Source organism: Brachyhypopomus gauderio, unplaced genomic scaffold (assembly GCF_052324685.1).
Source record: "Brachyhypopomus gauderio isolate BG-103 unplaced genomic scaffold, BGAUD_0.2 sc96, whole genome shotgun sequence".
Lineage (NCBI taxonomy): Eukaryota > Metazoa > Chordata > Actinopteri > Gymnotiformes > Hypopomidae > Brachyhypopomus > Brachyhypopomus gauderio.
The window spans coordinates 425,683-496,963 of record NW_027506917.1 but is presented as its reverse complement, the minus strand read 5'-3'; the positions used below and the strand labels follow the sequence as shown (position 1 = coordinate 496,963).

At 41.8% G+C, this 71,281-nt stretch overlaps 2 protein-coding genes and 5 long non-coding RNA genes across 10 annotated transcripts; 5 read left to right on the top strand and 2 right to left on the bottom strand.

The window, feature by feature from the left end:
* Positions 1-8,220: 8,220 nt before the first annotated feature.
* Positions 8,221-10,054, bottom strand: LOC143496547 (uncharacterized). Its single transcript, XR_013125636.1, has 3 exons — positions 9,934-10,054; positions 8,519-8,624; positions 8,221-8,357 (listed from the first exon to the last, which is right to left on the bottom strand). It is a non-coding gene; the product is annotated as an uncharacterized LOC143496547 (long non-coding RNA).
* Positions 10,055-20,762: 10,708 nt separating this feature from the next.
* On the top strand, positions 20,763-21,935 carry LOC143496573 (uncharacterized). Its single transcript, XR_013125658.1, has 3 exons — positions 20,763-20,902; positions 21,410-21,467; positions 21,649-21,935. It is a non-coding gene; the product is annotated as an uncharacterized LOC143496573 (long non-coding RNA).
* A 7,960-nt stretch (positions 21,936-29,895) lies between these two features.
* On the top strand, positions 29,896-31,429 carry LOC143496529 (serine/threonine-protein kinase pim-3-like). The gene is made up of 3 exons (XM_076992698.1): positions 29,896-30,265; positions 30,377-30,553; positions 31,299-31,429. The coding sequence occupies exons 1-3, from the start codon at positions 29,929-29,931 to the stop codon at positions 31,427-31,429; spliced, it is 645 nt and encodes a 214-aa protein (XP_076848813.1). The 5' UTR covers positions 29,896-29,928.
* Positions 31,430-41,565: 10,136 nt separating this feature from the next.
* Positions 41,566-44,767, top strand: LOC143496563 (uncharacterized). 2 transcript variants are annotated; one of them, XR_013125648.1, is made up of 3 exons: positions 41,566-41,644; positions 42,017-42,098; positions 43,167-44,767. It is a non-coding gene; the product is annotated as an uncharacterized LOC143496563 (long non-coding RNA). The 2 variants fall into 2 exon arrangements; XR_013125649.1 differs by lacking the exon at positions 43,167-44,767 and adding an exon at positions 42,743-43,117.
* A 2,023-nt stretch (positions 44,768-46,790) lies between these two features.
* On the top strand, positions 46,791-48,437 carry LOC143496553 (uncharacterized). 3 transcript variants are annotated; one of them, XR_013125639.1, is made up of 3 exons: positions 46,791-47,135; positions 47,217-47,359; positions 47,802-48,437. It is a non-coding gene; the product is annotated as an uncharacterized LOC143496553 (long non-coding RNA). The 3 variants fall into 3 exon arrangements; XR_013125638.1 differs by lacking the exon at positions 47,802-48,437 and adding an exon at positions 47,448-47,767; XR_013125640.1 differs by lacking the exon at positions 47,802-48,437 and having other exon boundaries at positions 46,833-46,930; positions 47,004-47,135; positions 47,217-47,440.
* A 117-nt stretch (positions 48,438-48,554) lies between these two features.
* On the top strand, positions 48,555-61,590 carry LOC143496528 (uncharacterized). Its single transcript, XM_076992697.1, has 6 exons — positions 48,555-53,677; positions 55,316-55,370; positions 55,572-55,803; positions 55,993-56,269; positions 56,599-61,278; positions 61,367-61,590. The coding sequence occupies exons 1-5, from the start codon at positions 49,705-49,707 to the stop codon at positions 60,783-60,785; spliced, it is 8,724 nt and encodes a 2,907-aa protein (XP_076848812.1). The 5' UTR covers positions 48,555-49,704; the 3' UTR covers positions 60,786-61,278; positions 61,367-61,590.
* A 4,578-nt stretch (positions 61,591-66,168) lies between these two features.
* On the bottom strand, positions 66,169-68,002 carry LOC143496514 (uncharacterized). Its single transcript, XR_013125623.1, has 3 exons — positions 67,882-68,002; positions 66,467-66,572; positions 66,169-66,305 (listed from the first exon to the last, which is right to left on the bottom strand). It is a non-coding gene; the product is annotated as an uncharacterized LOC143496514 (long non-coding RNA).
* Positions 68,003-71,281: the final 3,279 nt, after the last annotated feature.

The window sequence follows — 71,281 nt, the reverse complement described above, 5'->3', positions numbered from 1 at the left end:
CACAAACGGTCAGTTTTAGCCCATTTCAATGGGGACTCCTTGAGTCACACTTCCCCCACTATGCCTATGTATGACCTCCAGGGAAAGACCACCCTCTGTTACCACTCATGGTTTAACACAGGAACATCAAATCCTGCATCCCACACAGAAACATAACATTCTGACACTTCTGCATGGCCTTGACCTGTTCGCCCTGTGAGTGACCGGCAGACAAGGCACAGGGTCTGGTTCAGGTAGGGTGTCAAGAAGTAGCATGTGTTTATTTAATCCCCATGTAGAGGCAAGAAAACTATTTACAGAAACAAACCAAGACATAAAAAACCCAAAATTCACAAGTTCCTCACATCAATTGTCACACTGCACAGTTCAAGCGTCAAGATCATTTCTTACATTCAGCATTACATACTCTCCCACCAAAAACCTGCTCAAACAATTCTCATCAGGCCTTTTATAGTGCTACACAGGAAGTGGTGTGATGTCACTTCCTGGATTTTTGTTGGTAAAACCCAACCCATAAAAGCACTCTACACATAGTTGCCAGGTTCGCAGTTTTCACGCCAAATTGGGCTGGTTTGAAAATCCAGCCGCAGGTAAAAATTCTGGGGTTGCTGGGTGCAGTTTTTTGGGCAGGAGTTACAAATCAAAACTAAGAATCGATCCCGATATAATAGTCAATTTTAGTTTAGGCCCTTCAGAAGCCTAAACTAGCCCAAACCCTAAAGTTATTGACTGAAGGGCGGGTTTTACACTGAATTTGTGTAGGATATTTTTGTAGGACCTGGCAACCCTGACTCTACAGAACCCAATCTGTTTTCTCAACAAAACAACATGGCTGCCTTTCTCTGCATACCAGTCACCGGTATTGCTCAAATAAAATGAACATTTTTCATTACATACATTATATAACCTTTCCTTTTTTCTGTGCAGGTTCTCCCTTGGTAAGCTGATTAATATTACTCAATAAAAAGTAAATTACATCCTATGTGTCTTCATTTAGTTATTAACTTACATAATGAAATCAATGTCAATACTTATGTTGTGTACATTGTGGTGAAGGGTAGCTCCATCACACGCCCCATTTGGGTGCCAGCAGGTTTCGTGCTTATGAGATTGTAGGTCAATGTCTAGGAAATGACCTGCAGAAGCTTCTTTTGTCAGGTTCTCAACAGCTTACTGGTCACCTGGAGAGGTGCAGCTACGGTGGTCTTATTTTATCCATGATTCTTTGGGTTTACAGTATGTCCTCTGAAAGAATGTTTTGAACACATCCAGCATTTGGCAAGGAACATTGTAGGAGTCCTCCACCTAGAAATAATGAAATCAGAGCTGGCTGAAATTATGCTGGCTGCTCCTGACTAGTTAGTTGATGTTTTGTTTTTTGTGTTTATAGGTGACGTATTCCTTGAAACTTCTTACCTCAAGTCTGAAACGGCATGTTTTAGAAGTGGATGCTAGTTTTGCCTGCAATTTCCTCTTCTTTTCTACTGTACACAGTGTGGCATGTACTCATGTATTTAACCATTTAAATACATTTCTGCCCATATCAGAGTTGGCCTCAGTGGGAATATGCAGATATGTGGCCAGTTGGTCTTTTGCTGGTGAACCTACATCAGCATGTTCTATCTAGAGCCTTTCTCTGGCATATCTCTGCAAGGCATCATGGGTATATGAGGCCAGAGAAGCTTCTAGAGTTCTTTGTCATTGTAATCATGATCAAAGTTCCACAGCAAGCAAAAATGATCATTTGAGTAACCTGATTTTTAAATTTACAAATTGATTGTCTTATGCACATAGTTGATTAGGGAAATTAAAGAGAGGGTCACAAACTATAGTGGATGATTTCTGATAAATTGATGTCCTAATTCAGCCTATTTGACATGAGTGCTTTAATTCGCCTAAATGCATTATGAACCTAAAACAGATTTATGAGGAAATGGTACAGTGCAATCTGTGCAAACTTACTGTGATGATAGTTAAGGGTTCATACTCTCATGCAGCAGTGGATTTCTTTTGGAATTATGGGAGATTTCTGAGAAACTGATAACCAATTTCTGGGAAATTTATCTCCAAGCCCTAAGAACATTAAGACTTCAATGTGGATTTTTGAAAAATGGTACAGCAGAATCTGTCTACATTTGCACCAGGGGATAAACAAAGACTACCCACTCTTGGGTGGTAGTAGAATTTTTTTGGCATCATGGGAAAATTCAGACAAATAGGAAACCACAGTCTCATTATATATATATATGTGTGTGTGCGTGTGTGTGTGTGTGTGTGTGTATAATATATATATATATATATTTTATTATTATGTATATACAGGGCAGTCATGGCCTGGTGGTAGGGAACTGGTCTTGTGACCGGAGGGTCGTGGGTTCGATTCACAGACCTGAGGCCATGACTGAGGTGCCCTTGAGCAAGGCACCTAACCCCAACTGCTCCCCGGGCTAGGGCTGCTCACTGCTCTGGGCACATGTGATCCACAGCCCCCTAGTAATAAACTAGTGTGTGTGTGTGTTCTAACTGCACAGATGGGTAAAATGCAGAGGACAAATTTCGATTGCGGTGAAAAATCACAATTGACAAAATATGGCACAATTACATTTTTATTTACATTTTATATATAATGTATGTATATGTACATACAACAAATATGTGATGACTATGACGGACTTGTATACAAAATGGGTTATTGCTGAGACACTGCAATCTAAGATCGCAAGTGAAGTGTCAGCTGCAATCATTAAGAAGCTGTACTGGTTCGGCATGGTCAAGAAAATTATTACTGACCAGGGAAGAGAGTTTGTTAATGAGGTTAATATTCAGTATAACTTAACTTTTATATTATCATATTTACCATATCACATTTTACATTTACATTTTTACTTTGATATTTACACAGCTGAACGAGAACATATTTGCAGCTCGCAATGTTAAACATGCAGTTTCAAGTGCAGGTGATGAGGTGTTGATATTCCAAAACCCTAATAAAAAATACAGAAAAGACTCCCTTGCAGACCGGCATCAAGGGCCTTTTTCTGTAGATACCATCACTGCTAAAGGTGTGACAACTGTGGTGAAAGACTAAGGGACTCGTTGCTGCATTAATGTCTCACATCTTAGGCCTTTCTACTAATTGAAAAAAAAAGTTTAAAAAGTTTTGTCGTCATTGGTGTTCAAGATTATTGTATATTGGGAAATTTCTACTCTTAATAATATTCCTAAATATTTCTCTTGTCAGACTATGGACCAACCAGTTTCATGTCGCATCAGGACCATGAATACTGGACACCTAAAAATTATGAGCATTTATATGCTTTCTCTGTGGAGAAATGGGAAAAATACTTGGGTCCTATTGAAGAAAAACAGTTTCATCTAAACTCGTCATGTGAACTTCGCTTCCTCACATTATTTAACTCTCACTCTTACACTGTCAAGCACTGTCTCTCACACTCTAAATTAAGTAACTGATTATTATTATTAATTTCAGCTGAAATACATTTTGGACACTAGCCGTCCAGAAACAGAGCTTATCATTAAAGATGGTGATGTCTGTCTAACACGTGAGGACTTCTGGAGTCTCGGATTAAACCGATGCATGGAATCTACTGTATATATTATATATGTTGCAGAATGTTTACTCTAAGAAAAATCTAACTAAATTGATTTTGTTTGCATTTTACTCCGTTTTGTTTTTATAGATTGAGAATGCATGTTTTAAGCTCATCACTGCTGCTCGAAGACATGTAATCAAGAGTCAAATTATTGTTTTGTGGGTTTAATGTCCTTTTTTTGTATGGGTATTTTTATAGAGTTCCTAATTATTCTTAAATAGGGCAAAGATGTTCACATTGTGGACATGTATGTCATTCCCACGTGGAAGACATCAGATGTGGACCCACTGTCAAGCTTACCGGTAATATTGTTATAAGGCACTTATATAAGTCACACTCATGAATGCCCATAATTTTGTACAAAAACGAAGTAATCTTTTTATATGTATTTCTCTACAATACCAGGACAGTCAGTGCTCCAAGGATGCTATTTTGTTTCCTGCATGGAATAGGCAAAAGGATCAGGCATATCACTTTTTGCTATGCGTTGAGTTACAACTATTAAGATAGATATTTAGAGATTCTTTTCTGATTCTGATAGAACAAAATAATAAGTTGCCTATCTGGTCATTTTTAAATATGCCCAATGCAGGTTTTACTGGTAGCAGAGAAAGAGATCATTTTTCTAGACTCTTTACTGCCTGATGGTTTTGGAGATGAGGCCTACAGAACTAACTATATTTAGGTTAAGATAAAATAATATTTACTGAAGTAAAACTTAATTTACTTTATTGCCTCTATGGCTCCAGGTTTAAGTAAGAGCCTTGTTCTACGGCTCATGTCATGTCTTTCTCAAAACCTGCTGTGAACAGAAAGGTTAGCCATGAGCACAGACAATATCTTGAGAAGTGGGAGATAAACTACTTTTTCGTAGAGCTCAGGGGCATCCCGACATGTCTTATATGCTCAGATAAAGTTGCTGTGCACAAGGAGTACAATATCAGACGTCATTACACAACTAAACATGCTGAGGAATATGCAAAATATCAGGGAGAAGAGAGAAAGTGCTGTGCCACCAAGCTTAAAACATGTCTACTGCGGCAACAAGATTTTTTCAAGAAGGCAAGCAAAGAAAGTGATGCTGCTGTCGAAGTTTGCTGCGTGATGAGTCAGGTGATTGCTAAGGCTGGAAAGCCATTCAAAGATGGCGAGTTCATCAAAAAGTGCATGTTAAATGCTGCAAGTAGTCTGTCCAGAAAAGAAGGGTCAGTTTAGTAACATCAGCCTTTCAGCCAACACAGTGGCAGAGCGCATTTCTGACCTGTCAGGTAACATTTATGATCAACTGCGTGAGAAAACTAAACATTTCCATGCATACTCTGTTGCTCTTGATGAGAGCACAGACGTCACTGACACTGCGCAGCTCGCAATTTATGTCTGTGGTGTTGACGGTTGTTTTGAAGTAATGGAGGAGTTGCTCACAGTGATTCCAATGCATGGCCAGACCACTGCTCAGGAGATGTTTTGGAAGCTGTGTGATGCCATTGTGGATGCTGGCTTGCTATGGAAGAGTTTTGCTGGAATAACAACCGACAGAGCACCATCAACGACAGGGAGGAAGAATGGACTCGTGGGACTTGTTCAAAGAAAACTGGAGGAAGAAGGTGTGGAAGAGGCTATTGCTCTCCATTGCATTATCCATCAGCAGGCCCTTTGCAGCAAATGCCTGACGTTTGACAGTGTGATGTTTGATGTTGTGAAATGCATCAACCATATCAGAACCAGGGGCTTGAAGCACCGTCAGTTCCGTTTTGGGGGAAATAGACTCATCATATGAGGATGTGCTCTACTTCACAGAGATACGCTGGCTTAGCAGGGGAAACGTCTTGAAGAGGTTTTTTGAGTTGAGAGCAGAAGTGAAAGCCTTCATGGAGAAGGATGGGATGGCTGTTCCTGTACTTAGTGATCCCAAGTTGATCATGGACTTAGCTTTTCTGGTTGACATCACACCGGAGCTGAATGTACTGAACAAGAAGTTACAAGGCCAGGGGCAGCTTGTGAGTGTTGCCTATGACAACATCAGAGCATTCTCCACAAAACTTGGGTTGTGAAAAGCCCAGCTTTCTCAGACAAACCTCTGCCATTTCCCAGCATGCAAGGCACTCATGGATTCAGGCACACCATTCAGTGGTGAGAAGTATGCTGATGCCATTGTAAAGCTGCAGGAAGAATTTGATCACAGGTTTGCAGACTTCAAAACATTTTTGCTGATCCCTTCTCCTTCGGTGTGAAAGATGCTCCTCCTGAGCTTCAAATGGAGCTAATTGACCTGCAGTGCAATTCTGAACTCAAAGCCAAGTTCAGGGAGGTGAGTGGAAAAGCAGAGAACCTTGGCAGGGTGTCTACAGGTTTGACCAAGGGAAAATTAAGACATTTTAAGACTTTTTAATACCGTTTTCCAAATAAAATTAAGACCAACTCGCAAGATCATACACGTTAAAATAAAGCACAAAAACCAACTGATTATTTACATTAATTAATCTAGCTGCTTGAAAACTTCAAATGTTAATGCACAAGACGGACAATACAAGACACAAACATTACATTTTTTTTCACTGTACAGTATACACAATGAAACTTTATACAAAACAAAATTCAAACACTGACAACAGCATCATACCACACACACACACACTAGGCCATTTTCCTGTTTTTCTGATCCACACTCCAGCTCATGCTCAACCCCTTTCAGTTCTGCTACTTTTTCTCTGAAACTCTTTCTAAGGATGTTTGATTTTGTGATCACTTTGGCCATCAGGGTTCCTGCTTTCCCTTCGGCTTGTTCAGCAAGTAAATTATTATTATAACTGGTTTATACTTAACCTTGAAAGTGACGTACAAATGATTTAATTCCATCTTGTTAAGGTGTATGAACCCTGCAAACATGACTTGGTTAATTGCGCTGAAGCGCGGCGCGTGCGAAGTTTTTACAAATTTTCTACTTCCAGCAATGTCACCCAAGTAGGTGTTTTCCCCTCATTTTCTGCAGATCCTGGAGAAAGCCGTTGCCAATCTGGAACGCATCTGTGACGGGCAGGTGTGAGCAACAAAAAGGAAGCGATCACGCCAAGTCTCAGGGAAAAAGGGTGGTTTAATATAAAGTGTGCAAACCTAAAACCCGTGCACTATCTCCAAATTAAGGATATAATGACCAGCGGTCAACTGGTACAAAGACAAGACATATATAGGCAAACAAACGACCCTCAGGTGAGACGGATCACGGGCTCCGCCCACCTGAGGGACACACATGACGTCACCAGACAATAACAACAACAGCCGCTGTGGACAGAGACGGCCGGTAGGGGGCCGCCTCACCGTGACAGCATCGACTTTCTCCTGAGCTTAGGGATGGTCTTGTCAGAGGTGGATGGTGCTTCAGCACTGGTAGACTGGAAACCTGCAAAGTCAAAGCAAATAGACGGCGTGAGAGGGATGCTGTGTGTAGTCTTCCATGCTGTTGTCATTATTGTTGTTCATGCCCTATTAGTTGTGCAGCAGGAAAGACTACTAAACCATGGAAGACTACTAAACCATGGAAGACTCGGTTCTTTATAAATAATGCTGTCATGAATTAAACTTCATGAAATACTAAAATGCGTACCATCTGGAATATGTTTGTCCACCACCTGGTCCTCCGTGTGAACATGCACTTAGTTTGTCCGTTTCTTTAAAAAGAGCAGACAATTTGATATTAAAAAAATCATTCAAAATATGATTGATGGTAGCATAAATGTATGGTTGAAAATCATTCAGAAGAGCAGAGTCTAAAGCTAATGGTGTGACTGGGAATAAATACATTTTAAAAACAGATACCTTGAATCTCCGCTTCAGAAATCTTGGAAACCTGAACCACCAAGATTTCTTCTCCAGCCCCACGTCCACTGTCTGTGCTGCACTCTGCAGAGCGGAGCCTGTATGGTCCTGTTCTGTCCGAGAGATGGTGATGCCAGCGACATCACCGAACAGAGTGAGGGCAATCAGAGCTGACAGCTCAGAGCAGCATCTCTGTAGTGACAGCTTCACTTCCACGTCAGCCTCCGTCACAGATGCGCTTCTAGAACCGTAGTGATCAGTGTCAGGCTTGGTCCAGGATGTCAACCCAAGGCGTTCTTGGAGAAAAGTTTCTGAAGCAGTCTTCACAAATCTCCTCACGATGCCCGACTGGAGTGCCTCCTCAGAAAGGTCAGACAGCACTGACCGAGTCTCCCTGCAGCTCATTTGTGCCTTTACTCGGTCCAGAGCCGCAATCCTTTCCAGCATCAGGTTCCTCACTATAGGGATGAGGTCCTGAGCAACCACCTCCTTCACTGCCACTTTGACCCATGCTGAGATTTTTTCCAGCACTTCAATCAAATCCTCCATTTTCATCTAGTTAGGTTAAAGGAAAGTGTAAAAAGTTAATCAGTATCCAAAAGCTTAATGATTTTTAATTATTACTTTTTTTAACCTTAAGCTGATTATTTCTTTAAGAAGTAAAATGCTAATGTAAAGAACATCTACTGTTGTGAAGGTCTGACCAGACATGGCCAAAGGCTCATGTTGCTATGGTAACTCAGACACACAGGCAGATAGGAAGACAGATACAGAGATTCGTACTCACATTGCTTGGCAGTGTATTCCTCAGCTCTTCAGTTAGAACAGCTGGATTAATCCCAGAGGTGGATACGACTCCACCACTTTTCCCACATGGAGGAGTGTTGAGATCCTCAATCACTGCCTCCTCCACTCTAGTACAGCAAATAGCTGTGGTGAAAGAAACATTTACTTTAAGCATCTATGAGGCAGAGACTAATGATGCACATAAGCAAATGTCACTAAAAACAAATTGTGGAAAATTATAGTTATGAATAAATAACCTCATAATGCATCACGTTTTGGTAACATGTAATCACGCTAAATCTCACCTGAAAACCATCTGCTACGGTCTTTCTTTGCCTGCTTGTTTTTCACGCTGGGGGCAGACACATCACAGCCCTCAGGAAGCTCTTCTGCTGGCCCAGCTTTCTTAGACTGTAGTAGAGAAAATGAAGAAAAAATGAGTTTCATGATGACTATCGCAGGGGTTCTCAACTGGTCTCAGCCCGGGACCCACTTTTTCCCCCCATTGTCATTAAGTCGCGACCCACTTTTTTAAAAAAGTTGTCAGTTGCCGTACACCATGCACTTTATGTAATACAACTTGTTTGGTGGTCTTATGAAGGACCGTTTATAAGCTATTGAAATTATTACAAAAAACAGTGTGTAGTGCTCTGGGGCCTTCACGACCGCCACTTGCGTCTGTGTTAAGGTCATTTGTAGACGGTGCCTTAGACGTTGCAGTGGTGAAAGTTGCACATTTAAAATACGTCTATTCCTGACGTAAATAAAGTTGTAGATGTTTATCTTGGTTGCCAGAAACAAGAATTTTATTATAGCACTTTTGCCAATACTGTCTTAGTTATTGAAGAAAATTCCGAATACTCGAACGTGAAACAAACTTTACTGAAGTTTCCTAGTATGCATACGAGTGACTTTTGATCCCATTAAAATTAATTTAAAATTATGTACAGTTATAAAGAAGTGTGTCCTCTTTGGGTCCGACAGAGATGTAGACTGTGTGGGAAAAAATGCGATATTTTTCGCTTGGCCATTTTCAACGCTTAGTGCTAAAGTTTCAGCTCCGTTTTGCGAGTCATGCTGGTGATCGGATTCCTGCATTTGTTGATGGGCAGAGACGAACACGTGAGCGGGAGCTGGAGTCTATCGTTTAACTTTTAAAATACAAACTCAAAAGAAAAGGATGGATATTTTTCCAATTACAAAAAATCCTTACCCATAAAAAAATAATGCTGTCGCCAGTGGCGAGTGAAATAATTATAAAGTAAGCTACATTATGCATTAAACACGTTTCTGTGAAAATACAGGCTGCGGACATACGCGCAGACAGGATAGGGGGAATACGAACATTTCATAATTTGATTTTTTTTTCTCAACACCGCTGGACTCTCAAGGAGAGAATATTAATCTATCTTAATGACCTCAGATGGTTAATAACCAATATTAATTGGTTACACATCTTAAATGTGATAAGAGGCCGTAAAATGAAGTAACTGGGATGTAACCGGATAATTAATGTTAATCTGAGTCGCCATTTGTGGTCGAAAGCAATTTAGTTCTATTTTTGTGCAATATTCTACAATCACTGTTGCTACAAAGCAACTTTAGAGAACTGTCTCGACGAGGAATGTCATTTTCAATAAATAGACTGAGAAGCGGCTCTCTCGAACTTACTCGGACTAAAGTGAGATTATGGAAAAAGCTCAAAGGAACATGAACTTACCCTCATCATTTGTTTAAACATGATCACTTGGAATCTTCACTCCTTTACTCGCACAAGATATCGCTGAACCGCTCTACTAGCTACTTCAACCTCGGTGACGATCAAACCATCTGTGGTTAAATTAAACACTGTCTGTGGCGACTTTTATAGGTCTCCTGCATTGTGACTTCATATGCCGTGTTGTCGTAGGGACGCAGTTAGATAATAACTAAAACTACTAATTGGCCGTGTTGTCATAGTGACAGTTAGATAATAACTAAAGCTACTAATTGGCCGAGTCTTCAAGTGCAAATCACATTGAGCTGGCCCATGTTAATCTCAGTAGTTTGGGCTGGGACATTTATCACACCCACTCTGGCCCTGGACGTGTATCAGATCCACTCCGGTGTTATAAAAATCTGTGCTACCCATCGAATGTCCTACTTAGGTATTTTCATGTCAGTGTACAACGTACACCTATAATTTTTCGTTGTCAGCATTTTTTTCTCTTGAATTCACAATGAGGACTGTCCATTTATTTTGCCAATTTACTTTTTTGTCAACAATTATTAAATATTTTTGTGAATATCCTCGGAAAGACCTGAGAAATATCACTACTGCTTTGTTTCTAATACGTGGAGGTTCCAAATGTCTGCTAATCAGTTTGTTTTATCCTTGCCAGTAAATAACTGTGCTCTCTTTTATCATTCCATCCTAAATGGTTTTAGTTGACTGACCTTGAAAATAGCACTTCGACGTTCGTTCAGTTGGGCTATTTTACATTTTGAATCAATTTTATTAAATACAAGTAAATAACCATGAAATGGTAATGACGCTTGCACTCATCGCAGTCATTTCTGCGATACTCAGTTAAACGTGCAATTGAGGAGAAGTGGGACACGATACCTGTTTCTGATAAAGGGGACATACCCAAAGAGCTTCAACAAATCACAGAGGCAAAATCTCAGAAGTCCCTCCAAGTTTCAAATAAAAGGTCAGTAAAGTTCAAACATATGTTAGTCCAAACATGCTTCCAGCATTAATACTGTAGATTTTATGGTCTATATCGGTTCTAGACTGCGTTAACATCGTATTTGGACTGCGCAGACAGATTACATGGAGAAACCTGTGCACTTCACCTGTTCCAAATGCTCAATTCGGATAACCTCATATTAAGGCTCTAACGTTGGAGGATCCGTGGCTCCGTCCGAAATGCCGTGCAGTAGGCATTAGATTTCAATGCATTACGTTCTGCTCAAATCTTAAAGCAGTGCGTTCTTTCAGTAGGCGACTGGGCAGTTTTCATAACCTCGAACATACTACGTCCGTCATTTACCTATATCATATGATATGGCATATAACGTTATACCACCACAGTTTAAGGACCGCTATTAATTAAAAGCGCCATTCCATATTTGTGTTTTATATAGTTATATTGATTTAGAATCAGCATCAAGACGTCGTCTAGGACTAACAGAGTTACAATAACCATTAACCTCGATTTAGCCTTATTAATAATCCCAAAGCTAGATATATTTATATTTGCAAGGGTTATAATTTTCAAGGGGATAATTTGGCATTTCACTAGCATCACTAAAGTGAGGTGAATCCCCAACTTTGTTATATCAGTTAGACAATTAGGCAACCAAGATTTATAATAAACTAAAATAGAATTAACGTAAAATAATTTGACATACAAACCACTTCTAAACCAAATAAAGTTGGTCAAATCTTTAAAATCAAATCTTTAAATCACAGAAAGTAAAAGTGTCTAAAATTGATGTAAGTGTCATCACCATTGTAGTTTTTATTTTGTGGTTGTACAGGGTGTCCGCCGGGTCTTAAAAAGTACTATAAGTTGATAAATCAATATTGGAAAAATGAAGGCCCTTAAAAAGTATTTAAAAGCCTTAATCGCGATTTTGGAGTAGGGCCTACTGGATTTTCGTTGATATTTTAGCTTTGCAACAAAAAGTATGCAACTATTAAAAATAAGATGTCCCTTTTTTACATCCGGTTTATGTAAAAACTTTTGGGAATCATTTTCACTATCAGTTCGTTTTTAAATTCTCTATTAAGGCTTTATTTTATTATTTTATTTTTCATACAGAAAATAATTCTGGAAATATAATGTGTCGTTTTGCAAATATAACACACGGCAAAGTGAAGGAAAAAAACAATAAAATCCAGTCAGCTCGCGCTCTCCAAATACTTGATTAAAAAAACAAAAATGCTTTGGACGGAACGTACACGTACCATAAGGCCCGTTAGGCTTTTTAAAGGTAAAAATGAGTGGACTAAAGAAAAGAAAGTGGGAACTGAGTGCCGAGTGCTTAAAAAGTGTGTTGAGTGGACAACAAAATATTTTTCTCACTGAGCTTTGATCAACGGCTGTATGTGTGATATAACGGTTGCAGTTTTCAAAGAGTACGAAATCAGCCGTCACTTTGCTACGATGCATGCAGACCATGCTAGCAAGCAGTCAACAGAAGGACGAACGGCTACTGCTCAGAGGTTGGCAGTTTCTCTACTGTGTTATGAAAAAAAAACATATGGAAAGTTTGGAGGAGCAATGTACGCATTTACGCACAGCAGGGGTACAGTAGCTTCATTAACTCACCGTACATCGCTCTCAATTTAAAGAGCCCTTTCTAGTTTCTGCTGCTGGCAGGATATTTAATGCAGTCTGTCTCTCAGGACAATCCGTCCATGTTTTTGCGAGGTTTAAAACAATTAGAAATTATTGAGCTTACACTGTAAAAAAAAAAATCCAAATTTTATGTAAAATAACTGTAAATATTTAATGTATTTTAACATTTTTTCCAATTGTATGCAAAACTTTGTAAAATTACAGACATTTGTAATTTGACAAAATGTCTTTTATTTTAAGTATTATGACAATAATTACAAGTTACATGCTTTTCTCGTTTTTTTACGGAAATAATACAGTATTATTTATACGGTATTTTTCTGCTTTCTTAAATTATATACAGATTCATGTATAATTACAGCAATTATCTGCAATTAAACATTCGGTTGATTATATAAAGGTTTATGTCTGTAAGAACTAAAAAGTTTTTTTCTCTGTCATTTTAATCAAAATCTTATGTCTTTTGGCACTGCTGGTTTAAACATGATTTTCAATGTCAGAAATGAATGTGGCTTACATGTATCAATACTCGTATTTTGATTGTTAGGCGTCCTCGTAATTCAGAGGATCCATTGATGTTCAGGAGAAAAATGAACAAAATATATAGGTTCGGACATATTAATTTGCCACAGAACGTGATGGTAATTGAAAATAATTTCTGCAGTTGAAAATGCTCATTTTTATGATGCCTACAGAATGAAGAGTGACTTCCTAATGTCAGTTCAGACATTAGATTTTTACATTGGCATATCTAAAGTATGTAACTGTAGTAATGGCTGTAGGAGATTTCTGTTGATTGTTCCATCTCTATTGATGTCTGTTCTCATTTTAGTTCTTGTGCAGTCAATGGCAATAGAAAATGGCAGTTTGTTTGGGCGCTGGACTTTTAAAAGAAACATTTCTAAACACTGGGTCTATACTTGAACATAACCAAGGAAATAACCTGTAACACACTGAGAGACAGATGAACTGATATACTGGTAGACGTACATTGTAATGGAACAGGCTTTTAAACTTAAAAATGTGTGTGCCTATAGTTACACACTGGAATAAAAACACAAGTTGAACAAGCACTTAAATATAAATGTTATCTCTAGGCTAGGGGCATAAACGTGATTTGAGCTCATTGCTTTTAACCATAATTGGTTAATCTGACTGTCATTCAGGAAACTGGCCAATGACAACTGTTTGCGCCTCTCAGGTCATGTTTGAAAATTTCAGTGTGTGCTGATGGTCAGCCTACGAGCTGTGGTGGCTAGCTAGCTACCTGGATTATTTTACATCTACCTGCCAAATTATTATTTTGAGCGGATTATCGTTGGATGATTCAACAAAATAAGATGGAAACGGGGCACAGAGGAAGAAAATTTAAGTGAAGCATTATTGGTGACATCAGGTAAGAAAACATCCTTACTTTATGTAAGCCAACGTTAGCTAGTTAACTAGCTAGTTAGCCCAGTTTAAAAACACATTTCACGTGAATGTTTCATTTGATAAAGATGAAAACAATAAAATATTAATATCTAATATTTTCCGATGCTTTAAAATACTTTAATTCGGTCACTGTTAAATACATAATGGGTTAAATAATGCTCTATGCGGTAATCAAGTCTTTGTTATAAGGTTCATTGAACATAACTAAATCTAGCGACAGCTAGTTCCTCAAATTCGGTCTCGGTCTCATCGGACGTAATTTCTACATTTTTAGCACTCTGGATCTGTATTTTGAGTGGCAGACATTAATGGGGTTTAAAAAATCCGCCTCCATCACGTTCTGCGTGGCTGAATATTGTACCGTCCGCCAATGGGCAGCGACGAGGGGTGGAGTCTACAGGCCTCCCAGCAGGACCCGCGGTGAGTTCCCTGTTTCCCTGGATGTGTGTTGTATGTGTTAGTGTTTCCCCTCCCTTTTCCCCTTAGAATCAGTGTATTTGGCACTTGTTTATGCTTTTAGCGTGTTGCTTATAAAATAACAGTTCGCTAACATTGGTGTCATGATTCATTCTGGTCCTTCTGACTCAACACCGTTACAATATGTAATGAATATGAATAGACTTAAAACTGCAGCATTTTTTTTGTCGAAACCTTTCCAGATTAATGGAGGAAATCCTATGCAATTAAAATTCATGTTGCTGCTGGACCACTTCTCAGTTAAGTTAATGCAGATCTGCACTGAAGAAAGAAAGGGTGAAGGAGACCAGGTATGGTTTGTGTAAAAAATTAAAACACCATTATTGGGATCATTGTGAAGATTTTGTCCATTGCATTTTTACCCTTAGGGAATAAATATGCTTTTCTCATATGTTAAATATGTAAAGCAAAAAAATTATATGCACCAAGTTTGGCCTACATTTTGTTTACTGTACAGAGCTAGAGCGCAACACAGCCCAGAGCAGGAGCGCAACACAGCCCAGAGCAGGAGCGCAACACAGCCCAGAGCAGGAGCGCAACACAGCCCAGAGCAGGAGCGCAACACAGCCCAGAGCAGGAGCGCAACACAGCCCAGAGCAGGAGCATCACAGCCCAGAGCAGGAGCATCACAGCCTAGCTCACAGTACAAATCAATCTGGCCATTATGTTGAGGTGAGTGACTCTCCCTGCTGCACCACTACACTGGATCTTCAGGATCTGCCACCTCCTGAATCCCTCTTCACTGTTTATGTGTTTTCCAAGATTAAGTGCTATCATTGTCATGATTCAACATAACACAGAAGTGTGATCCCTTTTTGAAATGGCTTTGCTATATATTTGTACTATAATATTTGTAATGTTATTGGTACAAAATTAACAGCAGCTAACTTTGGATTTTGTCTGCAACTTTTTAACAGGCAGACTTCAGCTTTTCACTTCTGAGAGGCCAATGACCAGATCCTGCAGATTTCTTCTCTGCAACATACGGAGAATACAACCCTTTCTTTCACAGGAAGCTACCCAGGTGCTTTTACAGTCTCTCATCATCTCAAAGCTGGACTACTGCAACTGCTTACTTACGGATCTTTCTCTATGGGTCATCAGACCTCTACAAACTGATCCAGAATGCAGCTGCATGACTGGTCTTCAATCTCCCCAAGTTCACATGTCACTCCAGTGCTGCATTCTCTTTACTGCCTTCCAGTAGCTGCATACATCAGATCTAAAACCTCGATGCTTGCTTGCAAAGCCAAAAATGGACCAACCCCTCCCTACATGATGGCCATGGTCAAAGCCCCATCCAAACCTTGAGTACTTTGAACCTCAAGTACGGCTTGGCTTAAAACGCCATGCTTAAAGTCTCACGGAAAACAAACTTCAAGACCTGTCCTGGCTCCGAGATAGTGGAATGAGCTTCCATTGACTGTCCAGACTGCAGAGTCCTTAGCAGTCTTCAAATGACTGAAGACTCATCTGTAGAACAGACTAAATCTCTAGCACTTGTCATAGTTGTTTCCGTTGTATGATATAGTACCTATGTGAGTTTGCATTTCTTGTAGGTATCCATTTTAATTTCTGTAGTTTAGCAATATTCAGCCTATGTTTTTGTGTACTTCTAGGTATTTGCATTGATTTCTGTAGTTTAGTAGTATTCTGGTTCGAGGGTATCTTGAATTTTGACCTATCTATGTACTATTTAGAATTAATTCTGTGAACAGATGGCAAAGCACTTCGTAAGGCGCTCTGGATAAGAGTGTCTGCTAAATGTCCTACATGTAAATGAGAAGGAGTGTATCTTTCATGTCACATCAGTGTTATGTGTTTGTAGTTGTGTTCAGGCTACTGATATTGGTGATGGAGAAAGACACTGAGTACAGTCCTGGGGATTTAAATGATTAAAAGTGATGATAGAGGACATTGAGGTGCTCAACATTGGTATAATATACTTTTTCATTTGTATAAAATAACTTTGCAGTTTGCATTCCACATTTGAGTTTGTCCTGGAAGTCACGATGAATATGGACAGGAAAAATCTGTAAAATTACGGTACTTCTCTGCAGAACTTTTTGTGCTGTCACTTTATTGAAAGTGCTTAATTGTACTAATTCAGGGAAAAGTTGTAAAATAAAGGTATTTCTCTGCAAAACTATTAGTGCTGTCACTTTATTGAAAGTGCTTAATTGTAATAATTTAGGGAAAAGTTGTAAAATAAAGGTATTTCTCTGCAAAACTTTTAGTACTGTCACTTTATTGAAAGTGCTTAATTGTAATAATTCAGGGAAAAGTTGTAAAATAACAATATTTCTCTGCAAAAATATTAGTGCTGTCACTTTATTAAAAGTGCTAAATCATAATAATCCAGGAAAAATCTGTAAAATAACGGTATTTCTGCAGAATGTTTAATGAATTTTTCTGTAAATTTATTGTTTTTCCACTTAATTTAAATCAGGGTTTTTTACTTTAAAATTAAAGTTTTTGTTTGGCAGCCGCTGCTGCCAGTCGTTTACCGTTTTTTTACGATTTTTTTTTTAGTGTACTGTGCTCCGTTGGTAGTATTGCCAGTGAAATGATATGCCACTACTTGCTTCCACCGTGTTTGTGCTTCCAGCCAGCATAAAGACACAAGCATGCTACTCCTGTGTGACCTGGCAAAGTCACATCACCGTAGAGTTTGCCGGTAAGCATATGCAACTCCACACTTGGTGTGATTGCCATTTCATCCAAGGTCAACACACATTCCCGTTCAATCTCTGTCAACCCATCTACCTTCAGTTTAAGGAAATCAAACACCTCTGTCAGCACACCAGGCTCAAATCTAACGCATTGCATCCTTCTCTGTAGGGTTCTTATTCCTGGCAGGGGAATTTGCAGTTCCTGCAGGGTCTTGTAACCTGTCCCACCAGCAGTAAAGCCAATTTTCAACGCCTTCTTAATTGTCTCATTGCTCTATTTCATCCCTTTTGTGGTTAGTCTGCCTAATGCTTTCATTTGATCTTTTGAAAACGTTTTCTTAAGTTTTGTGTCCCTAACTTTCAGTGTCTCTTGAGAGTGGCATTTTCCTTCCTTATTTTTTGTAGTGCTGCCTTTGTTTTCCTCATGATTCTTTCTTGTCTCTTAAATTTTTTCAATAGCTCTGATTGGCTGGCTTCTGGCTGATGGTTATGCTGACTGGCTGCTGGCTCACTGGGTTGTATTAGCTCTCCCTGTCTCTCCTCACTAGCCATGTTCTCTCTTTGTTCAATCTCACTTTCCCTTCTCTCTGTATCCTCATCCCTTATTTCCTCAGTTTTTGAAACTGCTGGATATAAAAGACATATACTATTTACTGTGATTACCTTTTAAATATTCTATCACTTAAAGAAATAATATAATTATTAGGAGTTCATACTTATTATACCTGGGTCACTTCTAACACTATAGCTATGATCAGCAGCTGTGGGCCCTGTCTTTACAGGTCCAGTGGTGCATCGTAGTGCAGGGGGCTTCCTCTTTCTGAGTGCGGGGCGATGCACAAAAATGGTGGGAACAGCATCTGCTCTCAGCCTGGTCTTGCCCTGTTTGGTTCTGATGAACTGCTCTGCCTCAAAATGTGCCTGCAGAGTGATGTGAGTTTACTCCTCACGTATGACAACTCAGTTTTGTCTACCCATATACATATCCCATAGTGGGTGAATACACAGTATTAGAGAACACTTACTGGATATGTATACACTCATTACACGTATAAAAAACAACCAAGGCTGTGCAACAAGTTCAAATTCATATCACATCAATACTCATAATAATCATTTTCTCCTGTCTTTTTCTCCTCTCTCTCTTTAAGCCAAAGAACCACAGGGGATTCAATGGAGCCTGCAACTAGATAGCACCCTCACCCTGCACCCGAGTCTGTCTGGAGTTTTTGATTTTTTTTGTTCACTATTCTGTATTTTAATAAATCAGGCATTAAGCTTTCCAATAGTGTGTTTATTGTGAAAAGTGCCAATGGAGTGTTTGATGATTACCTCAAATTTTTTTTTTGCTATTCTAATCTTTAGTGAGGGTAAAATTGCTCGTGGTGAGTTGAGCCAACCATTTTTTTCTCCTCTCAGTATCAGTGGGGAAACCATACATTTTTGCTCCTTTCTCGGATCGATTGGAGCATCCCCATGCAGCACAGGAAACCATGGTGGACACTACACTAACAACACGGAGGAAAGGACACACAAAAACTGCTTGACATGATATTCATATTTGAGATTATTAGAGATTTATTTCATGAATTCATTGCTGTAAATAAGTGTGTATTAAAAAGACAAGCTATATATAATTTATCAATGTATTTTAACATGTCATATACCGTCTGGATGTAAATGTAATGTGTTTTAATGTACCCTTTTAAAGCAGATTTCTGCACAATGAAGTCAAAGAATTTCCTTCTGTCGTATCTGAAAGTCAGAAAATGTACGTTAGTCATTTAGATTACTTGGGTCCCCAATACCACGGGATTACAGAAATCACCATGATTTAAAGATATGTTAATGTTGGAAAATTAATCTGATCTGAATTTCTCACCCCTTCCTGTCCCTCTAAATATATAAATGAAAGTAATATATAACAATTATAAAACAATCAAAGCATTAAACAGCAATGTGCTCTCACATTAGCCTAAATTTGCTCGCTATAAGGTCACAATCCTCAAATCGTGATTCTGTCTCTGGGTTTATACGCTCAGATTGAACTTCCTGGAACTATCAGAAGCCTCCGTGAATCACGTGACCATCAAGCTGCCCCCGACTTGCTCAGTACAGTAGTGACTCTCCAGTGGCTCACAAACTGTATCTGATGTCCGTGTGCATTGTGTCTTTACTCTTACACCAGATCCTGGGGAAACACACACACACACACAACATTGCTCACATAAAGCACCATAACACAGTCTGACTCCATTATCAGTGTGTGATGTTCATACATGCAGCTCTAATCCTGTATTTGGCTTGTTGAGGCAGCTCTAGTGACTGTGTTGTTTAAGTCAGTACATGGCCCTCCTCTATCTAGCCAATCAATGCACAGCATGAATACTACCTGGCCAATCACAGTTGTAAGAAGTGACTGATTATTCTCGCAGTGATTCTGGAGCTAAAAAGGTCTGAATTTTGTTAAACTCATATCCAGTATTTTTGTTCAGAAGCTCACCTTTTTAGATAACTTTAAAGCAGCTACATTGACATTGTAAAACAGTCAGTCAAACTCATTTTTGCGCCTTAATGTGACAGCTCTGCTTTTTTGGGGGATGTGTGGACACACAAATCCTATCTTGTCAAAGCAAATTTGAGTCACTTTTGTTTGTGCTCTAGATCAGATTTCTACCAGCCAACACGGGCTTGAAATCATTGAGCACAGTGTACAAAAGTGCACAGCCTGGAGTTTTGTGGTAGCTAAAAACGAATGAAACAAAGTATCCCATGATGATAAGGCCCAATGTGGAGATTACAATTGCGCATTGTAGTAGAAATAACGGTTAGATGCCACCACAAGCAAGGTGGCATCTAACCATGTGTTGCAGGTCACTGGGAGCTCATACCTTCAATCCCATTCCTTCTGAAGGGAGCACACAGCCAGCGCTTCCCTGCAACATGGTTGATGAAGGCCATTTGTACATTATATATAGCACTGGAAATTCATATATGTCTCGATGATGGTATGCCAAAAAGTATATTAACCTAAATATATTTAGGAAACAGAATAGTTCTATATTACATATATATATTTTAGTTCTACATTAACTGTTTAAACATTATTCCATTTTTTCCCTGTGCAAAATAAGATTTCGGTACCACAATGCATTACTATTTTGCATAGTGAGGCTACTAAACCAATCAGCTTGAAGTCGGCATATTACGCCCTCTGACGTTTCTAGGAAGTAAACAGGAAACTAACGAGCTAACTGTGATGTTTCAAATGACAGCAAAACTGACCAATCATCTCTTCCATCTTAATGGGCGGGCTTAACTGTAGCCCGCTGTGGCGACGCTAGCTGTCATTAGCGTACCACCGCTAGCTAGTTCCGATTCAGTCCTTTGATGGCGTCGTGCGTGTTGTTTACATATTCCGCTCCCGAGGAACACGGAGCTGTGAACCTTATTTTGTTGGAACCTTATTTTTGCTTAAGACGTTATCTAGTACATATGTTACTGGTTTATTGCGTTTTTAAAGCTGTAATGTCGTCTCAATCTCAATCTTTTTCCGGGGGGGGGGGGGGGGGGGTGAGCGGGCCCAGCAGAGCCATATAGAGAGAGAGTCACGTCAACTCCGTTCACTCCAATGGAGCAGTTTTTTTTACAGCAATGGCAGATCGTGGAGCCTGTCAATAGTTCCCGGAAGTTAGCAGCAAATACGAGCAGCGCAGTCAAACTGGAGCAGTGGACCATCTGTGATACACTTTTACAGGTTAGTACGCTTAAAAAATCAGATTGTGTATTATAAGGACATCAGAATCAAATTAACATGTGCATTAAAATATTTTAGTGAATTATCCACCTCTTAATAAGCAGATTTAGGGAACTAAATGTATGCTAAGGCAACGTGAATACGGTTAGCGAGATTTCACATTAACCACTGACAGCCTATTAATTGTAAATTCCACTCTTAATGCCATTTCACCTAAACGCGATGTTTTTTGCGGGGCAGCTAAGTATTGGTTAAATATAACATTTGAGTGTGATTGTAGAGTGTGTTGGGTCGAGGAGCTGAAATGAGGATATCCATTTTGGAGTACCAGCTAACGTTAAGCTAACGCACAATAAGTAGGAGAGCCATTCTTGTGATACATCACTGCTGATATTGATTAGAATGCATATTTAAGACTTCTAAATAGTACACAACAGTGTAATTTATAGATCAAGTGTTTGTAGATTTTGTTATTCTGTTGACTATTATCTGTATTATGCTCAGCAGACTTTGGATTGATGGCAAAGGGAGAGGGAAGGTCATCAAGAGAGATTGAAAACACAAGGTAAGTTGAAACTAGGGTGGCACTTTTGATCAATGAATCTTACAAGACTAAAGAGGAATACAACATACTAAAATGTTATAGTACAGTATGATATATGTAATCATATGTAACCATACTAGACTTGTATTCTATTATTGTATTATTTATGTTGTATTTAATTTATCTTGTTGGTGTATATTAGTTGCCTGCTGTGGGATAATTGGGTGCTGACCATGATGAGATTGAAAACACAACAAGGTAAGTTTCAAATAGCAATAAGAAATCAATGTTTATTACACTGCCGTATGTTGGCTGTAGGAGTGTAGGAGTAGTGATGTTGGCTGGGGGGGTTGTAGGAGCAATGATTAGTCCAAATGTTTCTGTTGGAGTGACTAATGGGCTTGATGGCACATTTGGAGCTGTTTAGGGGTTGCCGGATTTTGAAGCTTGGCACCTGGAGTTGTTTTTCAACTTTCTGGATTGGCTCTTGCTTCCAAAATGACCATCTTTTAACTGTTTCTTCTTTCTGTCATTTGGTATTGTTGCCGCCTCAATTCTCAACCTTAGCCGTATGAATCTTTTCATGATTTTGTCTTGTACTTCACAGCAAGCTGGAAGCTTACTGTAAAGTGCCTGAGCTTGTTTCTCCAAGACCCTCACTGCATCAGGGAGTTCCATGAGGCAGGAACCAGTCTTGGTCCTAAATAGTTCCTCAATTTGGTGAATGAAATCATATGCGTCTTGGGAAGGATGACAAAGAGCACCTGCCTTGAACTCTTTTAAGTTCAATAAGATGCAATAATAAGCAAAGTCCACATAATCATAATTTCATTGTTTAATAATATTAGTCAAATTAATAATTCTTATAATAACCACACACGACACCTATCACCCGCGCGCCAACCCGCCCTCCCCCGCGTGCTCTGCGCACCTCGTTACTGTTTCTCTGTACACCACAGAATGAGTGACATCTCCCTGTAAAGACCTCAAAAAGGCAGAAAAACAGGTAGTAGTTTTTTTTTTTTTATTTTAAATTTATTATTAATATTTAAAAGTTGTTCTCTGCACTACGTTATGTAAAATAGTTTTAAAATATTTTTTGTGCAACACCTTTATATTTATTGCTTGTTATATGGTAATATTTAAGTCATTTGCTTTTTATTTGTTTCTTTAATAGTGACACAATCAACACAATGATTGATGATGCAGGGGGCACCAACCAAAATCTCGCCTAGGGCACCACATTGGTCAGGGCCGGCTCTGGACATCAGGCATGAAATAAAGTTGTCTGTCTGGTGTTGATGGATGTGGCCCAGATGTTTTATTGAGGTTGACCCCAAAGGATCTCCACATGGCCTGCTTAGGGCTACCCATGTCAGTGGTGACGTTGAACACATGTAGCCCTATGGATGCTGCCCTTTGTATTAATTCAATAATTATTGGCCTGTACTGTGCTCTGTTGGTAGTATTGCCAGTGAAATGATATGCCACTACTTGCTTCCACCGTGTTTGTGCTTCCAGCCAGCATAAAGACACAAGCATGTGTTGCTACTCCTGTGTGACCTGGCAAAGTCACATCACCGTAGAGTTTGCCGGTAAGCATATGCAACTCCACACTTGGTGTGATTGCCATTTCATCCAAGGTCAACACACATTCCCGTTCAATCTCTGTCAACCCATCTACCTTCAGTTTAAGGAAATCAAACACCTCTGTCAGCACACCAGGCTCAAATCTAACGCATTGTATCCTTCTCTGTAGGGTTCTTATTCCTGGCAGGGGAATTTGCAGTTCCTGCAGGGTCTTGTAACCTGTCCCACCAGCAGTAAAGCCAATTTTCAACGCCTTCTTAATTGTCTCATTGCTCAATTTCATCCCTTTTGTGGTTAGTCTGCCTAATGCTTTCATTTGATCTTTTGAAAACGTTTTCTTAAGTTTTGTGTCCCTAACTTTCTGTGTCTCTTGAGAGTGGCATTTTCCTTCCTTATTTTTTGTAGTGCTGCCTTTGTTTTCCTCATGATTCTTTCTTGTCTCTTAAATTTTTTCAATAGCTCTGATTGGCTGGCTTCTGGCTGATGGTTATGCTGACTGGCTGCTGGCTCACTGGGTTGTATTAGCTCTCCCTGTCTCTCCTCACTAGCCATGTTCTCTCTTTGTTCAATCTCACTTTCCCTTCTCTATGTATCCTCATCCCTTATTTCCTCAGTTTTTGAAACTGCTGGATATAAAAGACATATACTATTTACTGTGATTACCTTTTAAATATTCTATCACTTAAAGAAATAATATAATTATTAGGAGTTCATACTTATTATACACTGCTCAAAAAAATAAAGGGAACACTCAAATAACACATCCTAGATCTGAATGAATGAAATATTCTCATTGAATACTTTGTTCTGTACAAAGTTGAATGTGCTGACAACAAAATCACACAAAAATCATCAATGGAAATCACATTTATTAACCAATGGAGGCCGTCATTTGGAGCCACACACAAAATTAAAGTGGAAAAACACACTACAGGCTGATCCAACTTTGATGTAATGTCCTTAAAACAAGTCAAAATGAGGCTCAGTATTGTGTGTGGCCTCCACATGCCTGTATGACCTCCCTACAACGCCTGGGCATGCTCCTGATGAAGTGGCGGATGGTCTCCTGAGGGATCACCTCCCAGACCTGGACTAAAGCATCCGCCAACTCCTGGACAGTCTGTGGTGCAACGTGACGTTGGTGGATGGAGTGAGACATGATGTCCCAGATGTGCTCAATCAGGTCTGGGGAACGGGCGGGCCAGTCCATAGCTTCAATGCCTTCACATTGCAGGAACTGCTGACACACTCCAGCCACATGAGGTCTAACATTGTCCTGCATTAGGAGGAACCCAGGGCCAACCGCACCAGCATATGGTCTCACAAGGGGTCTGAGGATCTCATCTCGGTACCTAATGGCAGTCAGGCTACCTCTGGTGAGCACATGGAGGGCTGTGTGGCCCTCCAATGAAATGCCACCCCACACCATTACTGACCCACTGCCAAACCGGTCATGCTGAAGGATGTTGCAGGCAGCATATCGCTCTCCACGGCGTCTCCAGACTCTGTTATGTCTGTCACGTGCTCAGTGTGAACCTGTTTTCATCTGTGAAGAGCACAAGGTGCCAGTGGCGAATTTGCCAATCCTGGTGTTCTCTGGCAAATGCCAAGCGTGCTGCACGGTGTTGGGCTGTGAGCACAACCCCCCATTTGTGGACGTCGGTCTCTCATACCATCCTCATGGAGTCGGTTTCTAACCGCTTGTGCAGACACATGCACATTTGTGGCCTGCTGGAGGTCATTTTGCAGGGCTCTGGCAGTGTTCCTCCTGTTCCTGCTTGCACAAAGGCGGAGGTAGTGGTCCTGCTGCTGGGTTGTTGCCCTCCTACGGCCTCCTCCACGTCTCCTGGTGTACTGGCCTGTCTCCTGGTAGCGCCTCCAGCCTCTGGACACTACGCTGACAGACATAGCAAACCTTCTTGCCACAGCTCGCATTGATGTGCCATCCTGGATGAGCTGCACTACCTGAGCCACTCGTGTGGGTTGTAGAGTCCGTCTCATGCTACCACGAGTGTGAAAGGACCACCAACATTCAAAAGTGACCAAAACATCAGCCAGAAAGCATAGGTACTGAGAAGTGGTCTGTGGTCCCCACCTGCAGAACCACTCCTTTATGGGGGGGTCTTGCTAATTGCCTCTCATTTCTACCTGTTGTCTATTCCATTTGCACAACAGCAGGTTAAATTGATTCACAATCAGTGTTGCTTCCTAACTGAACAGGTTGGTTTCACAGAAGTGTGGTTGACTTGGAATTATATTGTGTTGTTTAAGGGTTCCCTTTATTTTTTTGAGCAGTGTATATTTGTAACCCCGTTTTGTCCCTTGTCTCAAGAATCACTGATTTGTAATTACACCTAAGCTGTAAGGTACTGGAAAATATTGAAAATAGAAATTGAAAGAAAATAGACATTGAAAGTGCCTGACTTTGACCAGGGAAAAGGTGTATGAAAGGTGTATACAAGCCAGGCTGCATCAGGTTATTGTAGCAGCCTGGCTGATTTGGTGTTTTGGTTAAAAAATTGGAAGTTGTGATATTACATGTGCTACTCAACTTTGGAATGTTTGGTTTAGAATGTTTGGTTGGGAAGGTGGAATGTTTTGATTTCAATTTTGATGCTGAAAAGCTCAGAATTGGTTGTATGAGATTTTGCTCTGTGACTTACAACCCTTACAAATCTTACAAATAAGATCTGATTTACTTTCTATTTTTTGTAGATCTTTCTATCTTTCTATCCTTTCTATTTTTCACCTTGAGAATGAGTTTTTACCCCTGCAGAATTGACCAGCCAAGGCCTGGGCAGGAACAAAACAACTTCATAGACACACCAGGTTGTACCACTCATGGTGAGAAAAATACATTTTCATATACTGTACATAATTTTATACTTCTATGTAAGACAGTATATTTAGTTCTTATGAGTATGGATTTCCATAGGCTTATTCATAATAATAAAAAATTAAATATACACATTTATGTAGTAGGTTTCTAAGGTTCAGAAAAATAACATGTATATTTATTCTATTGATGACTGTCAAGCTCTTTATTTCATGTGTACAGGATAATATAATTAATGGAGCATGGGTTATTTCTTTGATTTCTTTGACTCAGCACAATTTTCATAAATCCCACCATGTTACATATATGTGTTAACATTGTCCATGTGGCCATGAATAAAGCAAATAAAAATAAACATTTTTAAAAAGAAACAGATTTCTAACATCACAAATTCTTAAGCATTCTCCCCACATTCTAATGACATCACATGGCACCATAGCCCTTCTTATAATTACTTGTTCATTGGGAAACACTTACAAGGCATTTGAGCCTCACTGTGAGGCGTGCTGGGGTTCACTTTACCTGCTGTGGGATTTTCAGGTGTGTCCTACAACCCCCAAGAGCCAGTGATCCACGGCGGAAGTACGGCCGGACCCTTAAATGTCAGCCATGTTAGCATGCCTGTAGAAGGACCATCTATATGGGACATCCACCAGCCCACAGGTCCACTCCACACTGGTACTGTGCAACACTGAAGATTACATGCATATTCAACAAACCAAACAACCATGCATGATAAAGTAGAAAAAAAAACATTTATTTGTTTGTAAGGTCTGGCAGAGGTGCAGAACCATCAGCTTTCTGCACATGACCTGACCAGTAAAACATCAGTTTTATCAGAAAATGAGACATCACATAGTCTTCAACATTGTAATGAATTCACATGGCACTGTAGCCCTTCTTATAGACCTGATGATCTTAACAGTACACGCTCATGCATCCTCTGTGCCCTGGGTTGGTGTTTTGCATTTAGGCCCTGACATGGAGAGGCAGAGACACCTTGCTCAACCCCATGTTCAAGGCGAGGTTCTGAGGCAGATCCTCTTCTTTCATATAGACATTGATAAGATATTTTTACTAGGCACGCGTACTGTTTTTACAAACATTTGTGAATGGGTCGCTCTCAGGAGCTCAGTGCTTTCCAGCGTGGAACTGTGACAATATGCCACCTGTGCAACAAATCCAGTCATGAAATTTCCTTGCTCCTAAACATTCGACAGTCAGCTGTATTATAAGGAAATGTGAATAACAACAACTCAGCCATGACTGCCAAGTGACCATGACTACATATTTGTATTATGAAACATGTGGACAGTATTTATTAGAAACAGGGGAAGACAAATGAACGAACCAGATGGACCAGAGGAAGACAAATGAATTTGAATGTATTTCATTTTCCATTCATTACTTTGCTGTGATATGTTTGGTGTAGAGTAGAGCACTTTAGAGTGGGCACCTTGACGACCCACATACAGTGTGGGTGTACTGTGACACTCGTTATCTGCTAGGTGGGTGTGTTTAGTCTAAGGTGATAATGCTTCGAATCATTGTTATACCAGCATAGTATAATACTGATAATACGGGTAATACTGATAATATGGATTACAGATGTCATTTTTCACTATTTTAGTACACCCCCAAACAATCTAAACAAAACATTGTCATGCTGCTTTGCTGGCTTCTGATACCTCATCTGGACTGCTGCCAAAGCATATATCTATTAATCTTTGTAATCTATGTAACATGGCTTATTTAAGTATTGGGTATCACCTGGCCAGTTTTAAACAATGCAGCAGCAGTCTGTGTGATATAAGGAGTTTGTGCTTTGTACCCACTTCTGTGGGCAAGGACAATGTGAGCTTACAAGCAAGACTAGACTTGAATGTTTTATTGCAGTCAGTTGATTGTGCCGGACCTCCGTGAAAAAATATTTTGTTTTCCACTCTTTTTTAGACACTCGGCACTCCGTGTCCACTTTTCTTTTCTTTTCTTTGCTCCTCTCATTTTTACCGAAGGGCAAAACGGCAGCAGGAAAGTTACACTCCAACGGAGGTCAATGTGTCTGGATTAATGCGCCATCTATTGGGGAGACGATGGTATTGCAGATGAAAGGGTGAAAAGGGGAAATTAATGACGTTCTTACTATCATTTAGACAGGTTTGGCAGGTTGGATTAAAAAGCCTAAGGGGCCGTAGTTTGCCTGTGTATGGCCTATACAAACTAAATTGTGTTGGGTAATTTCCACTTCCACTGATCTAACACATCCTACCTTGCATGTATCTTGCGATCGGAATTACTACTACAAATAACGATACACACACTATATTTGCTCATATATATAATTCTCAGATATAATTATCGGGTGTGTTAGTAATGAAAGGCGTGGGAGTTTAAAATAAACTCTAGCTTCCGAACAAAGGCCTTATTCAACAAAATTCCACACTAGAGCCAACGGATGGGACTATTAACTTTTTTTAATCCACCTCGCAAGTAGGAGCAATCCACCGAACACAACGCGAGCTGTAATCTCGCCACTCCACAAAACACAAACCCCCCAAATGTCAAAATAAAAGACCCCCAATATAAATGATGCATTAACACAAAATGGTCTCTAAAATTACAACTAAAATAACTAAAAGAAAGATGAAATTGTATTTACAGTGCATATAGTACATATACATTTTCTTCAAGCACACGAGTTACATTTTCTTCAAAGAAATGATTTAGAAATGATTGAGGATGAGAAAGAGAGGATGCAGAAAAACATGGGGAAACAGCAGTGATTAATATTTCAACTAGCATTTCTATTTCAATTAAATTTATTTGTATTTGATTATATTCTGTTTGAAATGTGGAATATGTTTTTTTTTTTTTACTTGTATAATTCAGCTGTGTCAACCATTGGCTAATGTTAAAATAATTCTAATGTTACTTAAAGCTTACATAAACATTGTGTTCTCTTCATTTTAGCTGAGCGCAAGGTGAGCAGAAGCTGCAAGTTGTCTGCAAAGCGAGGGCGAGAAGAGGAACCTCTGAGGCGGAGTAGGAAGAGGAAAGGGGATGCTCCTCAAGACTTGACACCCCACCCCATGGAGACGCGGGCAAAGAAGAAGAAGAGAGAGAAGAGAGAGGAGGAGTGCAAAGGTCTGTCTAGAGTAACACCCTCAACACTACCAGCATTTTACACCTGCTGAATTTATTTTTGACTGAATCTTATGTTATACAATGATGTAACTTGTTTTTGTTTCATGTAGTGAGCTTCAATTCACGCTACACTGTGGGGGATCTCCTGGGCACAGGAGGATATGGCTCAGTGTATGCAGGAGTCCGCAAGGCTGATGGAAAACAGGTGAGCATAAGCACACAATACAAGAATGATTGTGGGACTTAATTTCTGTTTTAGATTGTGATTAGAACTTTGAAAGGAGCTATGAGTTTTCCCTAGAGAGCCTTTCTTATTCACATGGCAATCAAGTGGTCAAATCTAATGTGCCTTGACCTTTTTCCACTTTTTGAACACAAAGATCCTGATTATACAATGAGATAAGCTTGACAATCTGTGGATGAGTATTTATCAGACTCCAGATTTATGAGTTACATGAGAAGCTGTGGCTACCATCTGCAAGCCCTTAGATATATGTTAAATGTACTGACTGTTTTGTGTAAACAACTTCACTTGCTGTGTTTTTTATGTGACCAGATCGCCATTAAATTTGTGCCGAAGCATCACACAGAACGGTTCATCACTGTTGTAAGTTCAATATCTTTACTTATGTAATATTGGAACAATGTCTGGAACTTTTTAGATGGGTAAAACTGCAAAGGGACTATAAACGCAAAGCTGTTAATATTCCATTCAGTGACTCCTCCCAACACGAATGGAAAACAGTTCACTTTTTAGATTCAGGTTTCATCTAATGATTGGTACCAATCCAGATCCCTTTCATGTTAACCTGCTAACCATAATTCCACTATAAAACTTCAAACCCATACTAACCATGTGTTCCCTAATTTTTGCCCGGCGAAACTCGCAGTCTCCCCCTAGAGGTGGCTTTAATGGAGATGGTGTGCAAGCCACCTCGTTGTCAGCATATTGTGGAGCTGCTAGAATGGTTTGATTGCGACTGCTTCATCTTGATTCTGGAGCGACCCATCCCCTGCATGGACCTGTTTGATTTCTTGGACTTGCACCAATACCAACTACCTGAGCCACTGGCACGATTGATCATGCGTCAGGTGGTTCAGGCTGTCCTTCACTGCCGTGACCGTGGAGTTCTGCATAGAGACGTCAAGGAAGAAAACCTTCTGGTCAACACCGACACCCTTGACGTCAAGTTGATCGACTTTGGTTGTGGCGATCTGCTTAAGACCGAACCCTACAGGCGCTTTGAAGGTTATTCACCATAGGAATGAAATGTGCACCTCAAGTTAAAAAATGGGATCAAATTAGAGACTATTATAAACTTGTTATTTTGTTACTGATGATTCTCTCTCGTTGTCTTAGGCACCAAGGTATACCGCCCACCTGAATGGCTGATTGACAGGACGTATGAGGGCCGTCAAGCCACCATCTGGAGTCTGGGTGTGCTCCTCTACAGCATTATCTGTGGAGATGTGCCCTTTGAGAAGGAGGAGGACATTGTTGAGGCACACCTCTGCTTCAAGGGAAACCCATCCAGAGGTGAAAAGGCAGAAGCATCTTCAAGATAACTAGAAATTCTAAATTGCAAAATGATCATTTATGTAATTATTTCATCTGGTAATGTAATACACAACCACAGATTGATAAAATGTACTAATGAAGAATGGAGAATTGGCAATACAACATTTTGTAACCGTCTTAAAATTATAAAAAAAGACTTCTTCAGTCTTTTTAGTTTTTGTTAGTGATGGAGGTTTCTGTACAGTTCTGTCATTTAAAAACTTTGAATAAGCCATTAGAACAGTCAGATCAGAGGTTTCAGATGGTAACTGATTTTCTTTCTCAACTAATCCCGTTGCTACACACACAGACTGCCGCCATCTGCTAACATGGTGTCTGCAAAAGGACCCTGAAAAACGTCCTGTGCTCGAGGATGTTCTGGCACATCAGTGGTTTTCAGAAGGCCTTCAGAACTAAGTCAGGTTAGTAAATGGAACTGGGCATGAGACTAGAGGACAGCCACCAAATTACATAGTCTGGGCCACTGATATTGAGTAATAAGCAAGGTGCAATGTAATATTGGATGAGCTTATCAAGTTGTTGCTTATGGACCAGAATAATCTGGGGTCAGGCATAGTGTACTATATAACAATTGAATGCTCTAAGTGGTATATGCTTATATGTACTACTTTATTAATCAAAAATGCAATTTAGGATTGTTCTATCTGTACTGTTCCTCTATTTATTCTGAGTTCTAAATTGATTTTTCCCCCCTATTCCATAGATTCAGTTTTGAGGGCAGCAGACGGAGGCAGTAAAGGTGTGCCAAACACACTAGCTGCCCTAATGATGCCTTGCTGGCTGTGTCAGGGCTGGCTTGGATGCCACACCTTCTACCTCCATAAGAGGCACTGAGTCAGTCCTAGTGCATTCCCGTGTGAATGTTTCTCTCCACCTTACTCTCTTTCTCTTGTTCTCTCTCTCTACCTTTTACTTTTACTTATTCGAGTATCTACCTCCTGCGCCACTTCTGGCCCATCTCAAGTTTTCCTCCAGTCTTATCTCTTCCTGTCAGTTACTCTTTTATTTTGGGAAGGGTTTTGTTTTGTTGCGGCGTTCGCCTGTTGCCGGTCACTTCCCCTGGCGTCCTTGGTTTCGTTTTACGCGTTGAGTTTCTTCCACGTTCTTTTCGTTGCCTTTGTTATTTTCCTCCCGTGTCTATACGGTTTAGTTTTGCCTTTTCACATGTTGAGTATTTCATGTTGTTTTCCATTCTACGGTTGTGCTTTATTTTTACGCGTTGAGTTTTCCGCATCCTTTTGAGTTGCGTTTTGCCACTGTGTGTATGCATAGTGGTTTTATGCTGTGCTTTCTGTTTGTTCGCGTGTGTTTTATTTCATACACACAGTCCCAGTGATAAGCATTCATCCTTATTGGCTTCTAACGGCATTTGGGTTCAATTCTCCCTTCATTTTCTTACGGTGTGTACCGGTCTGTACACTACGGTGGCCGTGAAGTGCCAACCACAACGATACTTACTAAGCACAATTACAAATGACAAAAACACAATGTCATTAACAAAAACACAACGACATTAACTAAACACAATTACAAATTACAAAAACCCAACGACATTAACAAAATCACAACATTAACTAAGCACAATTACAAAGTACAAAAACACAGCGACATTAACTAAGCCCAATTACAAATTACAAAAACACAACATTAACAAAAACACGACATTAACAAACCGGAAAAGGTAGGTCCCAGTGGGAAAGCCTGGGAAGTTGTTGATTGGACAACGCCACAACCCTGTGGTCCCTGATCCGTACACTCTGCCCGATCCGTACCGAGCTTGCGTGAGAAAATGTGCGCACGTGTACGTGTTGCGATTGCCATGCCACCACATTGGATTTGAAATGAAATGCAGATTGTAACGTTTAATTTGAAGGGTTGAACAAAAATATCTGATAGAAAATGTAGGAGTTGTACACATTTCTTTACAAACACTCCACATTTTAGGAGCTCAAAAGTAGTTGGACAAATAAACATAACCCAAACAAAAGATTTTTATTTTCAATATTTTGTTGCGAATCCTTTGGAGGCAATCACTGCCTTAAGTCTGGAACCCATGGACATCACCAAACGCTGGGTTTCCTCCAATGCTTTGCCAGGCCTTTACAGCTGCAGCCTTCAGGTCTTGCTTGTTTGTGGGTCTTTCCGTCTTAAGTCTGGATTTGAGCAAGTGAAATGCATGCTCAATTGGGTTAAGATCTGGTGATTGACTTGGCCATTGCAGAATGTTCCACTTTTTTGCACTCATGAACTCCTGGGTAGCTTTGGCTGTATGCTTGGGGTCATTGTCCATCTGTACTATGAAGCGCCGTCCGATCAACTTTGCAGCATTTGGCTGAATCTGGGCTGAAAGTATATCCCGGTACACTTCAGAATTCATCCGGCTACTCTTGTCTGCTGTTATGTCATCAATAAACACAAGTGACCCAGTGCCATTGAAAGCCATGCATGTCCATGCCATCACGTTGCCTCCACCATGTTTTACAGAGGATGTGGTGTGCCTTGGATCATGTGCCGTTCCCTTTCTTCTCCAAACTTTTTTCTTCCCATCATTCTGGTACAGGTTGATCTTTGTCTCATCTGTCCATAGAATACTTTTCCAGAACTGAGCTGGCTTCTTGGGGTGTTTTTCGGCAAATTTAACTCTGGCCTGTCTATTTTTGGAATTGATGAATGGTTTGCATCTAGATGTGAACCCTTTGTATTTACTTTCATGGAGTCTTCTCTTTACTGTTGACTTAGAGACAGATACACCTACTTCACCGAGAGTGTTCTGGACTTCAGTTGATGTTGTGAACGGGTTCTTCTTCACCAAAGAAAGTATGCGGCGATCATCCACCACTGTTGTCATCCGTGGACGCCCAGGCCTTTTTGAGTTCCCAAGCTCACCAGTCAATTCCTTTTTTCTCAGAATGTACCTGACTGTTGATTTTGCTACTCCAAGCATGTCTGCTGTCTCTCTGATGGATTCTTTCTTTTTTTTCAGCCTCAGGATGTTCTGCTTCACCTCAATTGAGAGTTCCTTTGACCGCATGTTGTCTGGTCACAGCAACAGCTTCCAAATGCAAAACCACACACCTGGAATCAACCCCAGACCTTTTAACTACTTCATTGATTACAGGTTAACGAGGGAGACGCCTTCGGAGTTAATTGCAGCCCTTAGAGTCCATTGTCCAATTACTTTTGGTCCCTTGAAAAGGAGGAGGCTATGCATTACAGAGCTATGATTCCTAAACCCTTTCTCCGATTTGGATGTGGAAACTCTCATATTGCAGCTGGGAGTGTGCACTTTCAGCCCATATTATATATATAATTGTATTTCTGAACATGTTTTTGTAAACATCTAAAATAACAAAACTTGTGTCACTGTCCAAATATTTCTGGCCCTAACTGTACATACACATACATTTTATATATATAGTAGGGGTCTCAAAATCATCGTACCTGGGGGCCGCTGGAGGTAGAGTCTGGGTGAGGCTGGGCCGCATCAAATATTCCACAATAAAAGAACAATCCAATCTTCTCTAACTTAACTAACAATAATAACAATTCAGAACATGAACAGTTCTTCAGAACATTGGCTCCTCTTTCTTCCTTCTACTCCTTGCTACCAGAGACCTGGCAGCACTTCATCTTACACAGCTGAGCCACATCTGGCTTGAGGGCTTGCGGGAAGAAGCAACTGAGACCCTCAGTATGGCTTGAAGATGCTCATCAGTAAGTTTGGACCGGAACTTTGACTTATTAAAGTTCATGGTGGAGAAGAGCTTTTCACAGAGATAGGTACTTCCAAAAATGCACATGGTCCGCTTGAACATCTTGGAAAGCTCAGGGAAGGTGGGGGGCAATTCTCTCAAAAATTGTCCAAGGTTCTCTGCTTTTCCACTCACCTCCCTGAACTTGGCTTTGAGTTCAGAATTGCACTGCAGGTCAATTAGCTCCATTTGAAGCTCAGGAGGAGCATCTTTCACACCGAAGGAGAAGGGATCAGCAAAAATGTTTTGAAGTCTGCAAACCTGTGATCAAATTCTTCCTGCAGCTTTACAATGGCATCAGCATACTTCTCACCACTGAATGGTGTGCCTGAATCCATGAGTGCCTTGCATGCTGGGAAATGGCAGAGGTTTGTCTGAGAAAGCTGGGCTTTTCACAACCCAAGTTTTGTGGAGAATGCTCTGATGTTGTCATAGGCAACACTCACAAGCTGCCCCTGGCCTTGTAACTTCTTGTTCAGTACATTCAGCTCCGGTGTGATGTCAACCAGAAAAGCTAAGTCCATGATCAACTTGGGATCACTAAGTACAGGAACAGCCATCCCATCCTTCTCCATGAAGGCTTTCACTTCTGCTCTCAACTCAAAAAACCTCTTCAAGACGTTTCCCCTGCTAAGCCAGCGTATCTCTGTGAAGTAGAGCACATCCTCATATGATGAGTCTATTTCCCCCAAAACGGAACTGACGGTGCTTCAAGCCCCTGGTTCTGATATGGTTGATGCATTTCACAACATCAAACATCACACTGTCAAACGTCAGGCATTTGCTGCAAAGGGCCTGCTGATGGATAATGCAATGGAGAGCAATAGCCTCTTCCACACCTTCTTCCTCCAGTTTTCTTTGAACAAGTCCCACGAGTCCATTCTTCCTCCCTGTCGTTGATGGTGCTCTGTCGGTTGTTATTCCAGCAAAACTCTTCCATAGCAAGCCAGCATCCACAATGGCATCACACAGCTTCCAAAACATCTCCTGAGCAGTGGTCTGGCCATGCATTGGAATCACTGTGAGCAACTCCTCCATTACTTCAAAACAACCGTCAACACCACAGACATAAATTGCGAGCTGCGCAGTGTCAGTGACGTCTGTGCTCTCATCAAGAGCAACAGAGTATGCATGGAAATGTTTAGTTTTCTCACGCAGTTGATCATAAATGTTACCTGACAGGTCAGAAATGCGCTCTGCCACTGTGTTGGCTGAAAGGCTGATGTTACTAAACTGACCCTTCTTTTCTGGACAGACTACTTGCAGCATTTAACATGCACTTTTTGATGAACTCGCCATCTTTGAATGGCTTTCCAGCCTTAGCAATCACCTGACTCATCACGCAGCAAACTTCGACAGCAGCATCACTTTCTTTGCTTGCCTTCTTGAAAAAATCTTGTTGCCGCAGTAGACATGTTTTAAGCTTGGTGGCACAGCACTTTCTCTCTTCTCCCTGATATTTTGCATATTCCTCAGCATGTTTAGTTGTGTAATGACGTCTGATATTGTACTCCTTGTGCACAGCAACTTTATCTGAGCATATAAGACATGTCGGGATGCCCCTGAGCTCTACGAAAAAGTAGTTTATCTCCCACTTCTCAAGATATTGTCTGTGCTCATGGCTAACCTTTCTGTTCACAGCAGGTTTTGAGAAAGACATGACATGAGCCGTAGAACAAGGCTCTTACTTAAACCTGGAGCCATAGAGGCAATAAAGTAAATTAAGTTTTACTTCAGTAAATATTATTTTATCTTAACCTAAATATAGTTAGTTCTGTAGGCCTCATCTCCAAAACCATCAGGCAGTAAAGAGTCTAGAAAAATGATCTCTTTCTCTGCTACCAGTAAAACCTGCATTGGGCATATTTAAAAATGACCAGATAGGCAACTTATTATTTTGTTCTATCAGAATCAGAAAAGAATCTCTAAATATCTATCTTAATAGTTGTAACTCAACGCATAGCAAAAAGTGATATGCCTGATCCTTTTGCCTATTCCATGCAGGAAACAAAATAGCATCCTTGGAGCACTGACTGTCCTGGTATTGTAGAGAAATACATATAAAAAGATTACTTCGTTTTTGTACAAAATTATGGGCATTCATGAGTGTGACTTATATAAGTGCCTTATAACAATATTACCGGTAAGCTTGACAGTGGGTCCACATCTGATGTCTTCCACGTGGGAATGACATACATGTCCACAATGTGAACATCTTTGCCCTATTTAAGAATAATTAGGAACTCTATAAAAATACCCATACAAAAAAAGGACATTAAACCCACAAAACAATAATTTGACTCTTGATTACATGTCTTCGAGCAGCAGTGATGAGCTTAAAACATGCATTCTCAATCTATAAAAACAAAACGGAGTAAAATGCAAACAAAATCAATTTAGTTAGATTTTTCTTAGAGTAAACATTCTGCAACATATATAATATATACAGTAGATTCCATGCATCGGTTTAATCCGAGACTCCAGAAGTCCTCACGTGTTAGACAGACATCACCATCTTTAATGATAAGCTCTGTTTCTGGACGGCTAGTGTCCAAAATGTATTTCAGCTGAAATTAATAATAATAATCAGTTACTTAATTTAGAGTGTGAGAGACAGTGCTTGACAGTGTAAGAGTGAGAGTTAAATAATGTGAGGAAGCGAAGTTCACATGACGAGTTTAGATGAAACTGTTTTTCTTCAATAGGACCCAAGTATTTTTCCCATTTCTCCACAGAGAAAGCATATAAATGCTCATAATTTTTAGGTGTCCAGTATTCATGGTCCTGATGCGACATGAAACTGGTTGGTCCATAGTCTGACAAGAGAAATTAGGAATATTATTAAGAGTAGAAATTTCCCAATATACAATAATCTTGAACACCAATGACGACAAAACTTTTCAATTGGTAGAAAGGCCTAAGACGTGAGACATTAATGCAGCAACGAGTCCCTTAGTCTTTCACCACAGTTGCCACACCTTTAGCAGTGATGGTATCTACAGAAAAAGGCCCTTGATGCCGGTCTGCAAGGGAGTCTTTTCTGTGTGTTTTATTAGGGTTTTGGAATATCAACACCTCATCACCTGCACTCGAAACTGCATGTTTAACATTGCGAGTTGCAAATATGTTCTCGTTCAGCTGTGTAAATATCAAAGTAAAAATGTAAATGTAAAATGTCATATGGTAAATATGATAATATAAAAGTTAAGTTATACTGAATATTAACCTCATTAACAAACTCTCTTCCCTGGTCAGTAATAATTTTCTTGACCATGCCGAACAAGTACAGCTTCTTAATGATTGCAGCTGACACTTCACTTGTGATCTTAGATTGCAGAGGCTCAGCAACAACCCATTTTGTATACAAGTCCGTCATAGTCACATATTTGTTGTATGTACATATACATACATTATATATAAAATGTAAATAAAAATGTAATTGTGCCATATTTTGTCAATTGTGATTTTTCACCGCAATCGAAATTTGTCCTCTGCATTTTACCCATCTGTGCAGTTAGAACACACACACACACTAGTTATTACTAGGGGGCTGTGGATCACATGTGCCCAGAGCAGTGAGCAGCCCTAGTCCGGGGAGCAGTTGGGGTTAGGTGCCTTGCTCAAGGGCACCTCAGTCATGGCCTCAGGTCTGTAAATCGAACCCACGACCCTCCGGTCACAAGACCAGTTCCCTACCACCAGGCCATGACTGCCCTGTATATACATAATAATAAAATATATATATATATAAATATTATACACACACACACACACACACACACACGCACACACACACACACACACACACACACACACACACATATATATATATTATATATTAAATATTAATTTAAGTTTGAATGATGAATGAATCAATGAACATAATCATAAACTTCAACATCTTGTTTATTTTTCCACCAGTCTACTACACAGACCAATATATGTGTAGTGTGCAGAAAACAGTTCAGAACATTGGAAATTCTGATCAAAAATGTTTAATTTTGGGAGTTTTGCTCAGGATATTGGAAGAATTGAAGTAAATCAGAAGATGTTTTTTAATAGCATTTTAGCAATTTCTTTAATTTCCCAGGCTTCTGCCACAGGCATCTCCATAGTGCCTAGAAGTGGTCTTCTGCATGCTCAAAGCAAATGACTGGATCTTCATCATCTATAGATTCATCATCTATAATATGAGCTGTCACACCAAGATAATTCTTGTTGCTAACAGAGGTCCAGTGATCCCCAGTCAGAGCCACATTTGTGGCGCTCTTCACAATAACCTGTTTTACTTCTTTCCTCATCATACAGCTGCTGGATTTTCTACGACATTGTCTTTCTCGGGTGAGTTTCCCAAAACGTTCTTAGCGCCAAGTACTTCGTTACCTCATTCTTACGTACGAGGTTAAGAAGTACTTGGCGCTAAGAACGTTTTGGGAAACTCACCCCTGGACGGTAGTTCGTAACTTGCATCAGTTGACGCAATTCGCAGCGCTTCTTGTAAGTCTTTATCTTCGACCACAGAGAGCGGACAACACAAATAATGTGACGCGTCATGTATAAACGCGTGCGGAGTCGCGCGCTACGGCCACTCGCGAAAGTTTAATCCAGTCTTAATGGTCCAATGAAGGTCATTTAAAAACCAGGACATTTCCTCACAGGATGTGAATTACGGACGTTTGGTCACCCTATCGTATTAGGAATACATTTAGCAGCTAAGTTATCATTACTGACCTGCACGTTAAGCTGGGCATACACTGTGCGATTTTTGGCCCATTTTCAGCCGATTTTTCACTCGTTTCGGCTCAATCGCGTGTCGTGTATCGTATAGTTTACACAGGTAAACGAGGAGCGATTCACACCTCACGACCAACTCCCGATCAGAAATCGCAGCGTCGCAAGAATATCAAACATGTTTGAAATTCAAATCGCTCCTCGTGAGAGTATCGCACTGTTGAAGCAGCTCCACGAGCCGACTCTCCCTGCGATTTAGTCGTACAGTTTGAGCTGGAGCAGAGTACACGATTTAAAATATCAGTGTACGCCCAGCGTTAGCCCCAACATGTTTTGCGTTGAGGTGGTAATGAAGGGTGGAAGTGCTCCTGTGATAAGCGAACTCCTTCCTACATAAAGTGTAAATAACACTATGTTTGTACTTCCATCTGGAAGTTTATATTTAAATTTCCCATCCACCAGCGTAGCCTCTTCAGTCATTTCCATCATGCTCATCTTATTGTGCGTCCATATAATCTGTATGCCCGGAACTCGCGCACTGAGAAACATTCCACGGTGCAAAAGTGTCTCGTCCGTTAAATGCGTTAAAATGCGTTAATTTTTTTAGTGCGTTAATTTTCCTGTAATTAATTAATCGAAATTAACGCGTTAAAGTCCCACCACTAATATATATATATATATATATATATATATATATATATATATATATATTTTCCCATGATGCCAAAAAAATTCTACTACCACCCAAGAGTGGGTAGTCTTTGTTTATCCCCCGGTGCAAATGTAGACAGATTCTGCTGTACCATTTTTCAAAAATCCACATTGAAGTCTTAATATGTTCTTAGGGCTTGGAGATAAATTTATCAGAAATTGGTTATCAGTTTCTCAGAAATCTCCCATAATTCCAAAAGACTGCTGCATGAGAGTATGAACCCTTAACTATCATCACAGTAAGTTTGCACAGATTGCACTGTACCATTTCCTCATAAATCTATTTTAGGTTCATAATGCATTTAGGCGAATTAAAGCACTCATGTCAAATAGGCTGAATTAGGACATCAATTTATCAGAAATCATCCACTATAGTTTGTGACCATCTCTTTAATTTCCCTAATCAACTATGTGCATAAGACAATCAATTTGTAAAAATTAAAAATCAGGTTACTCAAATGATCATTTTTGCTTGCTGTGGAACTTTGATCATGATTACAATGACAAAGAACTCTAGAAGCTTCTCTGGCCTCATATACCCATGATGCCTTGCAGAGATATGCCAGAGAAAGGCTCTAGATAGAACATGCTGATGTAGGTTCACCAGCAAAAGACCAACTGGCCACATATCTGCATATTCCCACTGAGGCCAACTCTGATATGGGCAGAAATGTATTTAAATGGTTAAATACATGAGTACATGCCACACTGTGTACAGTGGAAAAGAAGAGGAAATTGCAGGCAAAACTAGCATCCACTTCTAAAACATGCCGTTTCAGACTTGAGGTAAGAAGTTTCAAGGAATACGTCACATATAAACACAAAAAACAAAACATCAACTAACTAGTCAGGAGCAGCCAGCATAATTTCAGCAAGCTCTGATTTCATTATTTCTAGGAGGACTCCTACAATGTTCCTTGCCAAATGCTGGATGTGTTCAAAACATTCTTTCAGAGGACATACTGTAAACCCAAAGAATCATGGATAAAATAAGACCACCGTAGCTGCACCTCTCCAGGTGACCAGTAAGCTGTTGAGAACCTGACAAAAGAAGCTTCTGCAGGTCATTTCCTAGACATTGACCTACAATCTCATAAGCACGAAACCTGCTGGCACCCAAATGGGGCGTGTGATGGAGCTACCCTTCACCACAATGTACACAACATAAGTATTGACATTGATTTCATTATGTAAGTTAATAACTAAATGAAGACACATAGGATGCAATTTACTTTTTATTGAGTAATATTAATCAGCTTACCAAGGGAGAACCTGCACAGAAAAAAGGAAAGGTTATATAATGTATGTAATGAAAAATGTTCATTTTATTTGAGCAATACCGGTGACTGGTATGCAGAGAAAGGCAGCCATGTTGTTTTGTTGAGAAAACAGATTGGGTTCTGTAGAGTCAGGGTTGCCAGGTCCTACAAAAATATCCTACACAAATTCAGTGTAAAACCCGCCCTTCAGTCAATAACTTTAGGGTTTGGGCTAGTTTAGGCTTCTGAAGGGCCTAAACTAAAATTGACTATTATATCGGGATCGATTCTTAGTTTTGATTTGTAACTCCTGCCCAAAAAACTGCAGCCAGCAACCCCAGAATTTTTACCTGCGGCTGGATTTTCAAACCAGCCCAATTTGGCGTGAAAACTGCGAACCTGGCAACTATGTGTAGAGTGCTTTTATGGGTTGGGTTTTACCACCAAAAATCCAGGAAGTGACATCACACCACTTCCTGTGTAGCACTATAAAAGGCCTGATGAGAATTGTTTGAGCATGTTTTTGGTGGGAGAGTATGTAATGCTGAAAGTAAGAAATGATCTTGATGCTTGAACTGTGCAGTGTGACAATTGATGTGAGGAACTTGTGAACTATCACATTTTGGGTTTTTTATGTCTTGGTTTTTTTCTGTAAATAGTTTTCTTGCCTCTACATGGGGATTAAATAAACACATGCTACTTCTTGACACCCTGCCTGAACCAGACCCTGTGCCTTGTCTGCCGGTCACTCACAGGGCGAACAGGTCAAGGCCATGCAGAAGTGTCAGAATGTTATGTTTCTGTGCGGGATGCAGGATTTGATGTGTTAAACCATGAGTGGTAACAGAGGGTGGTCTTTCCCTGGAGGTCATACATAGGCATAGTGGGGGAAGTGTGACTCAAGGAGTCCCCATTGAAATGGGCTAAAACTGACCGTTTGTGTTTTGGTTTATCTGTGTATTTGCCAGGCTTGCTTGGACTCATTTTGCAGCATGTTGTGTAGTGGGAAAGACTACGTCTTCAGTTCAGAAAGAAGGTAGAGACACAGAGGTGGGGGTCCTGTGTGTAAATGTACTATGTTGGTTATATCATCAAACAAATTCCCACAGATTAACCTGTTGTTGATAACTGCGGTTCCTTTGATATGCGCTGGGTGTTAAAGGAAGAGGAGTTTGGTGTAGGGTCTCTTCTGTTTTCCTCTCTTCCCCTCTGCTTTCTTGCACATTGAGACACCCTGCACTGGTCTGTATAACTGTTTCCATGAGAATAACTACCTTTTCATACATTGATTTAGAATAGTACTGTTTGATAATAAATTAATCTAGTTGTTAATAGATAAATCTAGTTAATTGCTTAACCAACTTTTCTTAGTTATATCCATAGCAGGCCAGATTAACTCCTAATAAGTATCAGATAAAGGTAAATGTATAATAACACCTATTCCCTATAAAATACTTAATCTGTTGCATACGTTTTATATGCCAACCCCTTAGTAACTGTAGCTGTATAGTAAACCTCTGACAAAGCAGGCTACTGTTTATAGCAAGGAACTTTGTGAAGTTGGTTAGTTATATCCCGTAACCTACAGTGAGCTATTGGATAAGTGAGTTCCCTTAACCTTTATTTAAACCTTAACCAAAGCTATTACATATTATGCACATTAGTCCTTCATCTGCACCTATTTCCATCTTTAGTTGTAGGTAAGCAGGGTTGAGGAGTTAAGCATCAAAACAAAAACCCATACAGCCAACCAAGATGAGCTCTGTTCAGGCAGAAGACTCAGATGCAGTAGTAGAGATGGTGTACAGGAACCCAACCCTTTCTCCAAGACACAGCACACGCCCCCTACTGGCCTCCATAGGACCAGGACAGAGGAGAGCAGGATGAAAAGTGGAACAGTCACGTACAATCCTGCAGATACAATCCTGTCTTCACTAACGTGTTTACCCACCACTCAAGCTTGGTTGGTTCTTCCTTCAGGGTGCAGATGTCTGGCTAAACAACAATGAGGGAAAATGAAACATGATTAAAAAATGCAAAGAATCCACGTGTGCCGGTCATTCACCACTTTTCTTGAAGGATTTCAGTGTGGATCTGCAAACCCTTGTGTATCAGCAGGGTCTCAGAGGAAGAGGCATGATGGGCAGGAAGACGGCTCCTCCCCCTTGTCGAAGGTCTGCCCGCGGCGTTTACTAGAGGAACCCCTTCCTGCACGTGTCCCACTTGAACAGCTCCTTGCTGCTGAGTGTGTGTTCCTTTATGTGCTTGTGCAGGCAGGCTGTCTGTTTGGTTGTATCATGAGCATTTGGGGGAATTTCCACTACACTCAAATATAACCCAATCTTGTATGTTTATTATGTATGGTGTATTCTTAATTTAGCTGTGACTGTAGTTAGTAGACTACTGTAAAATCTTTATTATCATTGTGCAATATTGTGTGCTGATGGTGATATTGTGCAATGAACCCAAGTGTTGGTTGGCTTTTCCTGCTCCCTGTAACAGGTGATGCCTGAAACTTTACAATGTTATTCATGTCCCAGCTTGTGCTTTGAACCAGCTACTTCATCAAGGTGGGGCTTTACATCTGATAGTGTCAGAGGTATTTTGTGTGTGTGTGTTTTTAACATGTTGTCTTCTCACTCACTCAGGTGCAGGTTTAAAAATGCTGGAAACACTGTCTCTCTGCCGTGCTACAGGCAATCATGCTCGACTGACTGACATCGCCAAAACGAAACCTAACTCAAATCCGACCACAAGGGGGTAGTAAATCAACAAAATATAATCACAGGCCTTTCTTATGAACATTTCTCAGTATCGCAGTACATGTACTCTGCCTCCAACCTGGCTTGAAACCCCTGTTCTCAGTGTCCACCTTACGTTTAGCCATTTTTGAGGAGGGGGATAGCTGAACGTTGATGTCTGCTTTGACTGCTGATTTAGGTTTATACTTTCGCGAGTGACCATAGTGCGCGACTCCGAATTTTAATGTTGCTTTGTGTTGCAGGTTTGAAAAGTGCTGGAATTTAGGCTAAAGTACTTGAAAATGCTTGAAATTGTAACTACTTCGTTTCACAACAAATTGCTGTATTACGTTACGTTAACAAATACGAGCCTCTTGTAATTCCAGGACGAAACATGAGAGATCATGAAGACGTTAAGATTGAGCGTTTTGAAAATAAAAAACAACCATTAAATAATGTGATAAAAAGCGAATTATTTCGAACCATTTCGAGTATATGTATAAATATTTAACTTAATTAAGTTTAACGTGCTGGGAAATATTGAAATGGACCTTTAAAGTGACGTACAAGTGCTTTAATTCCACCTTATAAAGGTGTATGAACCCTGCAAACATGACTTTGTTCATTGCGTTGAGGCGTGGCGCGCGCAAAGTTACAAAATTTGAGATGTGCACGACCTCGAGAATCGACAGCACGCGAGACCCTCGCGCACAGGCAGAGCCACTGCGATTACGTCATTTTCGCCGCGCGGACCCTCGCGGGCCTTGACTTTGACATATGTGTTTTAGATGAACTGAATCATTAGAATCAGTTCACTAAATAGATTCCTTCAAAAGATTCGTTCACCGAATCGTTAAGTGCTTGGCAGGACTCCGACACACCTGGGTCACTCCACTATAATGGTTCAAATTGGACTTTGACATTTTCAAATTTTTTGCTTAAATGTATAATTTCTCTGTATACATCACAGCATTAAGGATATTTTTACCAATCAGAAAATCACATTTCCTCATCTCAGGCATTAGCTCTTTATTATTATTGGTCATTTTTTCAAGATCTGGGCAATGTTTTTCTTCAACCCCATTACGTACACAGTGGAAGCTCTCTGAATATGATCATAAAATGCATTTCTGAAGAAATCAATATTTTCATATTCATCAGATATCCTCAACACTAATTCAATAACTGTGAATACAAAAATGATATAGAATCTCACTTTTTTGCAATACTAAAGTCTGAAATGTCCCTTTTCATGAAAGCGCTCTTGTCATTTTTCATTAAAAGTGTGGTTCAACTAAAGAATCTTCACAAAAATCAATAAGCTTATAATAACTCAACATTTTAGACAGAAGTCAACAAACATTAAATTACTTTTCAATGCATTTTTTTAAAATTATGTATTAAAATGTAGGTGTGACGGGGTTGAGACTAGGGTAACGGGGTTGAAGATGGTAATGGGGTTGAAAGGACAAACAGGGCTTAGAGGACAGGATGCTGGAAATTCTGTCAGTCATCATTTCAGTCATCTTCACTTGGACCTGGCATGGAGTTGGGTTTAGGGGGATACTGCCCCTACTATACCTCAGTGAGAAGGTGAGCTCCTATCTTTGCATGTAGAAGAGCAGGTAGGCTGTTCTTGCCCTGCGCTTAAGGATTGCTGGCTCATTCATTTTTGAAACCTTTGAATCATTGAATGTTAACCAGCTTTCTCCTTTCTCCTCAGCTACGTCACTGATGTAGTGCCTTGTCAGGGTAGCAAGATGTCATTAGTCACTTTAGTTTCTACTGCATGTTTGTGGATAATGTCAGACTGCTCACCACTGAAAAATTTGCAACAGGGCAGATGTAAGAGAAGGAGGAAACCCTGAGTGTCTCTCCCTCCTTTTTCAGCTGAAGCAAACACATCATCAGGAACTCATGGGCATCCTGTGGAAGACAGTACATCAGAAGAGCATTGCTCCTGGACTTCAGCAGCAACAGAGTGAGAAAATAAAGAAGGTTGTGTGCAGTTCCTGCAGACTACTGCATGTGGTTCTGATGTGTTCTGAATGGCTCAGAGGTTGTTTAACTGAACCTGTTCGTAGTCCTCTCCAAACGCAGGGCATCTGACTGAAATACAGGCATTCAGGGCTCTCAGGAGCTTCTTCTTCTGTGAAGAGCTACGACTAGTGAGCCTGCCTTGCTGCAAATCTGCAAAACATCTACGCACGGTAACAGGGAGACCAATGTGGTTTATTTCTCTCTGCATCACAACACCTCCCTAAGCACTCATATTTGAACAGTTCAGTTAGACACGTGAATCCTCTGTTCCTGATCTGGTACCTGAGCATCTGGCAGCTGGATGTCCGCTTAGCAATCGACCCCCCACCCCCCCCTCAACAACTTTCGTTCCATTGATGTGTATCAATCTGGTAGCCCTCCGCTATAATTGGTATTCAAGAAGTAGCTCCCAGTTTCAAAAATGTTGGTGACCCCTGCAGTAGACACTGCAGGATTCAAGATACCATTGAGTCAGACTACTACTAAACTACAGGAGTCCATGTCATTATCTAGTGTTTTTGTAAGTTAGACATTTGCCAAGAAGCACAAATAACCATCGACAGACATACCATTTAAAGAACAACCTCAAGTGGTATCAGCTGAGTTAGTGCTCTGGTAAGAACTCAACAAACAGGTGGGTCTTCAGTCTACGCTTGAAGATAGCAATAGACTCTGCAGTCCTAGCAGCTTATGGAATATTGTTCCACCATCTTGGAGCCAGGACGGAGAATAGTCTGGAGCTTTGTCTTCCATGAGACTTTAAGCATGGAGTTTCAAGTCGAGCCATCTTGAGTTTCTGAGTATTCGCTGTACGGATCGGCTTTTGACCATGGACATCATGTAGGGAGGGGCCAGTCCATTTTTGGCTTTGTAAGCGAATGTAACAGGCAGAGCTGTCACAGGGCTGCCTAGTGGTTTCTGGGCTTGGGCAGCCACCGTAGTTAGGGAGTGGCTTCCCCCCTCCCCTCTGTGTTGCGCGGGTTGGTTGGTCATTTAGCACCAGTATATATACCCAGTGAGCACGCTTTGGGCTAAGCTCGTGCTTCCCTTATTATTTGGGCCGTGTTACTGCGGGACTTGCTGCTGAGACGGTGTGCTAAGGTATGTCTGTCGTTTCCGTGCCTTGTATATGTTTAATGTGCTTTTAAAGTGACGCGAACCCATTGATGTATAGGGGATTCTGCCGGAAAGCAGGCGTCCTCCCTCTGTTGTCGCACCACGCTGCTAGCCGTTAGCTGCAGCCTAAACGTGGAACGTCGCGTATAAAGTGGCCGTTTACATTGATGTGAGTGCTACTGGCTGAAAGGTAGGCATTTGGAGTTACTTTCCACCTATTTGTTTGGGATTTAACCATTATAGGATGTACAGCGAGTTACGTCATGTTTAGGTATATCCCTTGGCGTGCTTGAAAACGGGTGTGCTTAGAAAACCGCGTCGTAAGGCACGGGAATCCTGGTTTTATTATCTCAGACACTGGAAGCATTGCAATTGGAGCAAGGGGTCCTATGTAATGGTAAATCAAGCTTGAAGGTATGTGGGCTCAGTAGATGTGGTTTTTCATATCACTTGTTTAAATATAGCTTATTTTTAATTTACTTAAAATGTCGTTTTTAATTAGGAGTTCTGGAGTGTCGCCACGGGAAGGGCCTAGGTGGCGCTGAGCAGAGCCTCCCCTAGTCTTCTGCTGTTTTGCCTTGGTTGTTTTGTGGGGGTTAAATCAGCGTTATAATGTTTCAGTTATTTTGTTTATTTGATTATAATTAAACTTTTTGTGATTCTTCTGTTTATTTAGTTTAGTTCTCTTGATTTTGTTTCTTTTGAATTAACCCCTGAGCGGTATTGGATTTCTTTTCTTTGTTCTATGTGAACCTGATCTCTCTTTTTTTTTAATTAACATTAGGGATACTGGCTGCAGTGAGTTTTAAAGTTATAATAGTGTATTAATCATTCATGTCTTTTATCTGTTCGTCAGAATACTTCTGTGCACGGGTGTTTCCTGGATGGCTGGTTACCCTTCGGGGATAATCATTCACTTTTACACTTTGTCTGCTGTGGTTGGAGTCATCACCTTTTGAGGTTTTTGGAAGCTGTGTGTGTGTGTGTGTGGTACAGTCGTTACCAGGATAATCATTGAAGGTCTGAAGCCAGTTTTAAGTATATGTATGATAATACTACAATGAGACCTAGCACTGCCAGTACCCCTGTGTTGGTATTTTAACAATTTTTACTTTATTCTAAATTGTGATTTTCTTAAAACCAAGTTATTAATAAAGCTGTGCATTTTAGTGTTATTTCCAATTTTACCTTTAAGTAAAAAGTTGTACACTGAACCAAATTTTACGTCTCTGCCCTTTTCTTTAAATGAACCTGTGTGCTTTTGGGTTATATTTCCTGGGGTGAAACTCCCCAGGTGGCGTAGTCGAGCTTACAGCTCACCTTAACAAGGGTCACATTTGTGGCGTATAGTCGGCAGGATTTGAAACAGAGACGTATTTTTGGGAGTTCAGTTGTATTTCTTTTGGTTATTTTGGTTTAAAGGCAAAACAGCAGTTGGTGTTGGTCCCAAGGATTTTAGTTGGGTACCTGTAGGGAGGTCCTTAAAGCTAACCCAGTGATTTTTATTTCCCACCTCTTCTCTATTCCACTTTTTTTTGTTTTACCATGGCCAGTGAGCTCCAGGAAATGAGAGAGCTGGTAAGACGGCTGCAGGCAGATAATGAGCGCCTGTTGCAGGAGAATGCTGCTTCCCAGTCTCAGCCAGGCCCCGGTAGTGGTGGTGAGTCTCAAGAGACTGTGAGTAACCCTGTTCCAGTTGAGAGGTTGCTGTATATTCCCCGTGAGCGTAAATGCCCAGTGTTTAGGGGCAGGGCTGGTATAAGTATCGAGGAGTGGAGTGAGGAGGTACAGGCTAGCATCCGTGCACGCCGTTTGGCACCCCTTGACCAGGCCTATTTTATGCTAGATCATCTTGAAGGAGAAGCTAAGGATGAAATAAGGTATAGGCCTAGGGTGGAAAGGGAGGACCCACAGAAAATTTTATCTATACTTCAAGAGCTATATGGGTGTTCAAGGTCATATGTTGCCTTGCAGGAGAGCTTCTTTTGCCGTAAGCAACTGGAAGGGGAGTCTTTGCAGGAATACTCGCATGTCCTTTTGGCTCTCATGGATAAAATAAAGCAGTGTGCATCTTATGTAGTGCCTAATGCTGATGTGTTGGTTCGTGACCAATTTGTGGAGAATGTTAATGACTCTGCCCTCCGTAGGGAACTGAAGCAGTTGGTCCGTCAGACACCAGAGCTTTCCATGCTACAGATACGGGCAGCGGCTATCCGATGGGAGCGTGAGAGTAGGCCAGATGATGGGAGAGGTAGGAGCCATTCTGTCCCCTCAATGTGTGCGCTGCAAATGTCTAGGGAGACTTATGGGGTTCGACGTTCTGCAGATAATTTTAAATCTTCTGAGATGACAGAATTAAGAGCTATGCTACTCAAACAACAAGAACAGATTAATCAGTTAACACAGAGTATTGCTAGCTTGTATGCTTCTCCTCGGCCTACTGGTCCTAGCAGCCGGCCTAATGTAATTTGTAGGCGGTGTCAAAAGTCCGGACACTATGCTAGAGACTGTGATAATGAGCGTGTTCCAGCGCACCCAATAGGGGCTTTCCATCCGGGCCGTGTTGCCCCTAGCTCTCAGCCGGCGGAAAACTAGCTCCCTCCAGTGTGCAGAGCCACACATTGGGAGGGGACAGTACTGGCTCTGCCTCACAGCACTCTCCACCTCAGTTTACCGCTCCATCCTTAGTTGGACAGTGTCCAAAAGTGGCTATCCGGTTGGGGGGAGTGGTGGTTAATTGCTTGCTTGACACGGGGTCGATGGTTTCAACCATAGTTGAAAGTTTCTTTCGTCAGCACATTCAGGGAGACTTGCATTCCTGCCAGTGGTTACAGCTTCGTGCCGCTAACGGGCTAGAGATACCTTATGTGGGCTACGTGGAGCTAACTGTGGACGTACTTGGAAAGTCCATTCCTAGAAGGGGTTGGCTGGTAGTTAAGGATCCTCCAGGTTCTAATACGTCACCTATAGTCCCGGGCGTTTTGGGTATGAACGTCATCAGAGAATGCTATCAGGAGCTCTTTTGCCAGCATGGTCCTGCATTGTTTGATCTTCCCCCAGTTGTACATGCGTCCTCACCTTGGCAGCAAGCCCTGCAGTACTGTCATCAGGCTTCTGATGGGCCCTCAACTGTAGACACAGGGGTAGCTAGAGTAAGGGGACGGAGACCTGTTCGAATACCAGCCGGTACGTTTAAGATGGTTGCAGCCACGTGTTCCAGTCAGCTCAGTGAGTGCAGTACAGGGGTCCTAGTTGAACCCTCGGATACTTTGGGTGCCTTACCTGATGGTCTGTTAGTTGCTGTCTCTTTGGTTAAGGTAGTTCGAGGGACCGTCTATGTACCGTTGGTAAATGTGGGTTGCTCCAGTGTTTCTTTGCCTCCACATTGTCCCTTAGCATCACTGACCGGTGTACAGGTTGTGAGTCTGCCGGCTGGAGTTACGGAGGTGAGTGAACCCTCTATGGTGGTTGCCCAAGTTCAGGCCCATACTGTTCAGTCCAGTCCAATACTGGAGCAGATTGAGGCTTTAGATCTGTCTGTGCTGTCTCAAGTAGACCAGGAGAAGGTACGGTCTCTTCTTTGTAAGCATGCGGCAGTGTTTTCCTCCTTCGAAGGTGATATCGGTTGTACTGGGTTAATTTCACATGACATTCCTTTGTTGGATGATGTACCAATAAGACAGAGGTACAGGCGTATCCCTCCATCCGATTATGACTCTGTCAAGGCTCATATTCACCAGCTGCTTGAGAGCCAGGTTATTCAGGAGAGTTGTAGCCCTTATGCTTCACCTATTGTCCTGGTTAAGAAAAAAGATGGTAGCCTCCGCATGTGCGTTGATTATAGGCAACTTAACAACAAAACTAGGAAGGATGCATTCCCTCTGCCTAGGATTGAAGAGACTTTGGATGCACTATCAGGGGCCCAGTGGTTTTCAACCATGGATTTGGCTAGTGGCTACAACCAGATCCCAGTTAATGAGGCTGACCGTCCAAAGACAGCTTTCTGTACTCCCTTTGGCCTATTCCAGTTCAACCGTATGCCTTTCGGGCTGTGTAATGCCCCTAGTACCTTCCAGAGACTGATGGAAAGGATGTTTGGGGACCAAAACTGTCAATCATTGTTGTTATATCTTGACGACATCATTGTATTTTCTTCAGACCTGGATCAGCACCTGAGCCGTTTGGAGTTGGTTTTGAATCGACTAGGTCAAGCAGGCCTGAAGGCCAAGTTGGAAAAATGCTGTTTCTTTCGACGTCAAGTTCGGTACCTGGGCCATCTGGTCTCTGATAAAGGGGTGTCTACCGATCCTGAGAAGGTATCTGCTGTGGCCAACTGGCCCCGTCCCACTTCAGTTTCTGAGCTACGTTCATTTCTTGGCTTCGCCAGTTATTATCGGCGTTTCATTCAGGGCTTTTCAAAGATGGCTGCCCCATTGCATCGCCTAGTAGCTGAAGTGGGAGGGACCAAGATTAGGAAAGGTCATGGGCCTAGGTTGTTAGATCTCTGGGTAGAACAGTGTGAGACCAGTTTTCAGACACTGAAACGTAAGCTTGTGGATGCACCTACACTTGCTTTTGCTAACTTCTCTCTCCCATTTATTTTGGAGGTCGATGCCAGTCACCAGGGCTTGGGAGCTGTATTGTCCCAGGAGCAGGATGGTCGAGTGCGCCCCGTTGCTTATGCGAGTCGTAGTCTAAACCCTAATGAGAAGTTGTACAGCTCAATGAAGTTGGAGTTTTTGGGGTTGAAGTGGGCTATGACGGAGAAATTTCGTGAGTACCTTTGGGGCCAGGAGTGTATTGTCTGGACAGACAATAACCCGTTGAGTCATTTGGACACAGCCAAGTTGGGTGCTACAGAACAGCGTTGGGTTGCCCAACTGTCGGCGTTCCATTATACCATCCGTTACAGACCAGGTCGTGTAAATAAAAATGCTGATTCTTTATCTCGGCAGAGAATTTCCGTTCCAGAGCAGTTGCAGGGTTCAGGATCGACAGGTGTGACCTTGCCTTTGGCCCTTCGGCAGCAAGCTAGTAAAGAAACCTCTATGCAAGCGGTAGCCCAGCTTTCTATGGCTGCTTTTCCGTCCCGTGAGCCGGGGGAGTTGAAGTGTTTACAGGAAGCCGACCCAAGCATTCATTCTTTTAATTCTTTTTGGCAGGGGGGCAGACCACCTAGTCGGGATGAGAGGGAAGACTTGTCAGCCCGGACTCAGGGGTTCCTGCGTCAGTGGGATAGAATTGTGCTGCGTAATGGCCTGCTGTATCGCAAAATCCTGAAGCCGGATGGTGGGGAGGAGGTCTTACAATTTTTGCTTCCGGAATGTCTGCAGGAGGAAGTGTTGCTACAACTGCATGACCATCACGGCCATCAAGGTGTAGAGCGGACCACATTATTAATAAGGGAGCGATGTTATTGGCCTGGAATGGCAAATGATATCAAGCGGTGGTGCCAGCAATGTGAACGGTGCACCCTTGCTAAACCCCCACATAAGCAGTTGCGTGCTCCAATGGGACACCTTTTGGCCTCAAGACCAAATGAGGTAGTAGCCATTGATTTCACTTTTTTGGAGCCTGCTAGGGATGGGACTGAACAGGTTTTAGTTATAACCGATGTGTTCTCCAAGTTTACTCAGGTGATCCCTACTCGAGATCAAAGAGCTCCTACAGTGGCCAGGGTGTTGGTTCAGCACTGGTTTTATCGGTTTGGTGTTCCTGCACGGTTACACTCAGACTGTGGTTCGAGCTTTGAGAGTTCCCTGGTTCGGCAGCTTTGTGATCTGTATGGGATACAGAAGACGCGAACTACCCCATACCACCCGCAAGGGAATGGCCAGTGTGAGCGATTTAATCGCACCATGCATAATCTGCTGCGCACACTATCCCAGGAACAGAAGAGCCGTTGGCCAGATTATCTGCCGCAGCTAGTCTTTAATTACAACTCCTCTATCCATCAGTCTATGGGGGAATCGCCACATTTTCTTTTGTTCGGGCAAGAGCCTCACCTCCCAGTGGATTTCCTGTTGGGTAGGGTTCAGGAAACTGAAGGTAGAACTGTGGGTGATTGGGTTCAGGAACACCAGAGACGTCTTCAGGTTGCTTTTAAAGGGGCAAGGGAGAGGTTGTTGGCTGCAGCACAACGCCGTAAGGAACGTCACGATCATGGCTTATTAGCTGACCAGTTGCAGGTAGGCCAGCTGGTTTATCTACGGGATCATTCAGTTCGTGGACGCACGAAAATTCAGGATGCTTGGAGTCCAGTCATTTACAGGGTGGTAAGGGCACCTGAACCTGGGGGTGTGGTGTATTCTGTGGCCCCGTTGCGAGATTTGGGACAGACCCGGCAGGTACACAGAGTAATGTTAAAGCTAGCTCCTCCAAACCCTTCTGTAGCTTCTCCTCCAGTAGAAATCCCAAGCCTGGTGGGGGATGCAGAACAGGAGGAAGAGTCAGGTCAGTGGCTTGTTGTAGGTGCTCCTCAAGCCCAGTCTCAGGGTTCCCTTCCTATTGTTCCATCAGGGGACAACCCAGTTGAAGTCATTCCCTCCTCTAGTGCCGAAACTAGTTTCGAGGCCCCTGTTGTATCGGAGGTAGAAGTTGGTGATTTGGGGCTAGACACGAGGCGACGAACAGCTCGAGTAACAGCAGGGCAGCATAGGAACCCTCATCGGTTGCCTATGTCCACGGCGCAGGTAGCTCCTAACGCTACACCCTTGGTACCTGGTTCACACAGTATGGCAGTAGCCTGTTTTAGACCTTGGGATTAGTCCCTTGTGTTAAGTTTTCGGCTGTGTTTTGTCGACGGGACGCCGACACAAAAGGTGGGGGCAGAATGTAACAGGCAGAGCTGTCACAGGGCTGCCTAGTGGTTTCTGGGCTTGGGCAGCCACCGTAGTTAGGGAGTGGCTTCCCCCCTCCCCTCTGTGTTGCGCGGGTTGGTTGGTCATTTAGCACCAGTATATATACCCAGTGAGCACGCTTTGGGCTAAGCTCGTGCTTCCCTTATTATTTGGGCCGTGTTACTGCGGGACTTGCTGCTGAGACGGTGTGCTAAGGTATGTCTGTCGTTTCCGTGCCTTGTATATGTTTAATGTGCTTTTAAAGTGACGCGAACCCATTGATGTATAGGGGATTCTGCCGGAAAGCAGGCGTCCTCCCTCTGTTGTCGCACCACGCTGCTAGCCGTTAGCTGCAGCCTAAACGTGGAACGTCGCGTATAAAGTGGCCGTTTACATTGATGTGAGTGCTACTGGCTGAAAGGTAGGCATTTGGAGTTACTTTCCACCTATTTGTTTGGGATTTAACCATTATAGGATGTACAACTTACAGCGAGTTACGTCATGTTTAGGTATATCCCTTGGCGTGCTTGAAAACGGGTGTGCTTAGAAAACCGCGTCGTAAGGCACGGGAATCCTGGTTTTATTATCTCAGACACTGGAAGCATTGCAATTGGAGCAAGGGGTCCTATGTAATGGTAAATCAAGCTTGAAGGTATGTGGGCTCAGTAGATGTGGTTTTTCATATCACTTGTTTAAATATAGCTTATTTTTAATTTACTTAAAATGTCGTTTTTAATTAGGAGTTCTGGAGTGTCGCCACGGGAAGGGCCTAGGTGGCGCTGAGCAGAGCCTCCCCTAGTCTTCTGCTGTTTTGCCTTGGTTGTTTTGTGGGGGTTAAATCAGCGTTATAATGTTTCAGTTATTTTGTTTATTTGATTATAATTAAACTTTTTGTGATTCTTCTGTTTATTTAGTTTAGTTCTCTTGATTTTGTTTCTTTTGAATTAACCCCTGAGCGGTATTGGATTTCTTTTCTTTGTTCTATGTGAACCTGATCTCTCTTTTTTTTAATTAACATTAGGGATACTGGCTGCAGTGAGTTTTAAAGTTATAATAGTGTATTAATCATTCATGTCTTTTATCTGTTCGTCAGAATACTTCTGTGCATGGGTGTTTCCTGGATGGCTGGTTACCCTTCGGGGATAATCATTCACTTTTACACTTGGTCTGCTGTGGTTGGAGTCATCACCTTTTGAGGTTTTTGGAAGCTGTGTGTGTGTGTGTGTGGTACAGTCGTTACCAGGATAATCATTGAAGGTCTGAAGCCAGTTTTAAGTATATGTATGATAATACTACAATGAGACCTAGCACTGCCAGTACCCCTGTGTTGGTATTTTAACAATTTTTACTTTATTCTAAATTGTGATTTTCTTAAAACCAAGTTATTAATAAAGCTGTGCATTTTAGTGTTATTTCCAATTTTACCTTTAAGTAAAAAGTTGTACACTGAACCAAATTTTACGTCTCTGCCCTTTTCTTTAAATGAACCTGTGTGCTTTTGGGTTATATTTCCTGGGGTGAAACTCCCCAGGTGGCGTAGTCGAGCTTACAGCTCACCTTAACAAGGGTCACATTTGTGGCGTATAGTCGGCAGGATTTGAAACAGAGACGTATTTTTGGGAGTTCAGTTGTATTTCTTTTGGTTATTTTGGTTTAAAGGCAAAACAGCAGTTGGTGTTGGTCCCAAGGATTTTAGTTGGGTACCTGTAGGGAGGTCCTTAAAGCTAACCCAGTGATTATTTCCCACCTCTTCTCTATTCCACTTTTTTTTGTTTTACCATGGCCAGTGAGCTCCAGGAAATGAGAGAGCTGGTAAGACGGCTGCAGGCAGATAATGAGCGCCTGTTGCAGGAGAATGCTGCTTCCCAGTCTCAGCCAGGCCCCGGTAGTGGTGGTGAGTCTCAAGAGACTGTGAGTAACCCTGTTCCAGTTGAGAGGTTGCTGTATATTCCCCGTGAGCGTAAATGCCCAGTGTTTAGGGGCAGGGCTGGTATAAGTATCGAGGAGTGGAGTGAGGAGGTACAGGCTAGCATCCGTGCACGCCGTTTGGCACCCCTTGACCAGGCCTATTTTATGCTAGATCATCTTGAAGGAGAAGCTAAGGATGAAATAAGGTATAGGCCTAGGGTGGAAAGGGAGGACCCACAGAAAATTTTATCTATACTTCAAGAGCTATATGGGTGTTCAAGGTCATATGTTGCCTTGCAGGAGAGCTTCTTTTGCCGTAAGCAACTGGAAGGGGAGTCTTTGCAGGAATACTCGCATGTCCTTTTGGCTCTCATGGATAAAATAAAGCAGTGTGCATCTTATGTAGTGCCTAATGCTGATGTGTTGGTTCGTGACCAATTTGTGGAGAATGTTAATGACTCTGCCCTCCGTAGGGAACTGAAGCAGTTGGTCCGTCAGACACCAGAGCTTTCCATGCTACAGATACGGGCAGCGGCTATCCGATGGGAGCGTGAGAGTAGGCCAGATGATGGGAGAGGTAGGAGCCATTCTGTCCCCTCAATGTGTGCGCTGCAAATGTCTAGGGAGACTTATGGGGTTCGACGTTCTGCAGATAATTTTAAATCTTCTGAGATGACAGAATTAAGAGCTATGCTACTCAAACAACAAGAACAGATTAATCAGTTAACACAGAGTATTGCTAGCTTGTATGCTTCTCCTCGGCCTACTGGTCCTAGCAGCCGGCCTAATGTAATTTGTAGGCGGTGTCAAAAGTCCGGACACTATGCTAGAGACTGTGATAATGAGCGTGTTCCAGCGCACCCAATAGGGGCTTTCCATCCGGGCCGTGTTGCCCCTAGCTCTCAGCCGGCGGAAAACTAGCTCCCTCCAGTGTGCAGAGCCACACATTGGGAGGGGACAGTACTGGCTCTGCCTCACAGCACTCTCCACCTCAGTTTACCGCTCCATCCTTAGTTGGACAGTGTCCAAAAGTGGCTATCCGGTTGGGGGGAGTGGTGGTTAATTGCTTGCTTGACACGGGGTCGATGGTTTCAACCATAGTTGAAAGTTTCTTTCGTCAGCACATTCAGGGAGACTTGCATTCCTGCCAGTGGTTACAGCTTCGTGCCGCTAACGGGCTAGAGATACCTTATGTGGGCTACGTGGAGCTAACTGTGGACGTACTTGGAAAGTCCATTCCTAGAAGGGGTTGGCTGGTAGTTAAGGATCCTCCAGGTTCTAATACGTCACCTATAGTCCCGGGCGTTTTGGGTATGAACGTCATCAGAGAATGCTATCAGGAGCTCTTTTGCCAGCATGGTCCTGCATTGTTTGATCTTCCCCCAGTTGTACATGCGTCCTCACCTTGGCAGCAAGCCCTGCAGTACTGTCATCAGGCTTCTGATGGGCCCTCAACTGTAGACACAGGGGTAGCTAGAGTAAGGGGACGGAGACCTGTTCGAATACCAGCCGGTACGTTTAAGATGGTTGCAGCCACGTGTTCCAGTCAGCTCAGTGAGTGCAGTACAGGGGTCCTAGTTGAACCCTCGGATACTTTGGGTGCCTTACCTGATGGTCTGTTAGTTGCTGTCTCTTTGGTTAAGGTAGTTCGAGGGACCGTCTATGTACCGTTGGTAAATGTGGGTTGCTCCAGTGTTTCTTTGCCTCCACATTGTCCCTTAGCATCACTGACCGGTGTACAGGTTGTGAGTCTGCCGGCTGGAGTTACGGAGGTGAGTGAACCCTCTATGGTGGTTGCCCAAGTTCAGGCCCATACTGTTCAGTCCAGTCCAATACTGGAGCAGATTGAGGCTTTAGATCTGTCTGTGCTGTCTCAAGTAGACCAGGAGAAGGTACGGTCTCTTCTTTGTAAGCATGCGGCAGTGTTTTCCTCCTTCGAAGGTGATATCGGTTGTACTGGGTTAATTTCACATGACATTCCTTTGTTGGATGATGTACCAATAAGACAGAGGTACAGGCGTATCCCTCCATCCGATTATGACTCTGTCAAGGCTCATATTCACCAGCTGCTTGAGAGCCAGGTTATTCAGGAGAGTTGTAGCCCTTATGCTTCACCTATTGTCCTGGTTAAGAAAAAAGATGGTAGCCTCCGCATGTGCGTTGATTATAGGCAACTTAACAACAAAACTAGGAAGGATGCATTCCCTCTGCCTAGGATTGAAGAGACTTTGGATGCACTATCAGGGGCCCAGTGGTTTTCAACCATGGATTTGGCTAGTGGCTACAACCAGATCCCAGTTAATGAGGCTGACCGTCCAAAGACAGCTTTCTGTACTCCCTTTGGCCTATTCCAGTTCAACCGTATGCCTTTCGGGCTGTGTAATGCCCCTAGTACCTTCCAGAGACTGATGGAAAGGATGTTTGGGGACCAAAACTGTCAATCATTGTTGTTATATCTTGACGACATCATTGTATTTTCTTCAGACCTGGATCAGCACCTGAGCCGTTTGGAGTTGGTTTTGAATCGACTAGGTCAAGCAGGCCTGAAGGCCAAGTTGGAAAAATGCTGTTTCTTTCGACGTCAAGTTCGGTACCTGGGCCATCTGGTCTCTGATAAAGGGGTGTCTACCGATCCTGAGAAGGTATCTGCTGTGGCCAACTGGCCCCGTCCCACTTCAGTTTCTGAGCTACGTTCATTTCTTGGCTTCGCCAGTTATTATCGGCGTTTCATTCAGGGCTTTTCAAAGATGGCTGCCCCATTGCATCGCCTAGTAGCTGTAGTGGGAGGGACCAAGATTAGGAAAGGTCATGGGCCTAGGTTGTTAGATCTCTGGGTAGAACAGTGTGAGACCAGTTTTCAGACACTGAAACGTAAGCTTGTGGATGCACCTACACTTGCTTTTGCTAACTTCTCTCTCCCATTTATTTTGGAGGTCGATGCCAGTCACCAGGGCTTGGGAGCTGTATTGTCCCAGGAGCAGGATGGTCGAGTGCGCCCCGTTGCTTATGCGAGTCGTAGTCTAAACCCTAATGAGAAGTTGTACAGCTCAATGAAGTTGGAGTTTTTGGGGTTGAAGTGGGCTATGACGGAGAAATTTCGTGAGTACCTTTGGGGCCAGGAGTGTATTGTCTGGACAGACAATAACCCGTTGAGTCATTTGGACACAGCCAAGTTGGGTGCTACAGAACAGCGTTGGGTTGCCCAACTGTCGGCGTTCCATTATACCATCCGTTACAGACCAGGTCGTGTAAATAAAAATGCTGATTCTTTATCTCGGCAGAGAATTTCCGTTCCAGAGCAGTTGCAGGGTTCAGGATCGACAGGTGTGACCTTGCCTTTGGCCCTTCGGCAGCAAGCTAGTAAAGAAACCTCTATGCAAGCGGTAGCCCAGCTTTCTATGGCTGCTTTTCCGTCCCGTGAGCCGGGGGAGTTGAAGTGTTTACAGGAAGCCGACCCAAGCATTCATTCTTTTAATTCTTTTTGGCAGGGGGGCAGACCACCTAGTCGGGATGAGAGGGAAGACTTGTCAGCCCGGACTCAGGGGTTCCTGCGTCAGTGGGATAGAATTGTGCTGCGTAATGGCCTGCTGTATCGCAAAATCCTGAAGCCGGATGGTGGGGAGGAGGTCTTACAATTTTTGCTTCCGGAATGTCTGCAGGAGGAAGTGTTGCTACAACTGCATGACCATCACGGCCATCAAGGTGTAGAGCGGACCACATTATTAATAAGGGAGCGATGTTATTGGCCTGGAATGGCAAATGATATCAAGCGGTGGTGCCAGCAATGTGAACGGTGCACCCTTGCTAAACCCCCACATAAGCAGTTGCGTGCTCCAATGGGACACCTTTTGGCCTCAAGACCAAATGAGGTAGTAGCCACTGATTTCACTTTTTTGGAGCCTGCTAGGGATGGGACTGAACAGGTTTTAGTTATAACCGATGTGTTCTCCAAGTTTACTCAGGTGATCCCTACTCGAGATCAAAGAGCTCCTACAGTGGCCAGGGTGTTGGTTCAGCACTGGTTTTATCGGTTTGGTGTTCCTGCACGGTTACACTCAGACTGTGGTTCGAGCTTTGAGAGTTCCCTGGTTCGGCAGCTTTGTGATCTGTATGGGATACAGAAGACGCGAACTACCCCATACCACCCGCAAGGGAATGGCCAGTGTGAGCGATTTAATCGCACCATGCATAATCTGCTGCGCACACTATCCCAGGAACAGAAGAGCCGTTGGCCAGATTATCTGCCGCAGCTAGTCTTTAATTACAACTCCTCTATCCATCAGTCTACGGGGGAATCGCCACATTTTCTTTTGTTCGGGCAAGAGCCTCACCTCCCAGTGGATTTCCTGTTGGGTAGGGTTCAGGAAACTGAAGGTAGAACTGTGGGTGATTGGGTTCAGGAACACCAGAGACGTCTTCAGGTTGCTTTTAAAGGGGCAAGGGAGAGGTTGTTGGCTGCAGCACAACGCCGTAAGGAACGTCACGATCATGGCTTATTAGCTGACCAGTTGCAGGTAGGCCAGCTGGTTTATCTACGGGATCATTCAGTTCGTGGACGCACGAAAATTCAGGATGCTTGGAGTCCAGTCATTTACAGGGTGGTAAGGGCACCTGAACCTGGGGGTGTGGTGTATTCTGTGGCCCCGTTGCGAGATTTGGGACAGACCCGGCAGGTACACAGAGTAATGTTAAAGCTAGCTCCTCCAAACCCTTCTGTAGCTTCTCCTCCAGTAGAAATCCCAAGCCTGGTGGGGGATGCAGAACAGGAGGAAGAGTCAGGTCAGTGGCTTGTTGTAGGTGCTCCTCAAGCCCAGTCTCAGGGTTCCCTTCCTATTGTTCCATCAGGGGACAACCCAGTTGAAGTCATTCCCTCCTCTAGTGCCGAAACTAGTTTCGAGGCCCCTGTTGTATCGGAGGTAGAAGTTGGTGATTTGGGGCTAGACACGAGGCGACGAACAGCTCGAGTAACAGCAGGGCAGCATAGGAACCCTCATCGGTTGCCTATGTCCACGGCGCAGGTAGCTCCTAACGCTACACCCTTGGTACCTGGTTCACACAGTATGGCAGTAGCCTGTTTTAGACCTTGGGATTAGTCCCTTGTGTTAAGTTTTCGGCTGTGTTTTGTCGACGGGACGCCGACACAAAAGGTGGGGGCAGAATGTAACAGGCAGAGCTGTCACAGGGCTGCCTAGTGGTTTCTGGGCTTGGGCAGCCACCGTAGTTAGGGAGTGGCTTCCCCCCTCCCCTCTGTGTTGCGCGGGTTGGTTGGTCATTTAGCACCAGTATATATACCCAGTGAGCACGCTTTGGGCTAAGCTCGTGCTTCCCTTATTATTTGGGCCGTGTTACTGCGGGACTTGCTGCTGAGACGGTGTGCTAAGGTATGTCTGTCGTTTCCGTGCCTTGTATATGTTTAATGTGCTTTTAAAGTGACGCGAACCCATTGATGTATAGGGGATTCTGCCGGAAAGCAGGCGTCCTCCCTCTGTTGTCGCACCACGCTGCTAGCCGTTAGCTGCAGCCTAAACGTGGAACGTCGCGTATAAAGTGGCCGTTTACATTGATGTGAGTGCTACTGGCTGAAAGGTAGGCATTTGGAGTTACTTTCCACCTATTTGTTTGGGATTTAACCATTATAGGATGTACAACTTACAGCGAGTTACGTCATGTTTAGGTATATCCCTTGGCGTGCTTGAAAACGGGTGTGCTTAGAAAACCGCGTCGTAAGGCACGGGAATCCTGGTTTTATTATCTCAGACACTGGAAGCATTGCAATTGGAGCAAGGGGTCCTATGTAATGGTAAATCAAGCTTGAAGGTATGTGGGCTCAGTAGATGTGGTTTTTCATATCACTTGTTTAAATATAGCTTATTTTTAATTTACTTAAAATGTCGTTTTTAATTAGGAGTTCTGGAGTGTCGCCACGGGAAGGGCCTAGGTGGCGCTGAGCAGAGCCTCCCCTAGTCTTCTGCTGTTTTGCCTTGGTTGTTTTGTGGGGGTTAAATCAGCGTTATAATGTTTCAGTTATTTTGTTTATTTGATTATAATTAAACTTTTTGTGATTCTTCTGTTTATTTAGTTTAGTTCTCTTGATTTTGTTTCTTTTGAATTAACCCCTGAGCGGTATTGGATTTCTTTTCTTTGTTCTATGTGAACCTGATCTCTCTTTTTTTTAATTAACATTAGGGATACTGGCTGCAGTGAGTTTTAAAGTTATAATAGTGTATTAATCATTCATGTGTTTTATCTGTTCGTCAGAATACTTCTGTGCACGGGTGTTTCCTGGATGGCTGGTTACCCTTCGGGGATAATCATTCACTTTTACACTTGGTCTGCTGTGGTTGGAGTCATCACCTTTTGAGGTTTTTGGAAGCTGTGTGTGTGTGTGTGTGTGTGTGGTACAGTCGTTACCAGGATAATCATTGAAGGTCTGAAGCCAGTTTTAAGTATATGTATGATAATACTACAATGAGACCTAGCACTGCCAGTACCCCTGTGTTGGTATTTTAACAATTTTTACTTTATTCTAAATTGTGATTTTCTTAAAACCAAGTTATTAATAAAGCTGTGCATTTTAGTGTTATTTCCAATTTTACCTTTAAGTAAAAAGTTGTACACTGAACCAAATTTTACGTCTCTGCCCTTTTCTTTAAATGAACCTGTGTGCTTTTGGGTTATATTTCCTGGGGTGAAACTCCCCAGGTGGCGTAGTCGAGCTTACAGCTCACCTTAACAAGGGTCACACAAGCATCAAGGTTTTATATCTGATGCGTGCCGCTACTGGAAGCCAGTGAAGAGAGCGTAGCAGAGGAGTCACATGTGAGAACTTGGGGAGATTGAAGACCAGTCATGCTGCAGCATTCTGAATTAGTTGTAGAGGTCTGATGAGGGTGACAGGAGCACTGATAATCAGCTGCTGATAACCAAAAATCCCATAACGGTCGAATCTGAAATCCTGATGGTTGTCCACGGTGATGATGAATAGTCCACGGATGGTGATTCTTTCTGGCTTTCCTCACAGTTCCTTGCACACTGACAATGGTGATTGTTCTAATAATCCCGACGATCAGTTCTTGATGTTGTTAAGTCCTCTGGTCTTGATACTTATAGTCAAGACTCTTCGTTACTTTGATGCAGGCCACGGCACTAGCGCTGGCAAAGTGGTGAAGGGTAAGCTACAAATACAAAGAAAAGATTAGGTTGAAGGGACGTTGACAGTAGCATGTCCATTCTTACTGAAATTGTGAACCTGTTCCCATGACTCACCTCTGCATCTATCCAGTAGAATTGTTGAGCACCCACCAGTGCTCACTCTGCCACCCACTGTAGATGGACTTGTGCTGAAGCTTCACCTCCACCACCTGCATTTTATGGGTTTTGCATCGTCAAAGTAGCAAAAAACTCATTTTGGTCTGGGGGCCGAATACAACTTAATCGGACCTCAAGGGGGCCAGACCAGTAAACTCATTACAAAAAATTACATGGAACTAATAATAATCAATCAATCAATCAATCATCAGTTATTCATATACAGTGTTGCAAATAACAATAATTATTTATAATATAATTATTATTACAATAATAATAATGCATTATTTTTAACAGTGTTAGGTAATGGCGTCATTTTGTCAGTAATGGGATAATATAATTAATTACTTTTCCTGTCGTTACAACGCCGTTGACGTTACTGGTCATTAAAAGCGGTGCGTTACTATATATTGATATACTAACAGTAATGCGAGCGGACCGCTGCCCAGGCTAGTGAGGAGTAACAGATCTCGATAGGTCACAAGTTCTCGGTGTAACACCTGTTTAACTTAACAAGTCAGTAAGCGATTGGCTAAGGCAGCGTTATGGTAGCCAATCAGAGCCAGTGTTTTTACACGCGTGCCGAAGCACTCCAGTGACACGACACAAACGGAGAAGAGACAGAAATGGCGAGTCAGAAGTAAGCTGAAGAAAAGATGCGGCTTCACAACAATGTATACACTGAAAAGGCCAGGGTTTTCCCCGAAAACATGACTTAACTCCAACGATAGACTTCACCCATTGTTTTTTAATTTGTGCAGCACACACATGAACATAGTCCCTTAAACTGGATAAAACATTGGTAAAACTGTGCAGTAAAAGCTTAGCGGCATGTCTGGCCACACTCGCTGCCCCCGTGAAGTTCTCCCTTGAAAGATCCTATGCTCGGCATTTAAATGAGTAGCCCCGGCCCCAACTTTGTTAGACTCTACCACCTACGTTGGAGCAGGACTACATACGTCGCCATTGAAACATGTACAACATACACAAACATAACTGTATGCTATTGTTTGCTAAACATCACATTCAGCATTACAACTTTTCCTGTCCTCCTCCTACAGGTTCAGTAGGACCTGCCTCCCCCCCTTCTGCCGATGACCGTGGGCTCTACCGGCCAGCACCAGGGAAGCCCTGGAAGACGACCCTCCTCCCCTGAGGACGAAGGACCTCTAGTGAGTTATTCCTCTTATATATACACATACACAGTCCAGGTGATGGGTCAGGTCTCTGACCCCATCAAAGTCTTTATTTTGCTTTTCTGTCTCTTTCTTCCTCTCCATCATGTAGGTCTCCAGTGCTTCTTCCTGGAGTAGAGACCACAGACAGCTGTGCAACCTGATCTTCACCCAGACTTCCAGGAGAAGAGGAGTAATGCAATTTGTGGACCAGGACACAATGCATATTGCCTTCTGTCATGCAGGTATCACAATGAAGCAGTCTGGTTCTCTTTTTTTTCTTCATTTTAATTGAATAACACATTTTCTACTTCCAGCAATGTCACCCAAGTAGGTGTTTTCCCCTCATTTTCTGCAGATCTTGGAGAAAGCCGTTGCCAATCTGGAACGCATCTGTGACGGGCAGGTGTGAGCAACAAAAAGGAAGCGATCACGCCAAGTCTCAGGGAAAAAGGGTGGTTTAATATAAAGTGTGCAAAACCTAAAACCCGTGCAATAGATCCAAATTAAGGATATAATGACCAGCGGTCAACTGGTACAAAGACAAGACATATATAGGCAAACAAACGACCCTCAGGTGAGACGGATCACGGGCTCCGCCCACCTGAGGGACACACATGACGTCACCAGACAATAACAACAACAGCCGCTGTGGACAGAGACGGCCGGTAGGGGGCCGCCTCACCGTGACAGCATCGACTTTCTCCTGAGCTTAGGGATGGTCTTGTCAGAGGTGGATGGTGCTTCAGCACTGGTAGACTGGAAACCTGCAAAGTCAAAGCAAATAGACGGCGTGAGAGGGATGCTGTGTGTAGTCTTCCATGCTGTTGTCATTATTGTTGTTCATGCCCTATTAGTTGTGCAGCAGGAAAGACTACTAAACCATGGAAGACTACTAAACCATGGAAGACTACTAAACCATGGAAGACTCGGTTCTTTATAAATAATACTGTCATGAATTAAACTTCATGAAATACTAAAATGCGTACCATCTGGAATATGTTTGTCCACCACCTGGTCCTCCGTGTGAACATGCACTTAGTTTGTCCGTTTCTTTAAAAAGAGCAGACAATTTGATATTAAAAAATCATTCAAAATATGATTGATGGTAGCATAAATGTATGGTTGAAAATCATTCAGAAGAGCAGAGTCTAAAGCTAATGGTGTGACTGGGAATAAATACATTTTAAAAACAGATACCTTGAATCTCCGCTTCAGAAATCTTGGAAACCTGAACCACCAAGATTTCTTCTCCAGCCCCACGTCCACTGTCTGTGCTGCACTCTGCAGAGCGGAGCCTGTATGGTCCTGTTCTGTCCGAGAGATGGTGATGCCAGCGACATCACCGAACAGAGTGAGGGCAATCAGAGCTGACAGCTCAGAGCAGCATCTCTGTAGTGACAGCTTCACTTCCACGTCAGCCTCCGTCACAGATGCGCTTCTAGAACCGTAGTGATCAGTGTCAGGCTTGGTCCAGGATGTCAACCCAAGGCGTTCTTGGAGAAAAGTTTCTGAAGCAGTCTTCACAAATCTCCTCACGATGCCCGACTGGAGTGCCTCCTCAGAAAGGTCAGACAGCACTGACCGAGTCTCCCTGCAGCTCATTTGTGCCTTTACTCGGTCCAGAGCCGCAATCCTTTCCAGCATCAGGTTCCTCACTATAGGGATGAGGTCCTGAGCAACCACCTCCTTCACTGCCACTTTGACCCATGCTGAGATTTTTTCCAGCACTTCAATCAAATCCTCCATTTTCATCTAGTTAGGTTAAAGGAAAGTGTAAAAAGTTAATCAGTATCCAAAAGCTTAATGATTTTTAATTATTACTTTTTTTAACCTTAAGCTGATTATTTCTTTAAGAAGTAAAATGCTAATGTAAAGAACATCTACTGTTGTGAAGGTCTGACCAGACATGGCCAAAGGCTCATGTTGCTATGGTAACTCAGACACACAGGCAGATAGGAAGACAGATACAGAGATTCGTACTCACATTGCTTGGCAGTGTATTCCTCAGCTCTTCAGTTAGAACAGCTGGATTAATCCCAGAGGTGGATACGACTCCACCACTTTTCCCACATGGAGGAGTGTTGAGATCCTCAATCACTGCCTCCTCCACTCTAGTACAGCAAATAGCTGTGGTGAAAGAAACATTTACTTTAAGCATCTATGAGGCAGAGACTAATGATGCACATAAGCAAATGTCACTAAAAACAAATTGTGGAAAATTATAGTTATGAATAAATAACCTCATAATGCATCACGTTTTGGTAACATGTAATCACGCTAAATCTCACCTGAAAACCATCTGCTACGGTCTTTCTTTGCCTGCTTGTTTTTCACGCTGGGGGCAGACACATCACAGCCCTCAGGAAGCTCTTCTGCTGGCCCAGCTTTCTTAGACTGTAGTAGAGAAAATGAAGAAAAAATGAGTTTCATGATGACTATCGCAGGGGTTCTCAACTGGTCTCAGCCCGGGACCCACTTTTTCCCCCCATTGTCATTAAGTCGCGACCCACTTTTTTAAAAAAGTTGTCAGTTGCCGTACACCATGCACTTTATGTAATACAACTTGTTTGGTGGTCTTATGAAGGACCGTTTATAAGCTATTGAAATTATTACAAAAAACAGTGTGTAGTGCTCTGGGGCCTTCACGACCGCCACTTGCGTCTGTGTTAAGGTCATTTGTAGACGGTGCCTTAGACGTTGCAGTGGTGAAAGTTGCACATTTAAAATACGTCTATTCCTGACGTAAATAAAGTTGTAGATGTTTATCTTGGTTGCCAGAAACAAGAATTTTATTATAGCACTTTTGCCAATACTGTCTTAGTTATTGAAGAAAATTCCGAATACTCGAACGTGAAACAAACTTTACTGAAGTTTCCTAGTATGCATACGAGTGACTTTTGATCCCATTAAAATTAATTTAAAATTATGTACAGTTATAAAGAAGTGTGTCCTCTTTGGGTCCGACAGAGATGTAGACTGTGTGGGAAAAAATGCGATATTTTTCGCTTGGCCATTTTCAACGCTTAGTGCTAAAGTTTCAGCTCCGTTTTGCGAGTCATGCTGGTGATCGGATTCCTGCATTTGTTGATGGGCAGAGACGAACACGTGAGCGGGAGCTGGAGTCTATCGTTTAACTTTTAAAATACAAACTCAAAAGAAAAGGATGGATATTTTTCCAATTACAAAAAATCCTTACCCATAAAAAAATAATGCTGTCGCCAGTGGCGAGTGAAATAATTATAAAGTAAGCTACATTATGCATTAAACACGTTTCTGTGAAAATACAGGCTGCGGACATACGCGCAGACAGGATAGGGGGAATACGAACATTTCATAATTTGATTTTTTTTTCTCAACACCGCTGGACTCTCAAGGAGAGAATATTGATCTATCTTAATGACCTCAGATGGTTAATAACCAATATTAATTGGTTACACATCTTAAATGTGATAAGAGGCCGTAAAATGAAGTAACTGGGATGTAACCGGATAATTAATGTTAATCTGAGTCGCCATTTGTGGTCGAAAGCAATTTAGTTCTATTTTTGTGCAATATTCTACAATCACTGTTGCTACAAAGCAACTTTAGAGAACTGTCTCGACGAGGAATGTCATTTTCAATAAATAGACTGAGAAGCGGCTCTCTCGAACTTACTCGGACTAAAGTGAGATTATGGAAAAAGCTCAAAGGAACATGAACTTACCCTCATCATTTGTTTAAACATGATCACTTGGAATCTTCACTCCTTTACTCGCACAAGATATCGCTGAACCGCTCTACTAGCTACTTCAACCTCGGTGACGATCAAACCATCTGTGGTTAAATTAAACACTGTCTGTGGCGACTTTTATAGGTCTCCTGCATTGTGACTTCATATGCCGTGTTGTCGTAGGGACGCAGTTAGATAATAACTAAAACTACTAATTGGCCGTGTTGTCATAGTGACAGTTAGATAATAACTAAAGCTACTAATTGGCCGAGTCTTCAAGTGCAAATCACATTGAGCTGGCCCATGTTAATCTCAGTAGTTTGGGCTGGGACATTTATCACACCCACTCTGGCCCTGGACGTGTATCAGATCCACTCCGGTGTTATAAAAATCTGTGCTACCCATCGAATGTCCTACTTAGGTATTTTCATGTCAGTGTACAACGTACACCTATAATTTTTCGTTGTCAGCATTTTTTTCTCTTGAATTCACAATGAGGACTGTCCATTTATTTTGCCAATTTACTTTTTTGTCAACAATTATTAAATATTTTTGTGAATATCCTCGGAAAGACCTGAGAAATATCACTACTGCTTTGTTTCTAATACGTGGAGGTTCCAAATGTCTGCTAATCAGTTTGTTTTATCCTTGCCAGTAAATAACTGTGCTCTCTTTTATCATTCCATCCTAAATGGTTTTAGTTGACTGACCTTGAAAATAGCACTTCGACGTTCGTTCAGTTGGGCTATTTTACATTTTGAATCAATTTTATTAAATACAAGTAAATAACCATGAAATGGTAATGACGCTTGCACTCATCGCAGTCATTTCTGCGATACTCAGTTAAACGTGCAATTGAGGAGAAGTGGGACACGATACCTGTTTCTGATAAAGGGGACATACCCAAAGAGCTTCAACAAATCACAGAGGCAAAATCTCAGAAGTCCCTCCAAGTTTCAAATAAAAGGTCAGTAAAGTTCAAACATATGTTAGTCCAAACATGCTTCCAGCATTAATACTGTAGATTTTATGGTCTATATCGGTTCTAGACTGCGTTAACATCGTATTTGGACTGCGCAGACAGATTACATGGAGAAACCTGTGCACTTCACCTGTTCCAAATGCTCAATTCGGATAACCTCATATTAAGGCTCTAACGTTGGAGGATCCGTGGCTCCGTCCGAAATGCCGTGCAGTAGGCATTAGATTTCAATGCATTACGTTCTGCTCAAATCTTAAAGCAGTGCGTTCTTTCAGTAGGCGACTGGGCAGTTTTCATAACCTCGAACATACTACGTCCGTCATTTACCTATATCATATGATATGGCATATAACGTTATACCACCACAGTTTAAGGACCGCTATTAATTAAAAGCGCCATTCCATATTTGTGTTTTATATAGTTATATTGATTTAGAATCAGCATCAAGACGTCGTCGAGGACTAACAGAGTTACAATAACCATTAACCTCGATTTAGCCTTATTAATAATCCCAAAGCTAGATATATTTATATTTGCAAGGGTTATAATTTTCAAGGGGATAATTTGGCATTTCACTAGCATCACTAAAGTGAGGTGAATCCCCAACTTTGTTATATCAGTGTGACAATTAGGCAACCAAGATTTATAATAAACTAAAATAGAATTAACGTAAAATAATTTGACATACAAACCACTTCTAAACCAAATAAAGTTGGTCAAATCTTTAAAATCAAATCTTTAAATCACAGAAAGTAAAAGTGTCTAAAATTGATGTAAGTGTCATCACCATTGTAGTTTTTATTTTGTGGTTGTACAGGGTGTCCGCCGGGTCTTAAAAAGTACTATAAGTTGATAAATCAATATTGGAAAAATGAAGGCCCTTAAAAAGTATTTAAAAGCCTTAGTCGCGATTTTGGAGTAGGGCCTACTGGATTTTCGTTGATATTTTAGCTTTGCAACAAAAAGTATGCAACTATTAAAAATAAGATGTCCCTTTTTTACATCCGGTTTATGTAAAAACTTTTGGGAATCATTTTCACTATCAGTTCGTTTTTAAATTCTCTATTAAGGCTTTATTTTATTATTTTATTTTTCATACAGAAAATAATTCTGGAAATATAATGTGTCGTTTTGCAAATATAACACACGGCAAAGTGAAGGAAAAAAACAATAAAATCCAGTCAGCTCGCGCTCTCCAAATACTTGATTAAAAAAACAAAAATGCTTTGGACGGAACGTACACGTACCATAAGGCCCGTTAGGCTTTTTAAAGGTAAAAATGAGTGGACTAAAGAAAAGAAAGTGGGAACTGAGTGCCGAGTGCTTAAAAAGTGTGTTGAGTGGACAACAAAATATTTTTCTCACTGAGCTTTGATCAACGGCTGTATGTGTGATATGCCAAGAAACGGTTGCAGTTTTCAAAGAGTACGAAATCAGCCGTCACTTTGCTACGATGCATGCAGACCATGCTAGCAAGCAGTCAACAGAAGGACGAACGGCTACTGCTCAGAGGTTGGCAGTTTCTCTACTGTGTTATGAAAAAAAAACATATGGAAAGTTTGGAGGAGCAATGTGCGCATTTACGCACAGCAGGGGTACAGTAGCTTCATTAACTCACCGTACATCGCTCTCAATTTAAAGAGCCCTTTCTAGTTTCTGCTGCTGGCAGGATATTTAATGCAGTCTGTCTCTCAGGACAATCCGTCCATGTTTTTGCGAGGTTTAAAACAATTAGAAATTATTGAGCTTACACTGTAAAAAAAAAAATCCTAATTTTATGTAAAATAACTGTAAATATTTAATGTATTTTAACATTTTTTCCAATTGTATGCAAAACTTTGTAAAATTACAGACATTTGTAATTTGACAAAATGTCTTTTATTTTAAGTATTATGACAATAATTACAAGTTACATGCTTTTCTCGTTTTTTTACGGAAATAATACAGTATTATTTATACGGTATTTTTCTGCTTTCTTAAATTATATACAGATTCATGTATAATTACAGCAATTATCTGCAATTAAACATTCGGTTGATTATATAAAGGTTTATGTCTGTAAGAACTAAAAAGTTTTTTTCTCTGTCATTTTAATCAAAATCTTATGTCTTTTGGCACTGCTGGTTTAAACATGATTTTCAATGTCAGAAATGAATGTGGCTTACATGTATCAATACTCGTATTTTGATTGTTAGGCGTCCTCGTAATTCAGAGGATCCATTGATGTTCAGGAGAAAAATGAACAAAATATATAGGTTCGGACATATTAATTTGCCACAGAACGTGATGGTAATTGAAAATAATTTCTGCAGTTGAAAATGCTCATTTTTATGATGCCTACAGAATGAAGAGTGACTTCCTAATGTCAGTTCAGACATTAGATTTTTACATTGGCATATCTAAAGTATGTAA

What these genes read in the sequence shown, in the direction of transcription:
- LOC143496529 (XM_076992698.1), top strand. Translation starts at nt 29,929, where the DNA reads ATGGAGATGGTGTGCAAGCCACCTCGTTGTCAGCATATTGTGGAGCTG. An exon ending in ACCCTACAGGCGCTTTGAAG is followed by an intron (nt 30,266 to 30,376) that starts GTTATTCACCAT and finishes TCGTTGTCTTAG; the next exon opens with GCACCAAGGTATACCGCCCA. An exon ending in CAAGGGAAACCCATCCAGAG is followed by an intron (nt 30,554 to 31,298) that starts GTGAAAAGGCAG and finishes CCTATTCCATAG; the next exon opens with ATTCAGTTTTGAGGGCAGCA.
- LOC143496528 (XM_076992697.1), top strand. Translation starts at nt 49,705, where the DNA reads ATGGTTTCAACCATAGTTGAAAGTTTCTTTCGTCAGCACATTCAGGGA. An exon ending in TCGAGGAGTGGAGTGAGGAG is followed by an intron (nt 55,804 to 55,992) that starts GTACAGGCTAGC and finishes GTTGCCTTGCAG; the next exon opens with GAGAGCTTCTTTTGCCGTAA. An exon ending in TAGGCCAGATGATGGGAGAG is followed by an intron (nt 56,270 to 56,598) that starts GTAGGAGCCATT and finishes CCTAGCTCTCAG; the next exon opens with CCGGCGGAAAACTAGCTCCC.